At 36.3% G+C, this 72,089-nt stretch overlaps 3 protein-coding genes across 8 annotated transcripts in view; all 3 read left to right on the top strand.

Annotated features, from left to right (window-relative positions):
- The first annotated feature begins 22,828 nt into the window (after positions 1–22,828).
- Positions 22,829–34,704, top strand: LOC129257847 (ribosomal RNA processing protein 1 homolog). 2 transcript variants are annotated; one of them, XM_064096341.1, is made up of 8 exons: positions 22,829–23,376; positions 23,910–24,300; positions 25,890–26,025; positions 26,738–26,848; positions 28,224–28,358; positions 28,786–28,841; positions 30,676–30,754; positions 31,350–34,704. In XM_064096341.1, the coding sequence occupies exons 1-8, from the start codon at positions 23,196–23,198 to the stop codon at positions 31,374–31,376; spliced, it is 1,116 nt and encodes a 371-aa protein (XP_063952411.1). In that variant the 5' UTR covers positions 22,829–23,195; the 3' UTR covers positions 31,377–34,704. The 2 variants fall into 2 exon arrangements, with proteins under 2 accessions (XP_063952411.1, XP_063952412.1); XM_064096342.1 differs by having other exon boundaries at positions 30,676–30,761.
- Positions 34,705–35,650: 946 nt separating this feature from the next.
- LOC129255924 (protein tyrosine phosphatase domain-containing protein 1-like) lies at positions 35,651–57,590 on the top strand. Of its 5 annotated transcripts, none has more exons than XM_064096336.1 (14): positions 35,651–35,996; positions 36,413–36,603; positions 39,950–40,217; positions 42,140–42,220; positions 46,133–46,248; positions 47,148–47,248; positions 47,906–48,021; positions 49,866–49,955; positions 51,714–51,813; positions 52,803–53,411; positions 53,879–53,908; positions 54,178–54,279; positions 55,148–55,231; positions 55,913–57,590. In XM_064096336.1, exons 3-14 carry the CDS (start codon positions 39,994–39,996, stop codon positions 56,354–56,356), a joined length of 2,097 nt encoding a protein of 698 aa, XP_063952406.1. In that variant the 5' UTR covers positions 35,651–35,996; positions 36,413–36,603; positions 39,950–39,993; the 3' UTR covers positions 56,357–57,590. The 5 variants fall into 5 exon arrangements, with proteins under 5 accessions (XP_063952406.1, XP_063952410.1, XP_063952409.1 ...); XM_064096340.1 differs by having other exon boundaries at positions 35,651–36,011; positions 36,507–36,603; XM_064096339.1 differs by having other exon boundaries at positions 35,651–36,011.
- A 9,592-nt stretch (positions 57,591–67,182) lies between these two features.
- Positions 67,183–72,089, top strand: part of LOC135153515 (uncharacterized) — a 14,132-nt gene continuing 9,225 nt past the window's right edge. Inside the window, exon 1 of the mRNA XM_064096335.1 lies at positions 67,183–67,279. The gene's annotated coding sequence lies outside the window, so the exon portion shown is untranslated. The remainder of the gene's footprint in view (positions 67,280–72,089) is intronic.

Raw genomic sequence — 72,089 nt, 5'->3', positions numbered from 1 at the left:
ATTTAGACTAATGCCCATTTGGTCGTGAGGTCCAGTGGCTACAGCACTGGACTCATAATCGCAAGGTTGTGAGTTCGAATCCCCACTCTGCCATTGTCTCCACTTTGATAAAAAAGCCTGAGAGTAATATCTGTCATCTATAAGGTCAGCCACTATTACTGATTAACCTAGACGTACATATAAAATGTTTCCTAGGTAATTGGTTATATACCAGCTTGGCGTTTACCAGCGAAACGCTGTCCTGCCGAGTTCCTACGGGAGTTACCACAAACAGATACAGAAACAGATTGACACTTAATCTACTTATTATTTTTTGCTTTGTCGATTGAAATTTTTATAAATAACATTAGATAAATGTAGCAATATTCAGATAAATATTTCATCTAACCATGGCATGTAGATTATAGATTAAGAGGTGTCAGACAAAGTGGATATTAGACAGATTTAGTATAGTCCATAAACTTCAAATAAGGCAAAATGGTAAATGGGCTAAATGACTTTTAGACCAAATGGTTACTAGACTAGTTGTAGACGAAGTAGGATTAGGCCATGTGGGGATGAGACCAAATGGAAGGTAGACAAAGTGGGAGTGGACCAATCGGCAATTTACCATGTGAACACACAGAGTGAAACCAGTCTTGACAGTCTTCCAAACCACAAGAACACACCTAAATCTTGATAAAAATCTTTGACCTGATATCTATCTATCCCTTCATGGGGGACCAGGAATAGACCTACCACTTCTTTTTACCCTTGGGATCCTTGTAGTCTTGTTGAAATTTGGGTGCAATCGAATGGTGTTGACTGTCGAGTTTCTTCCATTTGTTGAACTCGGTCGGACCAAACGAATGATAAATCATTATTGCCTTATCTGAGTTGGCTCTTGTATTGACAGATTTTATATTAGCTTCTACTAATATATAATGCACCAATAAATAGGTACCTTGATAATAGGCCCAGGTCTCATAAATCCGAGATATTATTATTATCATTAATTGAACAATGTTAAGAAATTTACAAGTTGTTGCCCATTGAAAATTCACATTGACTCTTACTAGTCTGATGTGGATGAAGTGCTGTCCTTACACAGAAATCTATTTATTTTATTGTTTGTGTTGTTGTTCACAATAGGACTGCATTCAATTGCCACTTTTCTACTCGAGAAACACTTTTAAAGGACATTTTGCCATTCAGTGGTAATTCTTTTAATTTGATTGGCTTTTGAGCATTGTTGCCTTGGTAATGAACATTGGATGGTAAATTGACAGAAAATTGTATGCAGCGGGGGCCCAGATGATTTTTGGTCTGGTGTAAAATGAATATGAATTGCATTCCATACAAAATTTCTGTACTGTTATAGTAGTTTATCATATCGATAGAATTGAACAATAAATTAAATCAAATTTGATTAGCATTTCTAGAAATTAAACACTTATAATCAAATTATAGAACATACATGTAGTGTGAAACTTCCCACCCATATAGGACTTCTGCATGCATCTATTAACAATGATCATCATTATCGCTCCAGCAATTGAACAGAAGGCAGTTCAACACTCTCTATTAGTCACTGACATACATGTAGGTTTATACAGGATATGATGATTAAATCTATTTGTTCATACGACCTGTGCACTCACAAATCTTTAATTTTACAGTTTGAAATCATTTGGATGAGCTATTCTGAATTCATCATTGATTTGCTCTACTTTAAGCAAAGCCCCTTACAGATTGCATGGCAGGGAATTCCTTTCTTCCATCACGGCTGTGCTAAATGGAGCATATGAGAAATCCGAAATCCCGTCGTTCACCCCCCGTATCGGCAAACTTAGTTTAAGAGTGAACCAACAAACGCCTCCAAGTTGACAATAGAGGCAATACACGGTGTGTTACCCGAAGGTATAGGACGCATGACCAACATACAGCTTCCTATATGCTCATCGTATCAGCCTCATCATAGTGTCGGTGTGGAAATTGATGTTGGCGTGTGATGCCGGTGACTTAGGCTCGTCTCTTCCTCCTGCACTGCTATCACGTTTGAACTGATGGTGCACCTTGCACCGCCATCAAGGGCCCGTTTCATAAAGAGGAATACAACTGTTGTAGCTTTGCCATAATGGCAACTACCATGGCAACAGGGCTCAGCAGCCAATCAGAAACAAGGTTACCATAATGGCAGAGTTACAACAGTTGTAACACTTTATGAAACGGGCCCCTGATCCAAGAAGACTTGAGGAGAGAGGAAAAAAAGTCATCGAAAGAGGGGTATTAGAGAGTTAATGGATCAAATCAGATCAATGTGGATGAGATAAGCAAGGACCCTGAGAGGGTTCCGAGAAGAAGGGGATACCTTGGGAGGGTTTTCATAAGGCATCTTGGCCGTTGTTTTCACCGACTAACTTGCTCGGAGCCAATCAGATGGGAGGATTTCGGTAGCTTGTAACAGTTGTCTGTGATAAATCCCCGACTGTTTGTTTCGTGAAATGCACCCGGGTTCCTTGTCTCGAGCAGTCTTTCGTTGCCTGAGGGTAGGGGATAAGAAGGCGTGAACGGTTCATGAAAGCCAGGCAAATCATTTCCTCGAGCAGGGGAAGGAACTCTGCAAGACTGCCTGTGCCATTAGCACACATTCACTTCAGAAACTGGCAGAATGTGCACATTTCATACAGGACAGCATTTCCCGGGGGGGGGGGGGGAGGGGGGGGGGAATGGGATGGAGGCACTTGACTTTAATGATGTACACATGTGCGACCTGAAAAAAAAAGTACAATTAAGAAAGTTTATACTGGTTGAGATTAGAATGGACCGGACAATGATGATGATGGTGTTGATGATGTAACAAATGTAAAATATTTTAACAAGTATTAAAAAAAATATATATATATATATTTATATATAAATAAGTCAGGTAAAAAAGGGTATGTTCAGAATTAATCAAATATATCATCTTGAGTATCTTTTTCCCTATTTAGTATTTATTTACCAATACATGTACATCTTTATACAGGATATCATGCTCAGATAGATTGTTTTTCAGCATGGTCTTGTTACATAAAAGATAGAGAAACTTAGGTTCTACAAATATAATGAATTCAATACATTAAAATCAGAAATATCACAGATTTTTATGATCGTCTGGTTTTTAGGATTGTCTGGTTTTTTCACAACCAAGGTTTATAGAGTTACATTTATTTAGGGGGTCAAATTTACAAAAAAGAGGTCACCTGGAAATAAATGAATTAGGTATGATTTTGGCACTTCATATGCCAGTAGTTGGTAAGGTTTATATTAACTTCGTTGACAAGCACTTGGTCTACTTTTCAGATAGTCTAAAACCACATGTGCTAAACCCACTTGGTGAATTTGATCTAATAACCATTTGGTCTACATCACGTTTGGTCTAATACCCACATAAATCAAACATACTACTTTAAGATTTATGTCACACTTGGCTATTCATAGTAACACACTGATTAAAAACTGATTAAAATCAACCCAGCGCACCTTCTTGTATATGGACCCTTCTAAATCTATGTGGTGTTCTGCTTGGAAGCTCATATCTCTGTCAATATCCAACCAAAATTTGATATCGAGGATGGGATATAGGATCCGACCCTTTGGGAGCTGACCCTCACTGTTGATTGGTCAATATCAAGGCCGTTGATCAGCCCCCCGGGAGTTGAAGACACCGCCAGGTGTGAAGTTATCATGTCTTTCCTCTCCTAGGGGGAACTCATTAGAAATGTGTCAAAAAGGGATCCTGTATCCCCCTATCTGGGTCAGAGAGGTATTAAAGGGGGGTTCACCCCGACGATGAGTTGGTTTTAATAAAAGCAGAAAAAGTAGGGGAAAATATTTTTTTGAAGGGTTGATGAAAATTCATCAGACAATTATTACATGGCATGATATTTGAGCAGCTCCCCCATGTATAATGTAATATGAATTCCATCAATTATTTTTTTAATGGAATATGATGAGTACAAAAGTTTTTCTTATACAAGGGGATTATATGAAATCATACTTTTGATAATATATATAATATGATTTTTTTGGGGGGGGAGAAAATAGCATTTTGGCGAATTTCTATCACATGATGTACAGGGGAGCTGCTCGTTTATGACGTCACAAAATCAAAACTTAACCATTCTTAACTCTGTTATCTTTAATAGATTTTCATGAAACCACCAATGTTTTTTATTTTTTCTGCTTTTAAAAAACCCAACTTAACCATCAGGCTGAAACCCCCCCTTTAACACTGTACTGTAGCCAATATTCCCCTTCATTGGAAAGCAGGCTTCTGATGCATCGTGCAGTTGGTGTAGTGACGTCATCCACCTTTTTTATGAGAGAATTGACCTGCTTGTTGCTAGGATAAATTATCCCAATAATGGATGATTGCAGCATCGGTATCCTCTTAATTTTAAACAAATTTCCACAGGATTAAATATATTCTGTAATGGCCTCAAGGGAGATTTTAGATAGTGGGTCAAAGTTACCTCAAATGGGTTAGATTGCCAGCTATATAGTGCTGTATAAAATGATACAAATCTTTAAAATTGGTATGAAGTTGGGATATTTTTCTTCTGCAGGTATTTTATTTATTATCTAGATATAAAAAGGGCTTCAACCAGTGCACAAGGTTCATCTGATTGGTGTGTAGACATGACAAAAAAAAATCATTCTTAATTTCACAATCACCAAGATTTATCTGTCTTAATAATAATAATAATAGCTGGATTTATAAGGCGCTCTTTGCGAGAGGATACGAAGTGCTGCTATTATTACCCCGGCTTTAGCTCGAGCTACCATTACCGGCGCTCAGTACATGCAAGGAATTACTCCTGCCGGGCACCCATTTACCTCACCTGGGTCGAGTGCAGCACAGTGAGGATAAATTTCTTGCTGAAGGAAAACACACCTTGGCTATGATTCGAACCCACGACCCTCTGTTTCAAAGGCGAGAGTCAGAACCACTAGACCACGACGCACACACTTTTAGGGTGAGTTTTCGCCTTCGTCATACCTTCGTCGTTGCTGTTGCTTATGAAGCACGACGAAGCTTGCAGCCGAGTAAGCAAAAGCTTACCAAAAAAAAAGTAAATTGTCGTGAATGTAGGATATAGAACGTTTTCCTCAATAAGGGCTTCAAGTCCACCTAGGGTTGACTGAATCAGTGCTATGAGAATAACACTGATTATATGCAGTAGGCCAAGTGAAATAAGACAAAATGGTATGTAGACAAGCTAGTTGCAGATGGAAGGATTTTAGGCCAAATGGAGTTTGACCAACTTTATTAGACGCAGTGGATATTGTAGTCCAAGCAAGAGTATATATTGCATCATAACTATTCATCTATAGGGCTTCGTAAGAGCAATGTGCTGGTTACTCTGACTTTTAGAGTTTTCAGAGCATTTTCAGAATGAGTTAAATGGAGCAGCCATGAACTTTTATTCAGACAGCATGGTAGATGGGGAAATGTGGATGTCTTGATGAGTGAGATACCGAAAGAGATTTCCCCAAGACATTCATGATACGTGGCACTGTATGTACGCAGACTTCTCTTTTTACATGTACATTACTTTCTGGTCTGACATGGTGTAAAGTAATGCTGAAGAAAACTTTAACAGGAAGCCAGTCTAAAAATGGTCGAGTAATAAGTAGGGCCTATACCCTTAATTTCCAAATTACTATTTTCCCAATATTCAAACTGAAATTTGCCAGATAAGAAAAGTGGAATATGTTCCTCAAAACTTACCAGTCAGAATCGATATTCCTTTATTTTATATAAATCAGATACTACCATTCAAGAGACCTTCTTTCATCAAAAGCGGAATATATTCCTCTGAATTTAACATTCAGAAGTTTTATTCCTTGCATTTTAAAAACAAACAGAGTTAATAGTTGATTTATACTACCTACATAACAGATCATTTCTATATTGTATGACTCAACAGAGGAAGCAAATTAATTATCCCTGCAAAATACTCATCTTTGAAAAGATTGATGGCTGATACGGATGTTTGAAGAAAAAAAACTGTTGAATTTGAGAGGCTCCGAACTGTATATCAGAGAGTATGCATCATGCAAATCCTCCCATTATATGGCAGTTGTAATCATTTTCAGTGTTATATTAGGGATTTCCTATCTCGGGATCAAAAACTGACATGGCAGCAGAGGTTCGACAGGCAAACACCCCTTAATGATGAAGCCCCGAGGTTGCCAAGTTTTATTGGAGAGAAAAGGGGCACCTGAAAGTTGAAATGAAAAAAAAAAAACCTGACCAAAGGGAAGTGTTGATTATGAGGCCTTAGGAAATTAATCATATGTTGGTCTGTCTGATATGTGACGTTCCACGCCTATCAACTTTGTGATACAGTATTTTTTCGTTTCCTGTGAACCTGTGTTTTGGGAGAGGATGCAGGCTGGGTTTCGCACCATGTCCATGCTTGGGATATTGCCCTGAATGTTTTATATTTCAGTGGTGATGACAAGAATGTTTTTCCAAGCATTCCAAATGCATTAAAAAAATATTCCATTGAGTTCAGGTGATAATCATTATTTGTAGCATGATTTTATGTCATTTTGTGTGTGTGTTAATTTCTGATGCACTTCAAAGTCCCCCCCCCCCCACAAAAAAAATTCAAAAGTAAAAAAAATTGCACAATGACTACAAGATGTTGGTAATACTTGTGTACTTTCAGAAGACATCATCATACATTTACGTAATCATGACTATGTATTATATTCAGTGTTTTGATTCTTAACCTTTTAATAAGGAAATAATTTCTTAATTGAAAGTCTTCCCATATTTGGCCTTATTGGTTGTCTCATTCATCAAAGCTCAATCCAATTGTCAACTTTTTTTATAATGGTGACTGTGCAGCTGCTTTGTAATTTCTTATGTCTCAATTCTCTTCCTTTTCTGTTTCCTTTTTCTGTCTATCTGGCTGTCTGTGCCTCTTTGCTGTCTCTTTTCCCCTTTATCTCTCGCTCTCTGTCTTTCTCCCTCCCTTGTCTCCTTATTTGTCTGTGTATACCTGCACCTGTCTTTGTTTATGTCTATTTATCTCTCTCATTGCCTGTATATTTATGTATTTATTTATTCATTTATTTATTTATTCATTTATTTACATGTATGTATGTATTTATTTGATATTCATTCATTCATTTATTTATTCATTTATATATTTATTTATTTATTTGTTAATTTATTTATTCATATATACATATTCCACAAATTTTCAAAGTACATTTCATAATATATCATTTACAGTAGAAATATACATCATTTGCATGACATCTATATGCAGTTTTGAAACGTACCAATAAAATGGGAAAAAAAAGTGGAGGGGCCTACTGAAAATATTTGCATCTGTCTCTTTTTGTTTCTCTCTTTCTGTCTTTGCATCTATCTCTCTGTTTGTTTGTTTTTTGTTTGTTTGTATGTGTGCTTCTCTATCTGTCTCTCTCCTTGCCTGTATATCTGCAGCTGCCGGTCTCTCTTTCTCTGTCTTTGTATCTGCATGTAAGTGTGCATCTCTATGTCTTTGTTTCTCTCTATGTCTTTGTTTTCATATCTCTCTCTATCTCTCTATTTGTCTGTGTATATGTATGGTATTTGGGGTGTGGGTGAGTATGTATGTGTGTGTGTATCTTGCTCTCTCTCTCTCTGTCCATCTCTCTGTTTCTGTCACTCTCTCACAATCTCTATCTCTCTGTCTCTCTCTCCCTCTTCCATCATCCCTACCACTTCCTCCATACATCCTATGCCTCGAGGCACGGTCAGATCCGAGACCTGTTGACGCATCCAATATCGGTTACATCAACTGTGAAATTACAGTTTGTCTCTTTAATTTCCAGGCAGGGCAAATATTAACTCACTTGCCCAATCTCTCTGTAATCAACGGACGATTGCGGAAGTTGATCGTAAATTTGATTTTTGTGAATTGCAACTGATGTATAGCAAATGTCACGGGAAGGGGGCTTTGAAATGAGGTATATAGCTGTGTGAATGCATTGCTGTTATAGTTCAATATTTGGCAAAACATATCTTTATGCAAGAGGGATGGTTTCGTAATTTTAGCAGTAATGGTGAATCTAACCAAGTGGATTCTTGTGGGATCATAGAAATCTGTTTGATTCATACAAAATTTGACCAAAAAGACATAACATGCATCTTCTGGTCTGAAAAATTGCTTCCACTTGAAAGGATCAACTTTCAAGTGGATCAAAGGATCAACTTTCTAGTATGCATAGTTCTGAATTGCATTTTTGCCCATATTATAAAATACACGTGGTTTCAATTATACCTAGTTGCTACAAATTATTATGAATAACTGTTGCGTTTAACTTGTCCAAGTAAGTCTATGAGAAAAATCTGGATTTTTTCCCCCTTTGACTAATCTGACTTTTTTTTTAGCTATATGAAGTTGGCTTTGGCGAGTTTCACTTTATTTGATTATCGTACCACCCCTTTTTCGTCTGCTATTTTTTTTCCTGCAGATTTATGATGAGAGGACAGCACGTCGATCCGGAAGAGGCTGTCCAAATCCACGAAGACGTCAACGCAAGAAAATCTTTAGGCATACATTGGGGTACCTTCGCTCTAGCAAATGAGGTAATTTATTCATTCATTCATCTTATTATTTTTTTATTTTCCTTTTTGCCCATACTGTAGATGGTTCAAGAACCCTGTGCACTGTAGCCCGTCAGAGGCGGTGCAGATACATGAAGACGTCAATTCACGCAAGTCTGTAGGAATACACTGGGGGACGTTTAGACTTGGCAGTGAGGTATATAAATGCTTCTCTTAATACTCTGATCTCACTCTTGTTCGGCCAGTGACTGCTCTGTGCTTTTATTTACGGAAAGGTATCTGTTACAGATAGACATGGAGCTAGGTTAACATCGTCTTCGGCGTTAGGAATAGGGTTCGATTTAGTCATTGGCCCAGGGGTTTGTCTTACAAAGAGTTTGCGATACATTCATATTGATATCAAACTAAGATTGATCTCAAATTTAAGTTAAGAGACTGAGAGGAATAGAGATCAATATAAAATTGATTTAAATCTATTGCGAATCATAGTAATAGGATATTAGTTAAGGAAGAAAATTGATCATGGACTAGATGTTACCTATTAGCACATGGGCGAACTTTTTGTTGTGTATTTGGAGATAAAGGCTTGTTAGATAATACAAATAAATTAGGGTAACAAGGATCAGATATTGGGTTTCCGACATCGGGGTTAACAGAAGTAAATTCAGATCAGGAAGAGGAGGATTAAAACGGGCCTCTTGATTAAGCCAATTTAGGCTTGTGAGCAGTGAGTAATTGTTTCAGGTCAGTAGCTTAAACGGTGTTTTAATTGCTGATGCAATCCTATAGAGGATTCTGCCACAGACAATTGAATAAGCCTGTCTAATACGTGTATTAAGCTGGTAAAAGTGTGATTGATACTCGTTACGACAGCTGTATTGGGGATAGAGAGGAAACGTACATTAATGTCTGTCCGTTTGTTTTTTCTTCGTTCATCCATTTTGATTGACTAGTTCCCTCTTTTGATTGATAGATGTGTATCCCTCAGCTCCATCATATCAGGAATATGTATCACAAAGCTAGCGATTGATCGTAGGACTCATTTTTACGATTGATTACACACTGTAATCAATGTCATCGATCGTAGAAATCAGCTCCACAATCAATTGCTTAGTTCCATGTTACGGGCCCCAGATCTCATCCTCTCATTGCTTAGTGATTGATCATAGAACTCATTTTATGATTGATTGTTTACAAAATTCAGTGGAATCAATCGTAGAAATCATCCCTACGAGCAATTGCTAAGTTCTATGTTACAGGCCCCAGAGCCCGTCCTCTCATTGCCCTCGCTCTCATATGGGTTGGACTGTATTCAGTGGCGTATTTGTAAATGTGTGCCTCAGTTATTCACTAAAATTGCACCCCTCTGAATATTTGATGCAGGGGGGCAGGTGCTGAAATGGCAGCCCTTCCACTTTTCTAGGCTTGTGGTTTCTCTGGTTTGTTCAGATTACACATAAACTTTCTAGGTTTTTACCTGGGATTGGGGTTTTGCTTTTCATGTTTCCATTTTTGCATCCACCGGCATATGCCCTACCCCCTCCCCTCTATAATCTACTGACTTCATTCTATTTTTATCTTGTCTTTTCAATTAAGCCTTCTTTTCCCAAACTTGTCCCCATATTACATGTAAGAGCTTTCCAACACGCATGCTTCTATTACTTCCCTCCCTCACTAAATCCATGTGAAAGGCTGCAATTAATGCCCCAGTAAATAGAATGTATTGCAATGTTTCACAATGTATTTCTTTGTCTTGAATGTGCCAACATTAATGTCCTTACGTCGAAGCATGATACACGATGAGCAGAGTTCCTGTTAAACCATGAAACCCATCTCCAGTGATCTGAGTCATGTCTGTATACATGCCCGCTGCCTTAACCCTTGGCCTGCCGGGGATCGGCGGCCGTAGGGTGAGCCCGATACACACCCATCCACAGGCCTGATCCCCAGGATAACGAGGTTTCATAAGGGATGACAAATCATTATTACGTTTCCGCCAAACATCGAAATCCCCGGGCAAATTCACACGAAGTGTCTAACCAACCTTCCCCTTCTGCTGCAGCATGCAGAGGCATCTCGATCCTCACCTAAATTGATTTTTTTTTTTAATGACCTGGAAATCTGTTTTGTCATTTCTTCCTGCAGCATTACCTGGACCCGCCCAAGGAAGTGAAGAAGGCCCTGGAAAGCAAAGGGCTCCCTCTGGAGGATTTCTTTGTAATGAAACATGGCGAGTCGAGGCTACTCCTCGAGGACTCCACCATGGAAATCGACTGAAGGTAGCCTCGAAAGGACCAACCATCAATTGAAATTGCATCCTTTGTGTTGGAGTGCATCAGAGGAAAAGACATTCATCATCTCAAGAACTTAAATTTTAAATTAAACATGGTTCTATCTGTGAGATATGATGATAGTCGCATCCTAGAATCAGATAGAGTAGGCTCTGCATATGTCGACCTTCCGTGTCAATTGCCTATAAACTAACTTAAAGCATTATTCAGACCAGGGGCCTCTAACACAAAACTTAGCAATGATCGTAGTACATTTTTCTACGATTGATTGCATAGACTACAATTGATTGCATAGACTACAATGTACAATCAATCATGAAAATCAAGCGTACGATTAATTGCTAACCTTTGTGTTATGGGACCCAGGGCCTGTTTCATAAACGACTTACAACAGTTGCAACTTTGCCATTATCGCAATTACCATGGTAACGAGGCTCATCAGCCTATCGCAGTCAATGCTTCCATGGTAGTTGCCATAATGGCAAACTTACCAGATTTGTAACTCTTTCTGAAATGGGCCCTAGAATATTCGGAATTCTGCCCATGAAAGTCGTAACAGATTTCCGCGGTCTCAAAAGATTTGACATAGGCAGAGTCTCCTACTGCACAATGTATTGTTTTATAGTCTTTCATGTCGGCACAACCAGGAGAATTTCGATTACCTTAACCTGGAAATATGTAGTCAATGGCATTATGGTCTTGTGAGTTGTACAAAATTTATATGCAATAAGCTGTGTGTATAAAGTCACTGAGCAGTCTCAATGAGGGAGTGATTTTTAATCTCTGTCCATTGATATTCAGAAATGCTCTGTTTTTTAAACAATTTAAATGTATATTCTGGAAGTACTATGTAATTTTAGATTCGAGAGGAGGGCAAGATTTTTTTTTAAAGATTTTTTTCTATTAATAAGATTACTGCCATTGTCAGAAGTTGGCAATGTTTTTGTTTGACTTTGTGAAAGTAGTGCACTATTCATGAATCTCCAATTAAAGAAATTCTGTTTCCAATTGTGATCAGCATATTAGAACTTTTTGTTTTAAATGTAGTAGAATTTAGATTCTGATCGATAGGTTCTGAATTTACAAAGAAAATAGTTTGCGAGGTAAGAATTGCTGTATATTTTTTAATAAGTTTTGTTGTAAGATGATGTAATGTTTTACATGAAAGCGAAATTTGTACGAATCAACTTGCTTATAACAGGTAAAGGGGGCATTGCATTGTAGTCATGTAAGATGTGATTTTAGTTCAGCTGTTTATGTATATTTTACTGCATTCAATTGTACATCATTGAAGTTGTTCTTTACAGAAGATACTTTGTATTTAAAGATTATTTGCATGTCAGAAATTTGTGTGGAATGGGTTAAATTGATTATTTTAAGTAAACAGTAAAGAGAGTTTATATCTATGCGTGCTATAGTATTGAATCAGCTGTCAACATACGTTTGACTGTAGTTAATTGACCTGCACAGAATGACCCATATTTATTGGAGCATAGTAAAGTTTAAATAACTTACGATATTTAGTCAGTAAAGAGCGTACATAAACTAGCTATAGTCCTGCAAGCTTTGATTTTGGTCATGGAGAAGAGGAAGTCTGCAGGCACAGACTTTTTTGGTTTGTGCAATTCGCATAGTGCATTATGCAGAGTCTGAAGTAGTGAGACTAGATTCATTCATGTACTGTGTATGCCTCTGCCAAATCTTATCCGACACAGAGAGTTTGGGGCCTAATCTTCACTCGAGACATGCTATTATTTGTTAAGGTGTCAGATTTGAGTCTGTGCGTGCAGACTAAGGGAAGAGTGTTCCCCCTAAGAGTGGAGGAAAAGAGGAAGGTAGAGAGATAGCGAGAGGAAGAGGCCTACTGACGCAACCAGCGATAGGGATCAGTGACTCTACCTCTCCCTGTGATCTCATGCCGGGACACCGTGGCATTCTGTATTAAAATCAGGTCTGGTTGAATGACCTTCCCCCCAAATCCTCCTTCTCACCGCCTTTTCCTTCGACGAAGACCTTTCGGTCTCATCTCAGACAATCACTGCACATCTTGTGAAAATACTTGCTCAAGAGATCAGATAAAAAGATAAGATCACCTATCCATGGATCAGTCAAGTTTAACGTTAGGATTTGGTTATGCACAACAGTAGAAAGAGCTAGGTCCACTTTTACTATACCCGTAACTTATGAAAACCCAGTAGTTCCTGAACTAAAATCTGGTTTAGCTTGAATCATGGACTGTATCTGTGATTTAACTATGGGTCGCCAAATGTGACCAACAAGTGAGAATGATACAATGTTCTTGATTATAATTTCCTAAGAATCACCCCTCGAATTTGTCAGGGTGATCTTATAAGTAGGCACGATAGCTCAGTAGAGCAGGGGTTTCAGATTCCAGTGACCCGGGTTCAACTCCCAATTGGTGCGCTAGTGCCCTTTGGTAAGGCATTTATCCTCATTACCATGTCCCTCGGAAAAGACCTTAAGCCGTTGGTCCTTTAGTTGGTTCCCTGCTTACAAGCATTCATGATTTCTTGGCAATCACATTAAAAAAATCACCACCATAAGGCTCTCTGTTTTCAATTTTGCTCTAATATAACCCAAGAAGTATAGAAATTCAGTGACCAGTTTTTCTGTGACTGTTGTAAGACTTATTATTGGTTAATTGGCACCCCAGAGAAACATATGAAGTTCTTTCGTTGGAGGGATTAATACCTGTAGTACAGGCCTCTCACAATAATTGCATCATTCAATCATATTTTTAAGAAGCATTTCCCACTTTTAGTGTAATATTTTTATTGTATGTTTGTATTGATTGTGTTTATGGTGATATTCAGGTCCAGGAAATTCCATTCTCCTTTTTTTTTATCATACAAAGCATCTGGAAAATGAGTGACTTTTACTCATGCATGTTGTTACAGTGTGTCACCTGTAGAAGTGATTGTAGGGTAGTGCTAAGTCATGTCATGAGTTGCTAGATCATTGTGTCAGTTGGCGGCAGTCACACCCAGATGTTCTTACCGGCATATGTCGACGTACTCTTTGTTTGGTCGGCCGTTTTATGCCCTACCGGAAAGAACAGTGTCACACAGTGTGTTCACGTAATGGAAAATATTCACATTGTTAAAATGCTCAAATTCAACAGTGTGAAGATATTTTCACACTGTGGACACCTTGACAGTGTGTGCGCTTGGTCGACTATGTGAAGAAAACATGAAGTTCAAGGTTCACTCAACCATGAGATGTGCACACTGTGCAATCTTGGTTAAACTATCAAGCAGTCCATGAAAAATAAAAAAATAAAAAAATTTGGATCTTGTTTTATATTCAACTTCGCAACATGAAAAATCTTGACGGTATGAATAATTATCCTTTCTGATATGCTGATTTTCTAATTTTTGCTTTATGAAGACCAAATTTATATGTTAGCTATAAATAAAGAGAGAACCTTCCCAGGTGACTTATTGTTGGTTTTGGAGTTGCTGGTCACAAATAAAAAAATATTGATATTTAAAAAATGAACTAAGTAAACAGCTTACCATAGCCTATGTACATTGGCATATGTTGGTTAAAAAATGAACTAAGTAAACAGCTTACCATAGCCTACGTATATCGGCATATGTTGGTTAAGAAAATTAAGTAAGTAAACAGCTTACCATAGCCTACGTATATAGGCATATGTTGGTTAAAAATTAACTAAGAAAACAGCTTACCATAGCCTACGTACATCGGCATATGTTGGTTAAAAATGAACTAAGAAACAGCTTACCATAGCCTACGTACATTGGCATATGTTGGTTAAACGTTTGTGTGTGACTGCCCCTTCGCAACAAAAAAAAATCTTATGGAGTAAAAATAGATGAACATGAACTTGAAGTACCAATAATGTGTAGTAATGTAGATTGGATCGTAGCAATTAAGGATTGCCTTGTGCATGCACGATAGATTGAACTTGAAGTCAGCACAATAAGTTATATAGATCTCTGTTCTGATTAGATTATTTTGCACTGTGATTAAAGAGCAATATTTTGTTGTGCGATAAATAGTGAGATTTATTATCTGCTAGAAAGTTGGAGTTCCATCATTATATTTGTTGTTTTCGTACTTGAGTGTACACAATGCAGCCAGACTGGATATATATTTTTCATGATTGTTAATTCTGATGCAAAAATAAATTTGTCATTTCATGAATATGCAAATAAAATCTGTATGTAATATATTATTTAAGTTAATTATTCTTGTTTATACAATTTCTTTTCCAATTTGTTTTCCCTATGAGATGAAAATGTTGCTGTCTTTTTAGTTAAAGATTCCACAATTGTGAACTATGTAATAATAATAATACTACTATAATTATATTATAATAATATTAATACACTATTATTACTATGGTTATTATAATGGGTGACATGCTAGTAGCATTTTGTGGAAACATTGAAATTTTAGCACAAAGTTGTTAAAATATACAGAGCTAGAATTCTGTGCCTGTGCTGGAAAAAATTTTGATCGAAACAATGTGTTATATCAATTGAAAATAATCTTTCACCCAATCATCATTTTCTTTTTTTTTTTGGGTAAAGAAATTAAATCAACACACATGATATTTATGAAAATGAATATTTCATTATTGTTGTTTTGTGTATTGATATTACTTTGATGGCTAAGTTCAGAGCGCTTGATGGAAAAAATTATATCAGAAGATTCTAATACATTGTAGTTCATGCAGAAAAACTACAATCATGTATGTATTGATTTATGTTTCACAGTGATGGCTTGTGAGATTTAAAGGAGATATGGAAATGTGATATTAATTAGTAAGGTATTATTATCATTAAGATATTTATATATGATAATAATAACCTTTCTTTGCAACCTTTTCTTAAAAAGGTACAAAGCGCATTACATCAAACGGAAAAAGAAGTTTTTATTTCAAAATATGGATGGAAACATGAAATGTCTTAAAACCAATAGAAATCTAATTAATCATTATCTCAGAGTTACTGTAATCAACATCTTCAAAAGGATTATATTGTATTTTTTCATTCAAAATGATGCCTGAGCTGAGTGACATTAAACCAATTGCAGGACTGAAATTTTTTGATTGATCATTCACAATAATCAATGCAATCAATCATAAAAATCAACCTCACTGTCAGCCACTAAGTTTGGTGTCACAGGGCCCAGGGGCCTGTTCCATAAAACTTGTTATAACAACATTAACAGTTAAAAGCTACTGAAATCAATCAATTTGATTGGCTGATAGTAAACTTGTTATTATAGATATTGCACATTTGTTATAATAACAAACCTTAATGAAATGGGACAAGGGCTGTTCAAATACACGAAGCCAGCTGGAAGCAATTGCATATTCTCTACCGCTGTATAAATGAAGATGATGAATGCAAAACCAAGAAATTGGATGAGTGATCCGGTATTAAGGTAGGAGGGGCTATACTAAGAAGACCTGATGCCGCAGTGTAATCAAAGCTGCAAAGAGCGATGAATAATCAGCTACCTGTCCTCACGGGCCTGTTCTAAGTCTCTTGGGGGGTTGGGCAGCACCAATTTGGGTTTCATCTCTCCGCAGGAAATACCTGCTTAATGATTCTCTTAGTTGTCGGTGACAAACGGCTTTGGTGTGGTTGGAACAGGTAGCTAGGGATGATTGAAGACGGGGGGAAATAACGGATTCCAGGATTTGTTTCATAGAAATTCGAATTAATGAAGGTACGATGTTCTCGTCGATAAGTGGAAGTTATCAATGAGGTTTTGCTCAGTGCAAGATTTGTGATTAGTTTGTGCAATGTATGAAAGCTGCTCGTATACAGAAATTTGATTTTTGTGTTGGTTATTTATTATTTTTGTTATATTTGTTGCATATTTTGTGTTATTGGGGTCCGGTCGAATAAAAGTATGTCATTATACAATCGATTTCACCTGCAAGTCTCTGGCGAACCATGCACAATACTTGCAATTAAATGTAAATATTGATTTCATTTCATTGTGTCACAGTGCTTATAGATAATACTTCATGATTTTTGTTTTTCTTGTGAGATGGGGAAAAGCTAACTAGCAGAATCATAAATATCTGAATTCAATTTTTTTATAAGGAGAATAATGTCAAAATGTGTCAAAAATGAAAGATATACTTGCATCGGTTATGGATTTGCTAATGAATATCTCTTCAGTGATTATGATATTAATAATGTTATATTTTAACCAGGGTAGCCACTTCAGGTCCGAAACTTGGGCCAGCGAGCCCTGCTTAAAGCTAAATGAACGTAGTTGCAGTAAAACACTGATTTCGTGAGAAAGTCAGTAAAACCAAGGTAAAGTATTGATATATCATCGTGGATCTAGATCTGGTACAGTTACATAAACTGAACTTTGTGAAATCATAATATCTAGCTAAAAAACGATCACACTGAAGATCGCCTACACAGATATGCACACGTGGGACAGTGTATTATTATTGCAGGAATAAAGACCCGACGGAAGTGACCGAATCCGCGCTTATTTTGCTTATTTCTCAGCAATTACACAATTTCTTCCAGAATCCTTTGGCACATATTTTTTATTCATACAAACAGACACTTTGGTGATCATTATATTAAATTCTGTAAAAAGTCATTTTGAAATCGTTCCCAAAACTGGAATTTACCTTTAACAGGATAATGTTATTGTTACCCCGGCTTTAGCTGGGCTGCCATAATATGCTCAAGCATCCGAGGAAACTTCTTCCTACCCATTTACTACACCTGGGTGGAGAGTGGCAAGTGTAGATGAATGCCTTGCCAAAGGACGCAAGTGCTGCAGTGCGGTTTGAACCCTGAACCTTGTGGTTAATAGTCCAGAGACTTATCCACTCATCCACAACACTTCCACAATTCACTGTAGATATGGACTCATGTTACATATATTTTATAATGAACATGCAAAGAACAAGCTCTATGGTTTAAGTCTTTTCAGTGGATTATGTTTTAAATTAAGTTATTGCTATTTTTCTTCAAATCATTAATGCAAAATATATATAATGTAATATTAATAGCAAACTAAGTCAGATGATATTTTTGCTTATATATTTATAGTTGCTATTATCAAATGGTATTCATTCAAATTGTCTACATGATTGTATAAATTTTAGAAAAAAATATTGTCTTTTAAAGCAAAGTGTTTATATATATTTGTTGTATATAATATTTTGTGAAAAGTTGCATGCCATATCAGCTTTTTAATGCCCTTATTGACTTTCGGGATAATAATAAATTCTAGCCAATTTGTTCCATATTTTATTTAGCTTTCATCTGTTTTATGTTTTTATTTGTTTACTGATGGTACGATTATGCAAACCTCTTAGATTTTATTCATATGTTTGCAGTATTAGGGAGAAGAACGGATAGCAGATTATTTAAAGAATTATGTGTATTCATAGAAAATTGTATATAGACACAGCCACTTGGTACTGTCAGTTTTGAAACAAAATTGTTGTTGCTTCATTGTTATTTTAGCAATATTGATGTGTAAAATGGTTCTGTATTTTACAGAAATGCATGAAAGTTCAAAATAAACTTGATCTGGACGTATCTGAATTAAAGCTGTTTGCTATTTGATTTAATGTTGCTAAAGCCCCCTTTCACAACTGGTGGTGCGACTGCTTGCAACCGTTGTGATCGTGTGCCACATATATTGTGACCAAATGATCGCAAACAATCGCACAAGCAATTGTGAAAGCCCCTTAATGTGTGCAGCCCGGGCGTGCAGTGTGTGTGTGTGTTGTCAATAAGACCTAAGAGTGAATAAATGTGAAAAATGGGGAAAAGGTACCGGAAATGAGTCGGAAAATAAAAGAGATAGAAAAATAAAATCATGCAAAATAAACCATCCAGATTTTCCCATTTCGAAGCAAATTATCAAAAGTTAATTAGTGCCAACTTTTTCAAATTCTTGAGTAAAACCAATGTTACCAGGCTTTAAAATTCAATTTTATATTCTTTAAAGTAAGACTATGCATAAAGATAAGTTAGCCCAAAATATTAGTATATGTTTCGTTTGTCTTTTATAACTGTCCGTAAAAAAATTCGCAATAGATGCTAACAAAAATATATTGACAGGCTGTGAAATATTAAAAAATCCCAAAATATACTTTCAATTTTGTATAATTCATATTGAAAAGTTATCTTTTATGATAGTGGAAAAAATGTTTATTGGAATGAACTTTGGATAGCGGGTGATTTACAGTTACAGGACACAGATCACACATGTTGTTCTCTTTATTTCTTCCAATTTCTCTCCCCCTTTCTTTCTTCGCTAATTTGACACAGGTCCATGCATTTGTATTTGTAGGAAAATCATCAAGAGGACATGGATCTCACTAAATAGACGTATGACGTATGATTTAGACCTAAATACGGGATATTGTAACTTTTGATAATAAGCACTTTTGTAACAATAAGCAAATGTGTACACATTCAAAGAAAAAAAATATCACTGTTGTCACATGTACAACGCTATATGAACCTTGCAGTAGTTTAGTTCAAATGACTGTGCATAATTTATTAAGAATCAAACATCAAAGACTGAACATGTAGGTCCTATTTTTTTATTCTTAAACACTACTTGATTAAACTGTTAAATAACTACTGTAATTAACTGAGGCTCAGTAAATAGCTCTGTATAAAATTCTAAACGGCTGTAACTAAATAATAAATGCAAAAAAAGGCGCAAAAGTACTTGAGGACCATTTATGGTAAATTCATGAAGACGATAAATACTCACTAATCAAACTAATGCGAGCACTTAACGAGTGCTTATTTTTCATATAAATCATGTTTTTTAATCTTAAAGAGAATAGTGTCTCGCTAAAAGAAAATAATGAAAGCTCAAATGGCAAGTGGATATTGAATTGAAATAGGTTTGTGACAAAAAAAGCTGATCCGTCAAGCATATTGTTTTCATTTCTTACTCGGACTCTGAGAGGCAATTTATTATTTATATTCTTATTAGCATTATTGGTATTCTTATTAATACTATTATTGTTATTATTATTATTGATATCATCATCATTATTATCATTATTATCATTATTATTATCATTATCATCATTATTATTATTATTATTATCATCATTATTATGATCATTATTATTATCATCATTATTATTATTTATTATTATTACTAGTCCTGCAGAGTCATATGAAACCTAAGTGTGACTCTCTCCTATTTTGTCCAATAGAGGGAGCCCATCTCTTCCTATATTGTCGAAAAAACTCTCGAGGGAGGTTGACTCATTCGAGGGCACATTTAAGAAGTGAGAATATAACAATGAAAGTTTCATCAATATCGGATGTAAAATAAGTAAGTTATGACATTTTAAGTTTGGCTTAGTTTATGCACAAAGAAGGTGCACAACCCATTGTTATTCAAATGAGAGAGTCGATGTCCCCGGGCGATGTCCCTCACTCAATGTTTCTTTATTAGTTATAGGCCTATTTATTGTTTACATTTTGCAATATTTCTTCTTTTTTTTTACAGAGCTGAAAAACTAGCTTGACTGAACCACAAAATGTCAACAAAGGTAAATCCACATGTCAAGCAGGGAGGAATAAAACTTTGTTCAACACCGGGGTTCAACAGGACAATGAGGAGAAAATGAGAATATTTCATTAATAAATTAATTAAAATTCAAAAGAAATAGTGAATGTGTGATGACATCAGTCCCTTAATTAATTTGCATACCGACCAGGATCGTGAATTTTGCTTTCTTTCTTTCTATCTTTTTCTCTCTTTCTTTCTCTCTTTCTTTCTTTCTTTCTTTCTTCCTTCCTTTCTTTCTTTCAGCTTTCTTTCTTTAATTTCTTTCTTTCCTTTGTTTTCTCTTTCTTTCTTTCTCTCTAGGTTTTTTAAACTATAAATTTTCATTTATTTTCTTTATGCGAATCTTCTGCATAACAATTAAAACAAGCCTTTGTGATTTTTTTTTTGTCTCGCCTGCATAGCAGAGCGAGAATATATATAGTGGCCGCTTTTCCGACGGCGGCGGCGTCAACATCAAATCTTAACATATTAAGGTTGAGTTTTTGAAATGTCATAACTGAGAAAGTATATGAATCTAGTTCATGAAACTTGGACATAAGGGTTATACTTAAAGGGGAATCCAGCCTTGCAATGGCCATTAATTGTTGTGTTGGGAAGGAGAAAAATGAATTAAACAGAATGGTGAAAGTTTGAAAGAAATCGGACAAGCAATAAGAAAGTTATAGCTGCTTTAACATAGAGATCACTAATACTATAGATTTCAAATTGGCAACTGAGTAAGTAAATTATGACAAGGGGCTAGGACAACTTTCCCATAGACCATGTACTTTATTATCAGGGATTTGTGGTTTTCTCCTAAGTACCCATTCCCCTGGGGCAGTAATCTAAATATAGCCCAGGTAGTATATTGTTTTATGTCCTCATGAAAGAAAAATACAATTTGAAATTAAAACTTTTGGGGAAAATGAAATTTTAGCCACAATATGTATTGGAGTACATGGAAGAGTAGTCCTTGCCTTACATCACTATGACACCCATATGCGGCCAATTTGAAGTCTCCATGGATACAGTGATTACCAATATTTACAACTTTTAAAAATTCATAACTTTCTTGTTGTTTGTCCAATATATTGTTCAAACTTTCACCTATCAACTTGTCTGATTTTTCTTTTCCTTATAAAAACAAGTTTTTATTTGGGTTGGATTCCCCTTTAAGATCCTGCCTCAGTTTCATGTCACACGACCAAGGTCAATTTAGGGTCAATGAACTTGGACCATGTTGAGGGATCAACAGCAATATCTTAAGGGTCAAGTTTTTGAAATATATTATAACTTAAAAAGTATATGGACCTATAGTTATACATAAGCATGATAAGGGTAATGAAGTATTACTAAACAACCTGCTCGAGTTTCAGGTCACATTATGATCAAGGTCAAATGTCATTAGCTATTGGGTCAATGAAATTCGGCCGCATGTTGGGGATTGTTCAATTACCATCGTAACTTAAAGGTTAAGGATCTACATAAAACTTGGACATAAGAGTAATCAAGTATCGCTGAACATCCATGCGAGTCACTTCACTGAGAACTCATTACCAAGATCAAAGGTCATTTCATTTAAGGTCACTTTGGCCACGCCAGGGGCCCAGGGGTAATCGTTGAATTGCCATCATAACTTTGAAAGCCTATGGATATAAATCATGAAATGTGGACAAACGGGTAATCAATATCACTGATCATCTTGCACTCTAGGTCACATGATCATGGTCAAATGTCAGTATTTGGTTCAATGAAAGTATAGTATATTATTATATGAATGGGGGGGTGTGCAATGATGGAATGAATAATATAGCGGTATACCTTTTTTGAACAATTTTCTGTATTATGAACCCGGATTATGAATAATTATTTGTCTTTATATGAACAGTGTTTTGTTTGATTTATATTGTAACATTTTGCAATTTGCCATTAGTTTACTTAAAGGGAGTTTTACTCGTGAAAGAAGGAAGTGTCATCGCCTAACTTGCCTCTACAAAATCCTGAATGGCCAACTGCACATAGATCATGAAAACTTCATCAAGCCCAAGCCATCAAGAGGCAGAAGAGGACGCACTCGACAATTCCAACAGCAGTACACAAACCCGGACACAAACTCAGACTCATTTGCCAATTCCTTCTTCATCCGAACTATCGGTTACCAGTGGAATATGGCCTTTTACCAGAAACTTTAGACCAGCCATCAATAACGACAACTTTAAAAAATGCCCTTACTAAAGACCCAATTATTTACAAAAACTAGACCACACTCTCCGGCACACCTCCAGTTAAAACTCTTCTTGGAGTACTTGTTGATGACCCGCTAATTGATTTGATCTGAATGAATTTGATCAATGCAATGCCTGCAGATGGCGCTATTTAAACATTGAACCACAGAGATACGATCTTACGTAGTAAGCTCCCGAAGGGAGCTTGCATTGAACGATACACATGGACTAATTTCAAAGGCAAAGCCTCTTTATTTTACGAGGATCTCATTTTTGTGATCATTATCTGATCAATTAACTGTTTTGTTGAATTGTAGTATTTGTACTGAGCAGTGCCAATTTAAAGGCAGGCAAGAAATCTGAGGATTACCTTGTAAATACAACGCGAATTCCATAAGCTCTGCTGAGCTGGGACAGCCCGAAGGCCGAACACGAAGTGGGGACGTCCCCGGCGGGTCTGGCCCGATTAACCTGTACTGTACCGTACCGGTACTTGGGAGACTCGTGGCAGTTATGTCTTCAGAATGTTTATTGTGCGGGCAGCAGCCCCAGTCAGGAAGAAGACTGCACACCTACTTTAAAGGTTCCAACATTCAGATCGGCGAGCTACTAAAACGAATGGGGTGGAGAGTAGGAAGAAGAAATACATGGACTTCAAAGCTATGCTGCATCCCCTGTTTCCAAATTCTAGGCAGTAAGTATGGCATTGCCATTGCAGCGTTGTGCCATTGTTTGGCAAGTTCCCCCAGGCCACTCATCGCAATTTTCGCCCTCATGATTTCTACTTTCCCTGTGAAAGATCTAGCCCTTAATCGTGTAAATGGGCTAGAACTTCATTTCCAACATTTATAGAAATTAGAATAACGATTTTGTTTTGAAACAAATATTCATTAAAAAATTACCGAGAAATATATTTTGAGAAGACGGGGATCGGGAAATCGATGATTATATAGTAATCTTGCTTTCTTTGCTTTGTTAGTAGCTAAGCTACGAGATGCATATCGACTCTATATTCTGAGTTGGATTTTTAAAATGAATATCTGTAGATGTATTTCAAGTGTAATTAAGTTTGCAATTGTTGCATATCTTCTGTGTTTTATTAGAATCGCACAGATACACGTGTGCGCAGACTTGGGGCACCTATTAAGTATTATACAACTATGTTGCTTCCATTTGGTATTGAAGTATTTGCACATTTGTAATCTTCATTTCTATTCTATTTTTCAGAATGGTCAACTGCTGAAATGAAAATGACCTCGGCCGGTGCCGATTTTTTCGAAAGAACAGGACACCCACTCCCAAAAGTGATCATTGAAAAACATAAAAGCTTCACGAAAAAGTCACGCGTCATCGACCTCTTTCAACGATCACGGTACCTTCAAGCTATCAGACAAATGAAAGAGACAAAGAGTGCAAAAAAGGCGTGGCTAGACGATCTCCGGAAGACGGTTCGAGATGAAATGAGAAAAATAGAAAAAAACAGGAACATCTTCCCTAGCAATTCTCCAGCTCTTGAGCAGTTTGACTGGGACAACATTATCAAAGAGCTCAAGAGGGATACGCCAGTGATCTACCGTATTTTGCTGGCCCTGTTTACAAGGTCCAAGGATGCAGAGAGGTACATATACCAATCGTTCTCGACGTTCTATTGTGTATGTTACCAGCCACCCTCAAAGAACCAAAAATAAGTCTGAAAATTTTTTTTTTGAGAATTTTATTGATTTTGAAAAGCACATCTTTAGCTTGAAATTGATACATAATTTGTCAAAATTGATCGATTCAATAACAACCTACACAAGAACTTAATTGAATGCAGAAGAAACTAAGATAGAGCTCCACAAACTAGCAGAAAAGATTGGGGTTCGCTCAAGCATAAGATATGCATACTATGCACTCTTGTATCTTTTTTTCTGTTCAACTTTACAAACCGGAAATTTTGAAAGTATCTGGAAGAAAATTTACTCTTTTTTAAAGGTCAAGTCCACCCCAGGAATTTGCTGACTTGAATAAACAGAGAAAAATCAAACTAGCATAGTACTGAAAATTTCATCAAAATCGGATGTAAAATAAGAAAGTTATGAAATTTTAAAGTTTCGCTTATTTTTCACAAAACAGTGATATGCACAATTGGGTGAGTCAGTCGATGATGTCCATCACTCACTATTTCTTTTGTTTTTTATTGTTTGAATTATACAAAATTTCATTTTTTATAGATTTGACAATAAGGACCAACTTGACTGAACCATATAGTATTAAACAATGCTAATTCCACAAGGTCAAGGAGGAATTAATCGATGTATCACTTGACAATGAGGAGAAAATTAGAATATTTCATATTTCATATAATAAAATACAAAAGAAATAGTGAGTGGATGACATCATAGTCTCCTCATTTGCATACCAGCCAGGATGTGCATATATCTGTTTTGTGAAATTAAGTGAAACTATAAAATGTCATAACTTTCTTATTTTACATCCGATTTTGATGAAATTTTCAGTGTTATGCTTGTTGGATTTTTCTCTTTTTATTCTAATCAACTTTTTGTTGGGGTGGACTTGTCCTTTAAATAAGCTATTTAATTTTTTTTTTTTAGTTTGGAGATCAAAGTACTATTTTGGCTATTTACAGTGAACCGTCCCTGTCAACTTATTGTTGGTTTTGCCTGGTTTCTGGTCCAGGACTTTATGGATCTTCCATTCTGTTGTATTTTTTATAGAAAATCAGATGAATATAGTGAAAATTGACCTTGGTTTTCAATATCTACTTGCATATGAAATCAGTGTTGATTGCAACTACTATCAATTATCTTTAAAAGGGGCATACATGTACATGTAATATTTTTTTTTACTACAAATGGTCCTCTGCGGTTGCGAGGTTGAGTTTATGCAATATCTCATGTGTGACCAAACTCATTCTATCTACTTCATAGATCATAGATTGTCATTTTCAAATAAAATATGTGAGTTTAGTTGAGTGAAATTTTAAATGCAACAACTTGGTATTATATTTTTGTTATGTTTTTTTCTTGGCTGGAACAAAATGCTTATCTTTGTTAAGAATTAGATTTTTACAAATGCTTCTAAATACTCTTTTCAAGTGTAAATTATATGCAAGGAAGATTATTTATGTTTACATTTTCTATTTGGTAAACACCTGCAATTGGCAGAAATCAATTTCAATATTGATTTATCTTTTGACTAATACAGGGACTGTAAGAAAAGTGCGACTGCCAGTTTAGGGATGATGTATATGATTCCTCTTCATCATCGAAAACAGCTAATCCACCAATGCCTGCCCCTATTAATCGCTTCAATGCCCTGGAGATGTGGTAGCAAAAGAAAGGTATATGTTTCCATTAAAATCAGTGATACAATAATCGTTAGCAGCGATGGGTGCATTTCCCAAAATTGTGTTTTTCTGATGACAGATGGATTTTGAAACTCATTTGAAGTATTTTCCCCTACAATAGCATTTGCATATTTATAGAAAACGAGATTACAATGAAAGTAGACCTTTTAGTACTGAAAATGAGAAGACATACTGATGGTTTCATGCAAATTTTTCATTTTTATAACATTATCCAAGGTATTTCTCTGAAAATGCTGATTTCCTCATCAAAATACTGATTTTCAGCTTTAAAAATACTGAAATATTCCACTTCCATTCAATATTTTGTTTCATCTATATATTGTTATAATTATGTGCCAACTATTATTTTACTATTCCAGTTATGTTCTGTTGATACCTTTGTTTTTTTTTTATTATTTATATTTTCTTTGTGTATATATGTAATTTTGTTCTCATTGTGTTCTTTTTAATGAATTTGGAAATAAATAATTGAATTGAAATTGAATTCTTGTTCAAGTTGGCAGCTCTGCAATCGATGAAGTTTTTAGGTCACCATTTCCATTTAAGTCCATGACTTTATTATTAGCAAAGGGATCTTCCTAAAATTATGAAGAGAGACAAAAAGGAAATTTCTATCTATAATCATTCATTAGTTAACATATTAAATGACAATCTGGACTTTATTTCCTTCACCCCCCTCTATTAGACACTATCAGCCCTAAAGCGTTTGGGAGTATCAAAGTCCAGGATTGCTTTTCACCACTTTGTACAAACCCAAAGGAATGACGAGTCGCAGTTGAAGAATTCTGTTGTTGAGGTTTGTGAAGCAGTGACATTGTTATAACCATTTTTACATACTGAAAAACAATTGCATTTGCATTTGAAAATGAATGTGAAATACACATTAGAAAGAAGTTGATACTGTGTATTAAAATTATGTAATAGATTCATACTTTAAAACATCAAAGCCTGTATAAAGTTTTTGTAAATCCACCTGTATGTGCGCATGTCACTATTCCATTTATACTAGATCTATCAATGCAGTAGCCCCAAAACGGTTGTGTGGAGGATGTAAACTAAAATGTGTTTTGTTAAATTTACAAATTCCATCCTGTTTTTGGGTTGTCCATCCATCCACTCAGTTTTTGTTCAAAGTGTTAAAATCACAGAGGTCATTACATACCTTAAAACATACTGGATGGGTTTTTTTTTTTGGTGGTAGCTCAAGGATCGTATGACATATGGACTCCAAACTTGGATAATTTTGTGTGATGGTGATCTGATCAATTCTTGCAGGTCACAAGGTCAAAGGTTCAAGGTCACAGAGATCAAAATATATCTTAAAATAGCTTGTAATTGTGATTGCTCATTGGCAATTTAGGTATCAACTTCAGACTTCGAAGATGTACATGTACGCTTACTGGAGTGACAATGACTTCATTAGTTTGGAGGATCAAAGGTCACACAGTTCATACATCTTGACATATAAAATAGAGTACCAAAGTGTGACGTTATCAATTTTCAACTTTTGCATTTCAGCATTTTTCATACCATATTTTGGAAGAGCACGATGAAATGAATACCTAATGAATACATAATTAGCCCCATTGAAGTCAATGTATTATTGGCCTGGTTCTAAATGATAGGAACCAGGCCAATAATACATTGATTTCAATGGGGCTAATTATGTATTCATCAGGTCATATCTAAGCCCCCATGGACCGATTTGCTCCAAATTTTGGCAGCGGAGGTATTTCGTCATGCTCTACCAAAATATAGTATCAAAGGTGCTGAAATGCAGAAAAAAAAAAAATTGTGACTTCAGTACTCTTGTAATGATTCATGAAATGTTTGAAGGACTGACTTCAAACTTGTTTTATACAAGCATGTGGGAATGACAGTGATCTAGTTTGGGGAAAATGGCTTGTTCATAGTAATAATAATAATATGTCCATTTATATAGCGCAGTTACTATGTGCATATACTCAACTGCGCTTTGATACTTGGTATCATATTATTACCCCGGCTGTAGCTGAGCGGCCATATTAATAGGCGCTAAAGCGTTCAAGGATCCTACCGGGTACCCATTCACCTCACCTGGGTCGAGTGCAGCACAATGTGGATGAATTTCTTGCTGAAGGAAATTACGCCATGGCTGGGATTTTTCTGTCAAATTTTGTTTTTGTTTCAAGGTGTCAAACTCAGCTCATGATGATGAAGATGACGATGATGACCATGATGAGGAGGAAGAAGATGAAGAGGATGATGATGATGAAGAAGAGGATGATGATGAGGAGGATGACGATGAAGATGCATTAGATTCGAAGGTTTGTCTTTCATAGAATAGAGACCAACTTCTCCTACTCCTCTCACACCTACACCTTTGTTCTAACTTCTGATCCTTTGATGTGTTATTTGATTTTCTTCTGTCAGTTCATGTGATGGCAAGAAGATAATAAAATGAAATATTCAACAGTTGGTGCCTCCCTCAAAACCACTTAGAAATAATAATGTTAAGCTTGTATAGTGTTTATAGTTAAAATGATTAATTAAATCAATCTTTAAGTGCTACACAGGAAAAAAAAAGGTAGGTACAAATAGTTATAAAGATATATAACAATATACATGTAAGTATACAATATGAATAAATTCACAAATAGCATTATGAAACCCTCTGAGCGTTCTTTTGGTACGTATTTACTGTACAAGAACATGTAATGTACATCTTTTTTTGTGTTTTTTTTTCTTTCACAGATGTCCCTAGGGGAAGATGACGATGAAACTGATGAATATGATGATGAAGATGATGAGTAAGTAATGCTTCAATAACTTCTCAAATAATTCTTGGGTGTCACCAGGGGGCATACATATATCGATGAGGGCAAGGGGGGGGGAGCTGACCCCTGGTGACCTTTTTCAGGGAGTGCTGAAGGGGCAATACAATTTTTAAAACCCTCTAATGAGTAGTAGTATTTTCCAACCAGGTGATTTTTTTATGATGATGATGGTGATGATGATTTTGCTGTTGATAATGATAATTAGGCCTGGGAGTAAACATGGATTGACCGAATGGCTTGCTGCCGATCGCTAATCGATTACCAAAATTTACACTGTTCGAATGTTCGGCAGACCCCGATTAGACACTTGGGATAACTCAAATACTCCCGCAAATACTCAAGTAATAGTAACAAAATGACAAGATAAAAATGACAACAATTGCTTTCAATTACTTGATACAGGTTTAAAAATTATGTTACTGATGAAATTTGTCAAAAATGAACAATGATTGTATCACATTCATCACTGTTAAACACCAACCTGAAAGAGGTCCGAAAATTTTAATCCCAACCGTCCTTGCATGCACTCAATACACAATGTATGTTGGATGCATAGGTGAATATAACTATGGTTGCATGTCTGTGTGCTTAAAACATAAAGTACACACATACACACAACTACATGTAGCTGACTTGAGCCGATATGTGATTGGACATTCGATGGCCAATGAAACTTTTGGGAGACAAAGAAGAAGCCATGTAAGGTCGTGACTTCAGAAACAAATTGACCCCTCCCCCATCTCTGTGTGTGGGTGTGGGTGAGAGAGAACGATAGCGGTGGAAGCAAGAAATATCTTTTTAGCCACGGCCCCTCCCCCACTCACACAATCAAAACAACATTCCAACATGCGCCATCACCTAATTATATAGATGTCGCTAGTCTCCCAAAATAGACCCAGTTATAGGCTCAAATGATAAAAATAGTAATTTTGAGAGGTACTTCAAATGAAAAATATTTTGCAAAATATTTTTAACATCGTGGGCAGTGCCACAGGTGGGGGTTGGTGCATGTGGGCAATGGATGAAATATTTCAATAAGTAAAAGGTACTACATGCATGTCTGTCTCAAAGAATAATTCATGAATGAGTTGTTTACAGAGACGTAACTTGGACCTAAGACTGTAGGCTGATTCATTCGTATGCAGGGGTGTTGCACTTGGAGGGATGCATAATACAAGCATTGATTTAGGAAAGATTTTTCATTGGAACAATAGAGTTTCTTTTGAAATAGAAATCAAAGAGAAGGGGCTTACTTTCATTTATAAGGAACATATAATACTCCACCCTAGATGTTATTGAAACCCTGTTTGAGAGGTCTTTATAACTAGGTCAACTATTGGCTTAGAAGACGATCTTCCCGACGAACAATCGAATGATTCGATTGTTATTTTCAGGAAATAATCGAATGGTAACATTGACATTCGTCCCAGGCCTAATGATCATGAAGATGATTTTGATGGTGATGATGAATAATAATGGTGATGACGATAATAATAGTGATTTTGATAATGATAGTGATTTTGATGATGATGGTGTGATAAGTGATAATGATGGTGATTTCAATGCTGGTGATGATGATTTCAATTGTGATGATTTTGATGATGATGATGATTTCGATGGTGGTATTTTCTTCTGTGAATAATTATTCATTAGCTGTTTTCAAAGGCAGCACTGCTGCTATATTGAATTGCGTAATGCAGGCGAGACTGCCAGAGGCGTTCCACTTGTAATAATGTTGCAGATGATGAAGATGATCATGATCATGATGATAGATGGTAAGATATTGATGGTTTCCTTCTCATTTCAGTGAGGAAGATGAAGATGAGGAGGATGAGGATGAGGAAGAGGAAGAGTCATCACCTGAAAAGCCAACCAAGAAAAGAAAGGTAAAATGTATGTTGAACTTAACTTAACAAAACTTAATCAATACTAAATGCCATAAATAGAATGTGTCTGTAAAGAGTGATGATCAAATTAGTTTCTGGTGTCAAGGTTAAAGATCATTCTCACCGATCATGTTGAGTCCATGTAGGCCCAAAATGCTTCCATATTATTATTAACTATTTACATAGTTTAAAGACAAATGCCGGTTGTGGTAAAGATTTCAAAATTACAGAATCTGATAAAATATGTGCCAAAGGCTTCTGGAAGAAAAAGTGCAATTGCTGATAGATTTGCAAAACAAGCATGAAATTGTTGGGTCTTTTTCCAAGCAATAACAATACGCGTTGCCACATGTGCTTATTTGTGTTGGTGATCTTAGGTGTGATCGGTTTTCAGCTTAGATTTCATGATTTCACAAAGTTCAGTTAATGTAACTTCACCAGATCCTTGATCTACAATGATGTCATTTATTCTGGGTTTTACACACTTTCACTTGAAAATCAGTTTACTAATTTTGTTTATCTTTGAGGCCTAATGTTTTACTTTTACATCTGTTACAGTAATTAAAAATAAAAATCTTAATTGATTTTTAAACAGAAACCCGATCGAGGCACATGTGGATGATGACATAATCATTCAACTGAATGTTCTCAATGAAAGAGCAACCTCCATATGTCAGGCACAATGGAACAGATGAATTCAGAGAAGGAAGAGGATGATATTGGAGAAGAGAACGAGGGCGGTATTGATGGAGGAGTTCAAGATGAAGCTGGAGCGAAGTATAAGAAATCTCTTCAAAGAGATCAGAGCTGAATTGGACTACGAAGAGGACTTTGGAGATTGTTGAATATAGGTTTTACTTGGATTGCTTCTGAAACCATTATCATGCAAGTCAAAGAATGGATGCTGAAGTCGAGGGTTGAGAATCAACATGTTCTAGGAACAGGAAACGTGAATAGAGGCAAAATGTCATCGTGAAAGAATTGACGAGACACTGGGCAGGAGTGGAGTCAACTCTGTGAAGACATAAGCCTGTATTGAAGTCCAGTTTAACTTTGGGCATGGTCTAATTGTCTGCTAAAATGATTATGGGAAGCCAAATTTTTTTTTTTAATGCCAAAGGCGAAACAGTGCGTTGGGACTTTATTCTCAAAATACTCCATTCTGATCAGTTTCCACAAGGTTTGAATTAATTATTTAACCTTCAAACAGCCATTTGAAAGAAGCTTCCATCGGAATCGGTTTATTACCATTTGGTCTACAGCCATTTGGTCTAATAGACACCTAGAAAACAGAGTTATAAGTAATTTGACATGTCAAGAAGGTGATAAATTGAATCTGTACACAATAGGCTATCCATATGTCTGTGACATTCCTTCCAATGAATATTAATGAGGTTTTTTTGGGTTTTTTTGCAACAGAAATGCTTTATAATTGTCAAACTTATGCTTTTATGCCAACATGCTCGGTGTTAAATGACACAACGCTTCCATTATTCATGCGGGCAAAATAAATTCATATTGTGTATGAGTTTCTACTGGTAATCTATCTTAAGTGGATGATGTAATTGTCAAGAAAGATAAGGATGATTTTGAAAATATTTCAGCCATTACGGGATCAAATTTGCTTTCCTTGAAGGGGGATATATCCTAATTTAGTCATTGAAGATTGTAATGCATTATGACCTAATTTTCATTCCAGCTCATTAGTAGTTAAATACCCAAAGTGCCTTTTCTCTCAGTTCTAGCCTTCCTGTTTAAGATCAACACTTATAAACTGTAATTTATTTGATATTAATACATTTCAATGCAAGTCGATATAGTAAAAGAAGAGAAAAAAATCTGATCAGATTATGATATTATCACTGTCTGATTCACAAAGTCATGCATAATCTTCAAATATTCAGTAACATTGTTATTTTTTGTCTTTTTACTGTTGATTGTTCTCATTCAATATTATTTACAAGGATAAGTCCACCCCAGCAAAAAGTTGATTTAAATAAAAAGAGAAAAATCAGACTAGAATAACGCTGAAAATTTCATCAAAATTGGATGTAAAATAAGAAAGTTATGACATTTTAAAGTTTCGTTTATTTTTCACAAAACAGTGATATGCACAACTCAGTGACATGCAAATGAGACAGTCGGTGATGTCCCTTACTCACTATTTCTTTTGTTTTTTATTGTTTTGAATATTTCATTTTTTTTCAGATTTGACAATAAGGATCAACTTGACTGAACCATATAAGATCAAACGATGCTAATTCCACATGTTCAGGGAGGAATTAATCTTTGTTTCACTTGACAATGAGGAGAAAATTAGAATATTTCACATAATAAAATACAAAAGAAATAGTGAGTGGATGACGTCATCAGTCTCCTCATTTGCATTACCGACCAGGATGTGCATATAACTATTATGTGAAATTAAGCGAAACTTTGAAATGTCATAAATTTCTTATTTTACATCCGATTTTGATGAAATTTTCAGTGTTATGTTTGTTGGATTTTTGTCTCACCTGCATAGCAGAGTGAGACTATAGGCGCCGCTTTTCCGACGGCGACGGCGGCGGCGACGGCGGCGGCGGCGGCGTCAACACCAAATCTTAACCTGAGGTTAAGTTTTTGAAATGACAGCATAACTTAGAAAGTATATGGACCTAGTTCATGAAACTTGGCCATAAGGTTAATCAAGTATTACTGAACATCCTGCCTGAGTTTCATGTCACATGACCAAGGTCAAAGGTCATTTAGGGTCAATGAACTTAGACCATGTTGGGGGAATCGACATCAAAATCTTAACCTAAGGTTAAGTTTTTGAAATGTCATCATAACTTAGAAAATATATAGACCTAGTTCATGAAACTTATACATAAGGTTAATCAAGTATCACTGAACATCCTGCATGAGTTTCACATCACATGACCAAGGTCAAAGGTCATTTAGGGTCAATGAACTTTGGCCAAATTGGGGTATTTGTTGAATTACAGCCATAAATTTGAAAGTGTGTTGGTCTAGTTCATAAAACTTGGACATAATAGTAATCAAGTATCACTGAACATCCTGTGCGAGTTTCAGGTCACATGATCAAGGTCAAAGGTCATGTAAGGTCAAAGAACTTTGGCCACGTTGGGGGTATTTGTTGAATTGCCATCATATCTCTATAAGTGTATTGGTCTAGTTCATAAAACGTGGAAATAAGAGTAACCAAGTATCACTGAACATCTTGTGCGAGTTAAAGTAGTTTTCAAAATCAGCACTGCTGCTATATTGAATCGCGTGATGCAGGTGAGACGGCCAGAGGCATTCCACTTGTTCTCTTTTTAAGTCAACTTTTTGCTGGGGTGGACTTGTCCTTTAAAGATTTAATTGACCATAATGCATTAAATAAGTTTAACTCAACCATATCTGTGATTGTGTATGAGATAAGTCCATTATATTCTATCATGGTATTCTTACACTAATTGTAGAGGGATGTGTTGGAAGTTTCGAAAGAACAAACAATTTTGAAATATAATGTCATTTGAAATGATAGGAACAAGTGGGAAGATAAGCTCTTCCTGACGAAAATCTGTTAAAAATCTGTGTTGAACTAGGAATCAAGTTTTTTTTATAGGAGAACAGGGCCTGTCTGTGAGACTTAGAGTTCTTCCTCTGATTGTAGAGAGATGTGTTGTTGGAAGTGTATAAAGAACCAACAAGCTTGGAAAGCAATGTCATATTTGAAATGAAAAGAACAAGCTGTAAGAAGAGCTGTTCCCGGCAGAACTCTTTTGAATGTCTTTGTTGAATCTGAGTTACAAAGTTTTTTAATAACAAATGGGGTCTGAGAAGTCATTCCTTGTCAGGGAGTCTTATCTCTGGCTGGTAGCAATTTTGTCAGTAAACATCTGTAAAGGTGGGTCTTGAAATGTACAGCATGAATTTACATAAAATAAAGTTAGAGAGTCTAATTTTGTCTGAAAATGGTCTCTGTTGTCTGAAGATAGAAGGATCGCAACGGGCCAGTTTGAATGGAATAAAGAAGGGATGAGTTACAGGGCAGTGGCGTATCCAGGGAGGGGCACTTCCTGCCCATGCCCCCCCCCCCCCTTTGAGAGCCATTATCAAAATTTTTAATGTAAATGTGCTGTTTTTACCCAAGTGTGCCCCCCTCTTGTGAAAGTGAGTACCCTTTTTTTTTAGCTTGTCTAATTTTTTGTGGACGACCTTCAATTTCTGGTGAACTGAAAACTTTTTTTTTTTTTTGCTTGTCCAATTTTCATCAGGGAAATGTGCCCCCCCCCCCCCTTGAAAAAATCTTGGATCCGCCCCTGGTACAGCGAAAGGTTGAGGGGGGCAGAGAAAGGGAGAGGGGGACAGAGAAAGGGAGTGAGGGGCAGAAAAAGGAAGTGAGTGACAGTGACAGAAAAGAGGGAGTTAGTGACATAGAAAGGGAGCTAGGAAGAGAGAAAAGGAGTTGGGGACATAGAAAGGGGGTGAGGGGCAGAAAAATGGAGTGAGGTGCAGAGAAAGGGAATGAGTTCAGAAAAGTTGAGAGAGGGACAGAAAAAGAAAGGAGGATGGGGAGCCCGAGCCCGGTTTAGTGTGCCCCCATCTGGAAGAGAGAAAGTCCCCAGAAAGTCCCTTTTTCAGAGTTAACCTTAATCGGTGAAGGCCATTTTGAAATTATAATCCCCATTCGGACTTTTGGGGGTTGTTTTCTTGACACCACCCCATATTATTCTTCTTTTTTTATATCTATTAATTAATCTATATTAACACAAAATTACAAGTATAGAGAATTACGACGATACGTAGTAGTGAACATATTTACACAACATAAATAGTAAGATTGAGTGTTCAAAAATCAACCTCCAAAATTTACGAAAATTAGACAGTGCGCCCTCTACGATCTTTAATACTGAATATTTACGAGAATTGCTTCACGAATTTCTCACGACAGCTGGGTGTTGATAATAATAAATTCCACTTTTATTTATTAATTCGACTTTAAATTGCGTGACAATCGACATCGAATCTGCCATCCTTTGTCACTTGGAAATATTTACAATAGCAGCAAACTGGGTAGAGTAATGATGAAATGATGGAATTTACCTGTAACTAACGGTAACACAGGACGCGATGCCGTGCCCGTGACCAGTGCAGCGCACCAGCCAATACCGGTACCCGCACCGCTCAGGCCAGGCCCGTGGTAGAGTCGAGCGAGGTTCCGTCGTCTAGCCAACGCACCGCTTCAGCTCCGGTATGATTGTGTGAAGTATGAAAAGAGAGAGGGAGGGGGGGGGGGGGCTGAGGGTAATCAGGAGGCTTTGAGAGATTAAAAATCATTTGCTACAAAAGCAACATTAAATCTGGAAACCATTTCTTGATTAAAAAATAATAATAATATCAATTTTTATCATTTGAATCTTACAATAACTTATATTAACATTTATTATATTTTGGATCAAAAATTTATCCTCCGGTCATTGGCTAAAAGAGCTTCACGTGATTATGTGTATTTTCAACTATTTTGGAATGTTGGCAGCTAGGCATACTATTTGAGAAAATTACGTCATTTTTATGACGTCATTTCCCCAAATAGTAAAACTATTTGGGGAAATGACGTCACGGCGCCATACGCCTGATGCGCGTGATATCAAAATCACCAACATTCAGCGGGGTATACGAGAGCTCGAGTGCTTACCATGGGCGATACTCGCGACGTCGCGGCTACGTTTTTAGACTACAGTTTCTGCTTTGACTTTTTCAGACATTTTCATTGACTATTAAAACTTGGATTTCATTAAAATTGGATATGATTTTTAAAAAGAGCATAAGACCATGAGAGTGACAAGAGAGGATAAAAGGTAAGCCATTATTCTGTTTTTTCCTTTTGTTAAATTTTTTTATCCAAAATATAAAACAAATATACTCTGCCATAATTTCGAGTTTCTGGTTAAAACTATGGGCCTCGGTGCCTCCAATAGTACCATTCACTTCGGGGCTGCGCCCCTCAGTGAATAGTACTATTCTGGAGTCACCTCTTGCCCATAGTTTTAACCAGAAACTCTCAAGGCAAAGTATATTTGTATACTAGTCTAGGCCTAGGGCCAGGGCATATTTTGACAAAATTGTTGTGTCACCAAAATCCAAATCTGACTTTCATTTTATAAAATGCTAATTGCTATTCTTTTATTTGTTTATTATTAATATTAGGTCCTGTTACAGGAAAAATTTGTTGATGGTTATGCCACCATTTTGGCTTTATCATGGAAAGCTTAAAGCAGTTGCACAATCAAGCGGCGTAACGGGGGTCGGTAGCCAGGGGGGGGGGGCAAAAGCCAAAAATTTCCGGTCATATCATGGTATGAACAGGCGTATTGGTGTAATGAGGCGACAATTTTGAGAGGGTCAGACATTGCGTATCTGGCATAATATATCTTTAAAAAGTTGCGAGCGAGCAAAAATTTTGACATTTTTAATACAAAAATCCAATTTTGTGATAGATTTTGGTCTGTACGCCACTGTGAACAGGATTCTTTGCGGTAGTAGCGTGAAGAGTAAAAAAAACGAGGGGCCCAGTATGGCAAATGTGCTAAAAAGCTGCTTAATATAAGTCCCGAGCGAGCGAGAAAAAAAGAATCACCTTTTCATGAGAATCTAACTTTGAGATATTTTTTTACATTATATTCAGTAAATAAAATCATATCCTACACTTTTCCTTTGCTTTTCTCTCCTCCTTTTTTTTCTTGGTTGTATAATTGTTGGGGACCATGCCGGCCCAATCCTTCCACACTCATATATGGCAGTGCTATGCGGTTCTTGATATCAAAGCCATTTAAACCTCACAGATTGCTGCTTTTTTAAAGGAGAATGAAACCCTTGAAACCAGCTGAATCCATATCAAAGAGAAAAATCAAAGAAACATATTGTTGAAAGTTTGAGGAAGATTGAATGAATAATAAGAAAGTTATGAGCATTAGAATATTGAGATCACTAATGCCATGTAGATCCTCACATTGGCAATGCGACCAAGATCTGTGATGTCACACACGTACAACTCCCTCATTACTTTAGTACTTATTTCACTTATATACTCACTTTTATAGAGTCTATCACAAGGTGAGGTGTTCTCTTTATATATGGGAGGACAATTACAGAGGTTTCACAACATTATATCATTGATGAATCGTTTGTCATATGATTAGAATGAGCAAAAGGAGATGTTTTGGGGTATATTTTCAGTGTCCAAAAGGGGAGAGTTGTTCATCTGTGACATCATAGATCTTGGTCGCATTGCCAATGGGAGGATATCCATAGCATAAGTGATCTCGACATTCAAATGCTCATAACTCTTCTATTGCTAGTCCTATTTTACTCAAACTTTTGTTGATCTTATTCTTTGATTTTTCTGCTTTCACAAAAGCTAACTTGCTCCAGGAGTTTCATTCTCCTTTAATCAAATCGCGGGTATATACAGAATATAGCTTTTACACAACACATTTATTCAACCCAGTTGAACCAAATATTTTGAGGGGACAAAACATAGCAATGTGGGAAAATTTGTAAAAAGTCGCCAGCGAGCTGGAAAAAATTGCCTATTGAAATTGACATTTCATTGTTTCCATTCATTTCATTATACGTTGTCTCCTATTTCCCATCATGCTATTGCATTACATAGGCCTATTTCGGAATGATTTGTTCTTTCTCAAATATTCTTTCATTCCTTTTCCCGCTTTCCCTCCTTTTCCATTAGAATAAATCTTCGTTTTCTTTTCACTTTTCTCTTTCCCTTCCCTTTTCTTTCTCCCTCCCTTTTCTTTTTTTCACGCTTTTTTTTATTTTCCGGTGAAAGCTGCCCCCCCCCCCCCCCCCCGCTTGTTACGCCACTGTGCACAATGTCAGTTGGCCGATCGCTCCACTCAAGCTCAACTGGACTATCGAAACACACACAGCGTGGTTTCTAGTGATCGGCCCAAAAATGTTTCCAAGACGATAGCCAATATGAGAACCAATATCATGAACCATACGCCATAGGCAGATTTTACTCTCTGTATATAAAAAAAATTTGGACTTGAATTTCACAATGAAAAGTCAGATACTGATAATCATAATTTTGTAAAAACATGCAGAATGATAAATGTAAATTTTTTTTAATTTTTATAAGTTTAAGTATACCTAATGCAGGATGGAAATGGGTTTACCAGACCTCGTGTACATAGATCTACAGATATTTTTTGCAACATGCATTTGATTCAAACTAATGTTGGGCGTGTCGATCGAATAGGAACCTTCGGTTAGCAAATAATTTCAAAAGAGAATGAACCTTCGGAACTTAGCTTGCATGTAAACATAAAAATATAAACAAAAACTAATCTAAATTTGAGAAAACTTGAACAAATAAACTTAAAAGTTATAAGCATTTGAATGAACAATTGAACATGGTCACCAATGATCTGGAAATCCTCCTATTGACAATGCGACCAGCATGCGTTATATCACACTTGTTCTCCCTAATTTATTTTTTATATATGGCCTTCATGTAGGCCTGTATTTTACCTAAATTGTCACTTTAATCAGTCAATTCACAAGGGGCTTTTTTCCATGGGAGGATAGAGGTTTCAAAAAATATATCATGGACAAAGAGTTTGTACTATCATTAGAAAGAGCAAACAGATGTTTACGGGTGTATTTTCAGTGTAGTACAAAATGGAGAATTGTACCTATATGACATCACAAATATTGGTCGTATTGCCAATAGGACGATATCCATAAAATTACTGATTTTGACATTTGAAATGCTCATATCTTATTGTTTTACCAATGGTTCTCAAACTTTCATTGATCTTATTCTTTGATTTTTCTGCTTTCATACAATTTTGTTCCAAGGGTTTCATTCTATTTTAATTTTCCAAATGGCCATATCAAATTGTGCTGAAGTGGAGATTAAACAAAAACAAATTGTGTTAACATTCCACTAAAGCTTAATTCGATTTGTGTAGTTACACTTATCCAAATATGACCAAGACATAACATTTTATGGAAAAGTCACATTTCAGTTCACAACATGACAACCAGTGTCATTGTGAAATTGAAAAAAAAAAAAAAAATGGTGCCATGCCCCATGTCTGCACACCCATCCATTTATTTGCGGGTTTTAATGAGAAAGGTGCACATATTTTATGTTTTATTGTTTCTTCCTTAAAAATATAGAACTATTCTAGATGAGACCTTTCAGAGATCCGTCCACTTAAAAGATGTCTCTTGAGGAAAACGGTAAGATGGACAGTAGCACGGGGGCGCACATCGGATCCACCCAGCGTCCGACGGCCAAGTACAGTAAGCTGACCAACAGTCTCCGTGTGCTGACCACCGGCTCAATGCAATGCTCTATGTTCTGTGGAGGAAAAGGCTGTAAATATGACAATCCTTCCAAGTGGAGCGAGGATCAGATGGCTATCAAAGGACTTTTTTCTCATTGGTACGTGGTACATCACCCCCCCTCTATCCTCCTTAATCATTCCACAATTCTCTCTTTCATTACATGATGAATAGATACCGTAAGTAACGGTCTATTAACCGCACCTTTTTCTCGACGGGATAGAAGCAAAAGTCGGGGGTGCGGTTTATACACGGTGACGGGTCTGAGCCAGCCCGCCATAACCCCTCCCGAACATGTAAGACTTCTGCCAGTTCACAACACATCGAGTGGCCGGGCGTAGCCGCCCAGGGCAATGTCATTTAGAGGGGTATGAGCCGCGGGTAATGGGAAGCGGTTATTACGATCTTAATCAAATATTGTCCATAACAAACGCACCCACCTTCATGACACTAATTTCGACTTTATTCTCGATTCAAAGCAGTGAAGTACCCTGGCTAAGTTCAAAGAGAAACCAAGCATACTCGGTAATATTTTGTCACAGCTGAACGAGAGTTGAGCGAGCTGAGAGCTAGCTTGCGTTGTATTGTGGCTATATAGTGCGACTTAAGCTGGCGCTATTCATTTTAACCCCTCCAAAGTCCCGTTTCGCGCCAGCTTATTTTTTCTTTCTCGTTTGCTTTTCATAAGATACCATGTACACCACGCAACGAGAGAGACGGCACAAAGCCATAAAAACAATTGGAAAAAATGCCAATTTCTTTATTTTTTTAACCTTCCTGTAATCCTGTATCCAAAATTCATGCTAAGACATCGAATGCTACACCAATTCTGAAAGTGATTGTGAGGTTGTGATGCAAGAAATGTGAATGTTTCTTCCTCCTACGCCGGGAAAGACACATCATAATTTGATAAGATGTACTGCTGGTAGCGTATCGTATTTTGCAATGTAAGAACAGCAGTGCTGTGTGTGTGTACACTGTGACTGTGAGGTGAGTGAGTGTGTAAGTGGCCAATATTGTCGGGAATTTTCTTTCTTGCTAACATTTAGATGAATTGATCAACAGCAGATTTCCGCATACCGGTAATCTCTTTGGATACCTTGAAATCTTTAACTGAGTTTTTGTTTCTTCGTACCTCAAATATGCATGTAAATGTGAGAAGGATTTTTTTTTTTTTTTTTTTTTGGTCCAAAGTTGGGGGTGCGGTTAATACACGGGTGGGGTTTACAGTCCGTTACTTACGGTAGTTAAAATTGACTGATGAAATATTATTTTTGTTTGTTTGGCGTCCCCTGTGCCTGGGAGGCAGAAAGCGAATTGAATCATTGACCCGCAGGTCTCTCCTTCCGATATAACTGATTGGGGAGTGCAGGTGGACCACTACACCGGGTTTCCCTCTATTCTTATACGAATAGTGCAGTGGGTTCTTAACGTGGAAAGGTGGTGACTCTCCTCCACATGGGGCCACCATTTAATGTCCTATCCGAGGGACAGAGATTTCCACTGAAACACAGCCTGCATCAAAATATGAGACTCCTAAAACTAAAAGAATTTATGATTTGCAGTGATTTCGGTAATATATGCTGGACAGAAGGTATGGATTTCAACTTAATATTGCCATCCTGTGTTTAATCTTTGAGTAAGAAGTCCCAGATTGAAAAAAATACTTTCCACTGTCTGCTTGGACTGATGATTAAGGAAATTATTGTCAGCATGGTGCTTGGTCAAATTAATTCTAGCTTGCATTGTAAAGTCCAGTTCTATAGTCTAGCGGCCCAAATGCATGTGTCGTAGTTATATTTTCTGAGGTTAATCCTGCTTCTTCTAAAAAGTTTAATAAATATTGTGGCTTGTTAATGTAAACTTTGAGATGATTAGTGTGTCCACATGACTTGCTGTCAAAGTTGTGCAAATCCTCCCAAATTATAATTTCTATTTTCCAAAAGTTGGCATCTCTGTATCTTAAAAGATTACATGTAGATCAGTGCTGTTTTTAAGCTAAATTTCTTTTGATATATATAGGGTGACCAAGAGGATTCTTGCCATGTCCAGACCATCAACGGACGCTGTCAAAAAGTATGATATCATTGGACAATTCAAGGAGTAAGTAATAATTGTAGCTATATGCACATGTATCAGCACTGTTAGGATATCAAACAATCATTAAATAACGTTTGTAATATGAAATTCATTTTTTATTGTTGTTTTATTCAGTTTTTAGTGTCGTAGTCATATGGGGTAAATGGTTTTTTGTTCTGAAATGGTATGTACCTTAATTAGATATGAAAAATTAACATGCATTGTAATTGATATAATTAATGTATGCAATATTTTATATGCTTCATTATAAGCTTGTAACCGATTTTGCAATCGGCAACCGATTCCATTCGATTTCACCACAATCGGCAATCACTTGCCGATCTTCGATCATGCCCCTTGAAGGAAAAAATCGAAAATAAAAAATCGGCGTAGATCTGGTTACAGTGCGTGATCGCTCAGAACATATTTCAAGATTGTTTTTGAGGTGCTAGCTATTTAGAGGTCGCATTATTCAGGGAGAAAGACGCGGTATTATCTATGGCGATGTTTAAGAGGATCTTCTCTTCCAACTCATGGTGATAGCGGATGCCGCCGTGAACTTTGAAAGGTCGTATTACCGACGGAGCTCACTGCGTTACTCTCTTACATCGTTTATGATTACTGTATATACATTTTATTTTCAACCTCGTGGTGATAGCGGATGCCGCCGTGAACTTTGAAAGGTCGTATTACCGACGGAGCTCACTGCGCTACTCTCTTACCCCCTTTATAATGATATAAATCTTCTCTTCAACCTCGTGGTGATAGCGGACCCCGCCATAAACTTTTAAAGACTGTACTATTGACGGAGCTTATTGCGTTACTCTCTTACATCGTTTATGATGATATACATTTTATTTTCAACCTCGTGGTGATAGCGGACCCCGCCGTGAACTTTTAAAGATCGTGCTACCGACGCAGCTCATTGCGTTACTCTCTTACATCGTTTATAATGATATAAATCTTCTCTTCAACCTCGTGGTGATAGCGGACCCCGCCATAAACTTTTAAAGACTGTACTATTGACGGAGCTTATTGCGTTGCTCTCTTACATCGTTTATGATGATATTCATTTTATTTTCAACCTCGTGGTGATAGCGGAAGCCGCCGTGAACTTTGAAAGGTGGTATTACCGACGGAGCTCACTGCGCTACTCTCTTACCCCGTTTATAATGATATAAATCTTCTCTTCAACCTCGTGGTGATAGCGGACCCCGCCATAAACTTTTAAAGACTGTACTATTGACGGAGCTTATTGAGTTACTCTCTTACATCGTTTATGATGATATACATTTTATTTTCAACCTCGTGGTGATAGCGGATGCCGCCGTGAACTTTGAAAGGTCGTATTACCGACGGAGCTCACTGCGTTACTCTCTTACATCGTTTATGATGATATACATTTTATTTTCAACCTCGTGGTGATAGCGGATGCCGCCGTGAACTTTGAAAGGTCGTATTACCGACGGAGCTCACTGCGCTACTCTCTTACCCCCTTTATAATGATATAAATCTTCTCTTCAACCTCGTGGTGATAGCGGACCCCGCCATAAACTTTTAAAGACTGTACTATTGACGGAGCTTATTGCGTTACTCTCTTACATCGTTTATGATGATATACATTTTATTTTCAACCTCGTGGTGATAGCGGACCCCGCCGTGAACTTTTAGAGATCGTGCTACTGACGGAGCTCATTGCGCTACTCTCTAACCCCGTTTATAATGATATAAATCTTCTCTTCAACCTCGTGGTGATAGCGGACCCCGCCATAAACTTTTAAAGACTGTACTATTGACGGAGCTTATTGCGTTACTCTCTTACATCGTTTATGATGATATACATTTTATTTTCAACCTCGTGGTGATAGCGGATGCCGCCGTGAACTTTGAAAGGTCGTATTACCGACGGAGCTCACTGCGCTACTCTCTTACCCCCTTTATTATGATATAAATCTTCTCTTCAACCTCGTGGTGATAGCGGACCCCGCTGTGAACTTTTAAAGATCGTGCTACTGACGGAGCTTATTGCGTTACTCTCTTACATCGTTTATGATGATATAAATCTTCTCTTCAACCTCGTGGTGATAGCGGACCCCGCCATAAACTTTTAAAGACTGTACTATTGACGGAGCTTATTGCGTTTCTCTCTTACATCGTTTATGATGATATACATTTTATTTTCAACCTCGTGGTGATAGCGGATGCCGCCGTGAACTTTGAAAGGTCGTACTATTGACGGAGCTCATTGCGTTACTCTCTTACATCGTTTATGATGATTTACATTTTATTTTCAACCTCGTGGTTATAGCGGACCCCGTTGTGAACTTTTAAAGATCGTGCTACTGACGGAGCTTATTGCGTTACTCTCTTACATCGTTTATGATGATATAAATCTTCTCTTCAACCTCGTGGTGATAGCGGACCCCGCCATAAACTTTTAAAGACTGTACTATTGACAGAGCTTATTGAGTTACTCTCTTACATGGTTTATGATGATATACATTTTATTTTCAACCTCGTGGTGATAGCGGATGCCGCCGTGAACTTTGAAAGGTCGTATTACCGACGGAGCTCACTGCGCTACTCTCTTACCTCCCTTATAATGATATAAATCTTCTCTTCAACCTCGTGGTGATAGCGGACCCCGCCATAAACTTTTAAAGACTGTACTATTGACGGAGCTTATTGCGTTACTCTCTTACATCGTTTATGATGATATACATTTTATTTTCAATCTCGTGGTGATAGCGGATGCCGCCGTGAACTTTGAAAGGTCGTATTACCGACGGAGCTCACTGCGTTACTCTCTTACCCCCTTTATGATGATAGACATCTTCTCTTCAACCTCGTGGTGATAGCGGACCCCGCCGTGAACTTCAAATTGATTTGAAAACGCTAGCTACCCAAAACATTTTAATAACATATTTCAAATCATCGTGCGTGCTTGCGTCTTCTACTTCATTTTAATTGCACTTGCGGCTTTAAGATGATGCGTCGTAAGAGATCATTCCAATAATTCTAAATCGCTAGCACCTAAAAATACTTCTAAAAGATGTCCCGCCGATCGTTCATTAACCTGTGATCTATGAGAAATATTTTCATTTTATTTTCCTTTGCACCTTTGCTCGGAAGATGCGTCTTTCGTTTATCTTTCTAATAAAAATCACTTGGTTTATTTTAAAGCAATAACACCTCAAAACCCCTGGCTTTAAAACATGTTCCAAACGATCGCGCATGTTGGCGACTTCCATTCCAATGCATTCGTCTTTGTGACTTTGTCAGGAAGATGCGTGCGACCGCGAACAACATTTTGATGTATTCCTTTGTTTTTAAACATCGCCGATTCGATTTTCGATTCGATTTTGATTTTAGAAGCTTAACTGCCGATCCGATTTTCGATCTGATTTTTGATCCGATTTACAACATTACTTCATTAGTATGTCTGATACATGTAATAATATCAATTTTCTTTGGAAGCGCATACATGTATGGCCATTGTATTGTGATATGCACTATAAAGAACTGTGTTGTTGTTGTTATCATCATCATCACCACCACCACCATCATCATCATCACCACCATTATCATCATCACCATCATCACCACCATTATTATCATCATCACCAATACCACCACCATCATCATCACCATCACCGCCATCATCATCAGATTCATCACCATCATCACCATCATCACCATCATTATCACCATCATCATCATCATCATCACTATCATCATCACCATCATCACCACCACCATCATCATCATCATCATCATCATCTTCTCATGCTTCCACAATTTTCCCAACGCTCATATGTCTACAATATATTTGCTCGTCCGTATGGCATGAGCAAATGACTGTATGCAAATGGGGAAAGTGATCATACTGTAAGAAATTGATTTGATGATCTGCTTTTATGTCCCCCTATTAAACAGGCATGGAATAAAAGCGGTAATAAATCTTCAGACACCTGGAGAGCATGCTCATTGTGGACTAGGGTTGGAGCCAGGAGGGTTCTCCTACGATCAAGAACAATTCATGGATAATGACAGTAAGTTCTTTTTTCCCCACCTCTCATCATACATGTAATATTGGCATGCATTTGCTGTTGCTGGATCCACAAAACCTTTACTTGTAGAAAAAAGAAAGAGAGTTTAATGGCAGTAAGTTACTTCATCCAAGATTCAATATCAGAATGACTGATTCATTTCATTTGAATTGAGCCCATATTCCTATTTTGAGGGTAGGAAAATTGCCATTTATCCCATATGTTCCCATTACCATTACCCGTCCCTCGGATAGGACGTTAAATGGAGGCCCCGTGTAGAGGAGAGTCACCACCTTTGCACGTTAAGAACCAACTGCACTATTCGTATAAGAGTAGGGGGAAACCCCGGTGTAGTGGTCCACCTGCATTCCCCCCAATCAGTTATATCGGGAGGAGAGACCTGCGGGTCATAGTGATTCAGTTCGCTTTTCGCCTCCCAGGCACAGGTGACGCCAAACAAATAATAATAAAGAAATTTCTTAGTATTTTTGTACCTATTTCTTGGTTGGCTGGCAGGTATAGGTAGAATTGAATTGAATTTATTCCTATATCTCACTGCACGACAATAATATCATATTTTAACACAATACTAGTCTGCAGGCATAGACCATTCACATTTTATTAAGTTTGTTATATTTTGTAAACTAATAAATTGCCTTTTTTGAACATCTTATTCATCTAGTTTTATGTACAATTATAAATAAATATTTGACTTTTTGTAAGAAATTTAGTTTAGTATTTCTGCATTTTCACTGATATTCTTTATACATGTATGCTGTATAATGTAATTTTACCAAGTGTGACCAAGTCGAATTCTCATGCACTGTGGACAAATAATGAAATTGGATTGAATTGAATTAAATGTATATATTATTTGATTGATATGTATTTTGAATTTGCAGTTTTCTTCTACAACTTTGGATGGGATGACTACGGGGTCAAATCATTGACCTTCATTCTGGACATGGTCAAAGTAATGACCTTCGCAATAAAGGAAGGAAAGGTATGTCATCATGTTAATTTCATAATGTTGTAAGTAGATGTGGTTTATCTTCCATTATGTTTGAAAAAAGCTTGTATGGTATTGGATTGACAATAACACTGAACATATTGTGACATTCAATGAATTTTGGTTTTCAATACGTTGCCTCTCATGATTACAGTTAGGCCCAAATTTACAAAAGAGGGTTAAATTAGGAGGGGGTACCAAACCATGGACTATACAGATTTCATATATAATTGCGCTTAATTCAGCACATATTTAGCACCCTAAACAAATTCATTATTATATTATTGGACTTTTCTCTTTTCACACACGAAATCAGAATCCTATGTGAAATCTGCACAGTTCATGGTTTTGTACCTCCTGGTTAAACCTCATATAGTGAATACAGACATTTAGGTCTCAATATGTTTCAGACTAGAAATCGGCCTTAAAATGTGATAAAATGCTATCTTTACCATATCTCTTACTGTTCAGATATCGTAAGAGATATGGTAAAGATAACATTTTATCACCATTCAAGGCAGGCTGAAAAATGCGGCTGAGCTTTAACTTTAACCATATTTCATTCTTAACAAAAGACTTTACCTGTAAGAACGTAGAAGCAGTCCACTTTTATGTAATTATATCAGTTATCATTTTGTTTTATTGTCATAGGTTGCTGTTCATTGCCATGCCGGCCTTGGTAGGACGGGAGTATTGATTGCATGTTATCTGATATATGCCAAGAGATTCGATGGAGACCATGCTATTCATTTTGTGAGAGAAAAAAGGTGAGAATTTAAGTCTTTGTTAATTCTTGCTACATGTAGATTTATTTCATATTTGAAATTAACCCTTATTAGTTAACAGGGGGTCCTTCTTGGCAAAATTTTTCAACTTCGCAGCCACGCAAGTGTTTTAGACTGCGTTTGCATAATTAATGGCTTCAAAATGGCTTTCAAAATATTTTTTGAAAATCTACTACACAGTCTTGTAGTTTACATCCAACACTATATATGTACACATGCAAATTTTACCGCCAGGGTTACGTGTTCGGCAGCCCTTTGCACTCATCAAAATTACTCCGCTTCAAGTTCAAGGATATATCAGGCTAACTGCTGCCAGTGAAAGCCACTGATAAGAACCTTTATCAGACACTCCCCATGTAGAATATTTTATTATGGCATGAATAATATCTTTGTCTACTTTTTGTCCATGATACTTTGCTCATAATCACCTAAAGCATGCTGTTGCTAAGCAACCGTGTATGGTAAATGGATTGTGTAAAACAGGTACATGCAGTTCTACTGTACATACATTGTGACTGCCCTCTCTTAAGATAGTGTATTATACTTGGGAAACCAGTCCAAAGGTAGAAGATAATCAAATGCCATCGATTCTGAAGAAATACTCTTAAAGATTTTGGTGCAGACTAAAAAAAATATATTGTAAGACAACTTCCATTGGAGGGCAACTTGCCAAAATATGATTCCCACATGAACATTCTTTGAGAACATATCTCTCCCGGAGGAGAGCATATCAGAGGACAAGTCGGTCTGTCTAGAGAACACCTTACCCAAATAATAATCATAAAACATATTACTTAAAAAGTATGACTCATTAGCATTCCAAAGCTACCCAAATTTATCTTTCTATTTGCAATCAATTGCAAATTTTATTATACAAGTTTACATATTGTGGCTTGGCTGATGAAACCTCTTAAAATATTTTGATGACAGCTCAGAGTAAGCTAGACTTTAGAGCTATAACATGGGTAGCAACCTTATTTTGCCTTGAAAGAGTTCTTCACAGGTATCAGGAGACTGTTTTCAGACAATATGAGACTACCACCATTGCGATATATTTATAAAGTACAGCCTTTTCTAAGCTGCCCTCAATTTTTTTTTTTTTTTTTGAGATACGAGGTTTTATCAGCCCAGCCTTGATATGATAAATCAATTTATTCTTGTTGATGCAAGAAGTAGACTAGTGAATTGATCAATTGTAAATTTGCAATTAATTTGCAATACTTATAATTGATTTGGGGGATTTAAAATTAACTTGCAATTGATCGCAAGTTTCTTGCAACACATGTATGACCAGGCTTCACTGAACATCATTGTTCATATAAAAAAGTGCTCTTGGTCGTGACATATGCATCAAACTTTTACATGCATGAAGAATTGCTGGATGTTCAAAGAAAACAATGACCTTGGATGACAATTTGTAAGTTTCATTATACAGGCGTGGAAATTGCACCCTTATGGTGACCTTACTTCTTCATTTCAATCCAGAGGGATTGGTCCTCAACAGTGGCTCAATACAATGTAGAAATCACAACGTTTCTCTCTATTTAGTGATTACAAACCTCATTTGAACACTTCAGTGTTCTTCTAATAAATCCTAATTCTTCCCTGTGCATGGTATTTTGTCATTCAGTTAATATTTCTTGAATTGATCATTTCTTGCTCTTGGTGTGAGCTATCTACATTTGTATACAAAAAAGAAGGAAAATTAGTCCTTTCATGATGGTAAACATTGATGATGCATTTATTTCAAATGGAGAAACCTGGGTTAGAACCAGAAACAATAAGACATAATTTACAAAATAGAATGTTTTTCTTCATCTTACCAGGCCAGGTTCGATTCAGACGAAGGGTCAAGTGGAATGCTGTCAACAATTTGCTCAGTTTCTCATTCCTCTTCGAGTTGTATTTTCATCATGGTAAGTACTAATGGTACTAATGTCAAAGTTAATGCTTACAGTCACACCCACAAAACTGATTCTAAATCAACCATCGGTATGTCATTAGATTAATAATAATGATAATGATAATATAGGATATTTGTATAGCGCACATATCCACCTTGTTACGTGCTGGGACGCTCCTATGTTACCTCGGCTAAGCTTGGCATCCGATTCTGGTACTCACAGCTTTTTTTCAGGAATTACTTCCTGCTGGTACCCATTTAGTTCACCTTGGTTGAGTGCAGCACATTGTGGAATCGATTTCTTGCTGAAGGAAATTATGCCATGGCTGGGATTAGAACCCATGACCCTCAGTTTCGAAGTCCGGAGACTAATCCACTGGGCCCCAATGCTGTGACCGACATATTGTATGTGAAGAATCTTTCCAAATTCTCTGCTCCAATAAGAAGGATCTGTAACTCAGAGCTTAGCATTTGTTCACAATTCATTAGTGAATTGATTGCACTTTGCAATCAATCGCAAAAAAAATCAGCCCTAAGCTATGCGTTTTTTATTATTCCATTTCAGAATGTGGCAAAATCATGCCATACCATTAGTCACCATTTTCCTCTTTACCGTTTAGGATAAGAACATATAATGTATAATGTTACAATTTTCTTGATGCCTTTGATTAGGCAACTTGATATTGGTGCCTTATAAATTTAAGGATGACTTACCGGTACTGTGCTTTTTTTTACAAGTATTTCGGATCAAATGTGTACTAGATTGTAATATATTTTAAACCCACGTTTTAATGCAATTTCAAGTGGGTCAGTCAATTCAATGGTACTTTCCAATGAAGTAAATACAATGTTATTTATTTGCTTCATGATATATATGAAGATTAACATTGATGCCATAGTCCATGCACATTTCCAAACTACATAGTCACATCTGCTTTCAGATAAATAGCCCCTGCATATAGTAATACCACCTGTATATAAAGATCACAAATTGGGCTTCCCTTGGCTATATTTTCCCCTTTGAAACATGTATTACATGAACCTGTTCATAAAGACCTCCTGGGGGGTGTTTCACAAAGATTTAAGTATGACATAAATACCGAGTTGCATAAGGTATGAGAGGCTTGACCGCATAGGTCAGATCGCGTTGCATATCATGTACGCATCGGCATTTAAGTGCGACTTAAGTCAAACTTAAATCTTTGAGAAACACCTCCCTGCTCTTAAAGACCACTTTTCTTGTTTTCCCACAGTGGTTTTAATATACAAGTTTCACTGTACTGTCTAATAAAATGTTCATGAAAGTGGTGTTTTGTCTAATTCAAACTTAGCAAGATCGGCAAATCACCATGATTGTCATGGGCTCCATGAAATTGATTTTAATATTAAATTCATCTTCTTAACTTATACATTTATTATTATAATGATAATAATATGCAACATTTATATAGCGCTTAATACAAATGTTTCTCAGCGCTGCATACTATTACCCCGGCTTTAGCACGGCTACCCTGATTGGGTGCATCGAGCATTCAAAGAATTCCTTCCTACCGGGTACCCATTTACTACACCTGGGTCGAGAGTGGCAAATGTATATAAAAGCCTTGCCAAAAGACGCTAGTGCTGCTAGTGCTAGCTAAATAGCTAGTGCTATTTATTACTCCATTTGATTGTATTTCTCTTTGATTTTTCAGTAAGTTTCCCTGAAAAAATATAGATATTACATTTTACAACTCTGCTTATTCATGCTTTCCTTTTTATCCTCCCACAGTGATCCATGCTCTTTCCCTTTCACGTTACAACAATTCTTAAATAGACAAAAACATCTCCTCCACGGATCAGAGAGCAGAGAACTAAAGCATATACCAAAGGTAATGTCGCAGTTACAATGTCTTGAGATTATCAATCATTATTATTTTTATTGTTATTGATGATTATGATGATTATTAATCTTCTTCTTCTCCTTCTTCTCCTTCTTCTTCTATCTTTACATGTGTTGTTGTTACTATTAATTATTTTGCTATTGTTACTAAAAGATTTTTTTAAATCAAGAAACTGCTAAAGTGGTAAAAGATGCTATGTCAGGGTTCATTTGTCAGTGGAAGCGTCGTGGTGTAGCGGTTCTGACTCTCGCCTTGTAATCAGAGGGTCGTGTGTTCGAATCCCACCATGGCCTAGCGTCCTTTGGCAAGGCGTTAATCCACACTTTGCCACTCTCCACCCAGGTGTTAAATGGGTACCCGGTAGGATGTGAAAGCCTATATGTATTATGCCTAGCAATTGAGTCTTGGAACTCTTGTTGGAATGCTCCCCAGGGAGTGGAGAAGGTGCATACATTGTATGCGGGCATGCAAGGATCCGATGACCGGGGTAATAATATGTCTGTAAAGCACTTAGAGACGTCGTTCCGATGTATTAAGCGCTATATAAATGCGGAATATTATTATTATTATTATTCATTTGCCATACATGCTATTGTTGGATATATTTTGTGATTTCATCACTCCTAAAATTTAGTTTTACTTCTTTTTATAAAAAAGGATATCTGTAAAACTTGCTTTCCTTCAAGTGCAGATCTGTCATTTTTGCATCATTACCATATTTGTCAATCACTTTAATGAGACGTACTGCTTGTAAAGATGTCTAATCAGTTACCATTTTACTTTTAAAGATAATTGTTTTATTGTTGATGATTTATATTCTGCTCTTTTTTTTAGCAAGGATAAAAATGAGACAGTAATTTCTTGGTTCATGTATTGATTATCCATCTCACTGTTGATCTGTGGGTACATTATAAAGTGACTTTGTTCAAACATACAGTAATCTGGAGTGTTTATGATTGTATCCCCTCCTCATGCAGATTGTCAAGATTGTATGCGTGCGTCTTCATCAGCTGGCCAAGATCAAAGATGTCCATTCGTCCAGCATCATAGGCAGGACCGACAGCGTGGACACGCTGAAGAAACTCACCCCAGGAGCGTTCCAGGACAAAAGACATTCCACAGAGGACAGTGCCCTTGAAGAGGACAAAACCAGGAGATACAGTCTTGACCCATTGAGCGAAAGCAACGGGCTCAGCCCATCCGCTGCCGAGGCTCACAGCCTGGTCTCTCCAGGACGGAAGAGTACGAACTTAGACTTTAGGAAGCTGCACTTGAATGACAGTGCCACGGTGTCGAGTTCCGAAGATGATGCCATGTCCATCGGGAAGATTCACCATAAGAGACTTACGACAAGCCATTCTGCAGATTCCTTGGGCACGTCTGGTCTGTCGAGACCGAGGATCAGTGATTCTCTGCTGTGTAATCATTCGGTGATGAACATGCAAGAAGATGGCGATGTTGAGTTGGTAGCAGACGCCATGGGTCTGGATACCAGGTTAAGACAAGGGGATGGGGATGGAGATGATGAGGAGGAGGATGAACAAAATGATGCGGTGGAAGAGGGCGGAATTGCCGCTGCTTTACTGGTAAGATAAAAGATATTGATTGGTTTTACAAGAAAAGCACAATTCAAAGCATGTTACACATCAGAAAATGAAACAATGCAAGAACAGTTGAGTTTGCCTAAGTTACCAGCTTAAGTGGACCTACCCCAAGTCAAATAATTGCCAAAATTCAAAGCAAGTTGTCTGAACAGATTATGAGTCCATGGTTCAATGAGATTAGGCTTATGCAGACATGTTTATTTATCTCGAAATAGGATTTTCTTCATTAAAGAATAAATGGTTGTTGACTGTGAAACCTTAGGCATATATGAGTCTCACTCTTACTGTAAACCTGTGCTTGGTGATTTTTCTGTGATTGTTGTTTCCACTTCTCCTTTATATCTTTTCAATCATACATATTTTCTTTTGCAATGTCAGCAAAATTGTTTATACTTCTTATAATTACTTACTATAAAAGTATTTATTCTGTTTGACCTTTTTCATCACAGAATCTCAAGCATAGAGTGGAGTCCTTACAGGTGAGTAAATGAAATTGACTTTAATTAATGATAATTATAATGATGAAATTAATTAGTACTTGTATAGTGCATATCAGACACATGTACCATCTAATGTCTCTATGTGCTTCCAAGGGACTTTGGATATTATTATTCTGACGCTAGCCTGGCCAGTCTTTAAAACCCACAAGCATTACAAGGAAAAATTTCATGCCAGGTACCCATTTACCTCTTCTAGGTTGAGTGCAGCATTTATTTCAAAGTATCATTATTTTTTGTTTACTTTCTAGCACAATTTGAATCAGAGTCATTCAGCGTGGAAGATATTAGCAACAGAGGAAGATCCATTTGTGCTTGCTGCCCTCATGTGGTCGTGGCTTGAACATCTGAAGGTAATGAACATTGAAATACACAAGAACATTTATATAGGTGTAAAGTCCTGCCTAGATTTATCAAGTACAGTTGTGCTCAAAAGTTAGTGAACAAATGCATTACTTCATGCTGAGTGTTGAATGTAGACAACAACACTACAATGTTTGGTGAGCCCAGAGAAACAAAATTTATTGAATGCAATGTTTTAACATCCGACTTTTAAATCAAATATCTAAAACATGGCAGAACTTGAACACTTTGAATATGCTCATTTTCTGGCGGGGTTCACTAACTTTTGAGCACCACTGTATGTGCACACTGAATCTATTGTCCCCTCTCATCTCTGATTGTTAGATATCAATGGTGCTAAAGATGATGTATACATGTATAAAACTTTCCTACAAGCAGACATGGATGACAAATAATAAATACTTGTGCATCAAACTGATAAATCATCATTATGTCTTTCACTGTGACATCATCTGAAACTACTCTATATGCTTGTAAGAGCAGAATATGTCTGTTGCATGCTAAGTGTAAAATGAAATTTTTAAAAATAATGATTGCAACTTTTAAATAGTTATTTAAATATCCTATCTTTCTTATTGTCTGATTCTCCTTTAATGATAATAAATTAACGTAACTTGAAATTGAGTGGAAGAAACGCAGCCCCTCTTGCATTACCAGATGCAGAAGGGTAGAATTTTTTTACCCTGTCTGTGGGGACATATTTTGTGAAACAGTGCCCTCTAAAAAATAATTTTAAAGGTTTGCTCTGAAAAGAGTGGAATGCTGTAATATTTTATTATAGTACAGAAGATGTTTATCATCGTGGTAGTAGAGAATCGCTATAGGAGTTGACCTGATGATGTAATGTTTTTATTGTAGGAACCTGTCCTACAGGGAAATGACATGGAGAAACTTGTTGAATATTCTGGAGACTTGCTGAAATCTTTAACTGTACTTGAAAAAGTAAGTGATTTGATAATATCCTTATCATTGATGGTTGGGTAGGAGGAGGGAGTGAGGGGGATGAAGCCAGTTGAATTCATACAAAATAGAACAAATCAAAAAAACATATTTATGAAAGTTTGAGAAAAAAAAGGTCAATATTAGGATAGTTATTAGCATTAATTTGAATATTTAGATCACTAATGCTATTTAGATCTCCTTATTGGCAATGCGACCAAGATCTGTAATTGACATACAACTTCCCCATTACTACTCCAGTCCATATTTCACTTAAATTTTTGGGGATGATCTTTTAATATTAATTTTATTTCATATGACCTGTGTTTTCATTTGTTGAAGGTCATGCATTTTGAATCACTTTAGTTTGTGTTTTCTTTGTTTCATTTATTAAGTCATTAAAACCTTAAATAATGGATGAAATAGAACAATGAAATTATCTTGTATATTTTGTTTTACACGAGGTTTCAGTTTTATTCTTTGAAATTTAACACAGATTTTTTCACCCATCGTAGATCTGTAAACAACATGACTTTGTTACATTAACTACAATGATTTATTTCAAAAATGTTGACTGAATCATTGGTAAATACAATTTTCATCAAAATGTTATTAACCTTTCAAAACAAAGAACCCCCATTGTAATGCTGTGTTATTTGTTGTTATTTTTCCTTGCAAATGCAGATGCAGAAGTTAACCGTTGATTGCATTCTACAGACGATTGCGGGCCTAAGACCGATATCCGACTATGTGGAAGCAAGGCTTATACACCGTTTTATTTCAGCAATCACCCATAGACATCATGATGATAACAAGGATTTTCTGAAATTTGTAAACGGATACGTCAGTGCATTGCGATCAAGCATGCCCCCCGTGAAGACAAGAGGGGCGCATCCCAGCTCTTCAAAGCCACCAGAGGTGAAAGACTTAGTGCCAGAAAAGAAGAAAGTGGTGGAGGAGAAAAAGAAAGCGAAAGGAAAGAAGAAGAAAGAGAAGTCACCAAGAAAGGAGGAAGTGATTTTCAAGAAACAGGAGAGGGAAAATGACCAGAGATCGTCAGACGATGAAGAACCGTTGACATTTGCTGTTCCAAAGAAAAGGGGCAATGCTTTGCCTCCCATCTTCTAAAAAGGGATACTTCTTTAACCCCTTATCATCTGATGAGGGGTAATGCTTTGCCTTCTATCCTCTGTAAGAGGTAATGCTAGACCTCCCATCTTCTAAAAGGGGTATTGATCTGCTCCCTTCTGAAAAGGGGCAATGTTTTACCGCTCATCTTCTGAATGAGGGGTAATGCTTTACCCCTCATCTTCTGAAAGAAGTAATGCCTTACTCATCAGCTTCTGAAGAGATGTATTGCTTTTCCCCTCATCTTCTGAAAGAGGTAATGCTTTACCCCTCATCTCCTAAAGAGGAATAATGCTCTACTTGTCATCTTCTGAAAGGATTAGTGCTCTTCCCCTCATCTTCTGAAAAACGGTAATGTTTGCCTTCCATGTTTGGAGTAGGGGTATGTTTTACCGCGTATCTTTTAAAAAGGGGTAATTCTTTGCCTCCCATTTCTTAATCAAGTCAAGGAGATCTGTTTTGACTGACTCTTAAACGCGTCTTCACCCGTCTACATTCCAGTAGAAGTGTAACAAATCTTAAATGAATTTAGGATATTTTTGATCTGTGAGAATCTCTTCCTTCATCCTTCCAAAATAGTAGTGTGCTCTTATAATCTTTTTATGTTACTTTTAGATTCATGCTGGATTAGGACTGCTGTCAACTCTGCCTTAGTTTATTTTGCCAAACAATCGCTGAATGTAGAAAGTTTACTTGAAGAGTTATATTATCTTATACACTTATATCTTATACACTTATACACTGGTCATTTTGCCTCCGACGAAGATTCTGCTAGGATCGAAAGCTTAGGCCCCTTTTGACTTTCTATCTTATACACTTGTATAAATGCAAGTTTGTAAAACTTTTCAGAAACATATAACTATAGTCTGTATTCAAATGTTGCTGGCAGAGATTACTGTATTTCTGTATCTCCTCGTTGAGCATAATACGTAATGAATATATGTATTTTTACATTTAACTGATAATCATTGATTAATTGTGTAATTATTGTTTGTTGATGTGGTATTCTTGATTTTACAACCTTTGTCAGGACTGAACTTTTTCATCGATAAGAGAATATATCGGGTGTTCCAGAAAAGGTGGAATGGCATGCTTTAAGTTCTTTCCTTTCAAAAAGTTGAAATTTGTTAATATCATTGTAAAAAGGAATGAAACAAGATCATAGAATTCGGTTTTAAATTACAATTTCATTACTTTATCCATTTCACTATTTAATGCATAAATAGCCTGACCCGAAACGACATAAACCTGTTTGGAGGGTCATTCCACTTAATTCTTCTTTGAAAATGGCTGAATTTTCAGAATGTGCACAGAATCAAAGCTGATATTGATATCATTCTATTTGTCAGAATATGCTTCTACCAACAATTTAAACAAATATCAAACACTAAGTAATAAATTTGCTTAAAGTGTAATGTTACGCTATTTCTATGAGGCGCCGAATGTACCAATATTATATAGAACAATTATTTGTTATATAATCATTATTTATCAAATAATAACTATTATTTATATATAATTTACATTTTATTTGTAAATAACTACTATTATATAAAATATCATTTCTAATTATTTATATATAATTCCAAGTAATACTTCATTATTTGTAAATAATAATAGTTCGACATTCCATTATTTATAAATAATGATTATTTGTTTTTCATTATTTATAAATAATGATTATTTGTTTTTCATTATTTACAAATAATGATTATTTGTTTTTCATTATTTATAAATAATGATTATTTGTTTGTCATTATTTATAAATAATGATTATTTGTTTTTCATTATTTACAAATAATGATTATTTGTTTTTCATTATTTATAAATAATGATTATTTGTTTTTCATTATTTATAAATAATGATTATTTGTTTTTCATTATTTATAAATAATGATTATTTGTTTTCCATTATTTATAAATAATGATTATTTGTTAAATAATGAAAACGTCTACTTCATTATTTATAAATAATTTTTTTCGAGTGCACCATTATTCTCATTATTTATAAATAATCATTATTTAATGTTCGAGTTTTCCATTATTTATAAATAAAGATTATTTGTTAAATAATGAAATATCTACTTCATTATTTATAAATAATAATTTTGTTTCGATATCCCATTAATCATTATTTATAAACAATTTTTACAGTTTGCCATTATATACAAATAATCATTATTTATATACAAATAACCATTATTTATTAAATAATGCCATTATTTATTAAATAATGGAAAACTCGCTATAACATGCAAATGTGGGACCGCCCATGATATGAATATTCATGATGCGATTTCCTTTTTCGTGATTTTTCTTCACAAATTTTTGTCCATTTCCTCTTCATAATGACATTTCTTGAAGCAATTTTCTAGGGATATGGTCTGATTGTAATATTCTTCATTTTCTATATAACTTCGTCTTCGTAGAAATATCAAAAAGTGTAATTTTATACGATTTTTCCTACAGTTCACAATCCCCATAGGCGCGCGTGTACGGTAGGGACAACCGGTGAATCGACGGAGTGCTCTTCATCGAAATACTACGTTGGTTGGTCCCCGGAAGTGGCGGGCGGAATTTAGCCCGAATCCTCGATGGAAGTCGATCAAGTGCATATGAGCTGAGAGAGTGAAATATCAGTGTACTTGTACAGGCCCTTCTACTTTTTATAAATATTTCTTGTTGCTTTTTTTGTTAAGTTAATTTTTCCTGGTGTAGAGATAAGTTTCAGTTCTAATAATGCACTTCAAATACATTTTGGAGTGTCTGTTTGAGGCGTTTGGGGCGATTTCACCCTGGCCCCAAAATGCTCGCAACGACAATACGGGGGCATGATGACCCCTAAATTTTTAAAAACTTATTTTTCTATTGAAAATTATCACAAAATTCACCAAAAGTGTGCACGAAAGCCTTCGTATTTCACTTTTAAAACTCCAAAAAGTGCCCAAATGACAAGCTTGGTCGCTTCGCTGTGTCGCTTTCAACTTGAGAACGTTTACGCGTCTGCTTCCCCCCCCCCCCTCCTCCGAAAGAAATTACGTATACGGCCATGCTCTAAAGAGCCTGGCACATTGATTTATGTATACTTCATTTTCATTATTTTTATCTCATTATCATCATGGCCTTACGCAGAATTTTTTATAAATTTTTTTATAAATAATGGAAAACTCAACAAATTATTTATAAATAATGAAAAACAAATAATCATTATTTGTAAATAATGAAAAACAAATAATCATTATTTATAAATAATGAAAAACAAATAATCATTATTTATAAATAATGAAAAACAAATAATCATTATTTATAAATAATGAAAAACAAATAATCATTATTTGTAAATAATGAAAAACAAATAATCATTATTTGTAAATAATGAAAAACAAATAATCATTATTTATAAATAATGAAAAACAAATAATCATTATTTATAAATAATGGAATGTCGAACTATTATTATTTACAAATAATGAAGTATTACTTGGAATTATATATAAATAATTAGAAATGATATTTTATATAATAGTAGTTATTTACAAATAAAATGTAAATTATATATAAATAATAGTTATTATTTAATAAATAATGATTATATAACAAATAATTGTTCTATATAATATTGGTACATTCGGCGCCTCATATATTTCAGGACACCTTGTATAAAAAACAAGTTTGATTACATATAAATTCAATTATTCTTATGAAAAGAACTAAACATTCTGAGTTTGATCTAATCATATACTATAAATCTTGATAGGATTCTTTATAAATTGTGTACTTCAGAAAATCACCGATATATAAAGATCACCAAAGGATTTGAATAAATATCAACCAAAAGAATGTTAAAATATGTCTTCATTCCGTCCAGGATTCTGATGAAAGGTTTATCCAAGATTTTAGAAGCATATGTACGTGTGCATGGTATGATATTGCTTTAGGCAAAAAGAAATGGGTTAACACATGTGCAATACTTACAATGTATCAATAGGCAATCCTTATAACTAAATTGGTGTGAAAGTAACATGATGGATAGATGCATAAGAAATAAGTTGGATCAATGCTACAGGATTATAATAAAAACTTATGTTCTTTTCATCAAACTTTGCAAGATTGTAGTAGAAACTATAATCTTAGAGGTGAAGCATTGAAAGAATAGGGTCCATGATTTTATGATGTATTGTTGCTGCTATAGAATTGGAATACTTAATAACCTTCTTGAAACTGCTGGGAATCTAACACAAGATGAAGATGGATGTTTTGCTACACTCCATATTTCTATCAGATTGAACAGATGCGGTGCAATGCAGTTCCCTGGTGTACCACAATGAAAAGCGCCATCTTACGTTCACCCAAAGTACAGAGTAGCACTTAAAGGGATGGTCCGGGCTGAAAACATTTATATCTAAATAAATAGTTATTGAATTTTAAAGTTTATCAATATTTTGTGAAAACAGTTATATGCACATCGTCATGAATATTCATTAAGTTGGCTGATGATGTCACATCCCCACATCCCTTCTTCTTTTGTTATTACATGAAATTATAATTTTTTTCATTTAAATGATGTGTCTCCATTATGATGAAATAAGAACAAGTGGGGATATGACATCATCAGTCCACCTAATGAATATTCATAAAGACATCTCTAGAACTGTTTCAACGGAATAATGCAGATCTTTAAAATTCAATAACTTTGCTATTGGTTGTCCGATTTTGATCAAATTTTCAGCATTTATCTCTGTGAATTTTACTCTATTCATTTAGATATAAATATCTCCAGCCTGGACCATCCCTTTAACAATCATGGACACCCCTGTTACTAGTAATGTATGTCAACGGGAAGTCCGAGCGAGTATACATATTCCAGGGCACACATAGTTGCCCCACGCAGTTATCAATAAATAGAGCACACACTGAATAATTTCACACTTATGGGGAAACCCAAAATGTGGAATTTTCATTTGGTGCCCAGGATGTCTAATAGTGCAGGAAATTTGTGAAGAAAAATGGGGTTGAAGTATTTGTTTCCTCTGATCAGTCCCATAACATTGCATTATGAAAGATGTGTCACGCAATGATGAATGCATGGCTGATTCCCAGCTGATTAATAGAGCAGTTGCGCAGTGATAGTGATGCAAAATGTTCTTAGATAGTGGAATGTCCTTAAATTTGTGGGTAAACAGTACTCCATGAATAACCTTGTCTCTCATTGAATTGTTACCATGTAATAAAAAATTGTATTGCCTAGTAGTTCTTTTCTAGTATTAGAGAATGATAAATACATTCTACAGGACATTGTCCAACCTTAAATAATACAGTATAGTAAGTTACATATGTTGAGGTTTCTAGATCTCTGTATTTTGATACTTAGACTGTAATCATAAAAAAATGTTTCTACATTCTTTATAAATTATATATTATGTATATATTGTAAATTGAATTTTGATCTTGTCACGAAGCTTATGTGCATTTCACTTTGTATATTTTGGATTAGTCTATATGAAGTGTCGTAAGAACTGAGTACCAAGTATTCTTGTACACGCTAAGTTGAGAGAACTTTGCTGCCTTTTTATAACGTGTATCAAATATTTATTGAGGATGTACAGTGCAATGAAAAAAAGGGAATGATATATAAAACAAAATATTCTATATTCTATAAATAGATGTAACATCCTGGCATACAATATGTTAATTTAATACAATCTGGGGCCTGTAACACAAAGCTTAGCCACCATTGTAGAAGAATATCGATTGATTGCATTGACTACATTGTACAATCAATCATGGAAATCAAGTGTGCGATCGATCGGTAACCTTTGTGTTGCGTGACCCTTGTAAGAGTTTCATGAAGCACCTTGTCAGTGAATTTCACTGACTAATTTGTTCTTAGCCAATCAGATGCAAGGATTACAGTAGCTTATGACAGATTTCTGTGACGTTGGCTGACTAGTTATTTCATGAAAAGCTCCCTATGTCTCTTTTTTTTTCTTCAATCCAACATCAATAGTTATTGCATACGAGTTAATCAATGCTTCATAGTTTGGGCTTGCCATATATTTTTTATTTTTATTCAATTTTACCTTTGGAAACTGAAGTATAGAAACCAAAGATGAAGACTGATAATGAAAAAAGGCTTGATTTATTTTTGTTAGATTATTTTACCCCTTTTCCAGTTAGACAAATCTTGAGATTATCATGAGGAGAGAAGACATGTGAACTCCATTTACTTTAATCCTATGCACAAGTACATGGGACCAAATTCTTTTTTGTATTCCATTCATACAGTAAACTGGATTTGGACATTCATAATTTAAAAATTTTGTTTTATGTCTTAATTAATGTTACCAAGATAATCTCAATTATTTGGAATTTGTTACTGTACTGCACTGCAACAAACATTACTATTTTTGTGTGGGGTATTCTTTTTGTATCCTCATATCTCATTCAGGAATTGTATTCAAATCGAGCTGCATGATCAAATTAATTGAAAAGCAAGTCATTTCAGCTTTCCTCCCAACCTTGGTCTTGTCTGAGTCTTCACTCTTGTTACTTTATGAAAAGGGGATCCTTGTATACAGGGATAATATTATGAGATTACTGAATATTACAGATTTAATGTACCAGAATATTAAAGAGCACCTCTTCAGCTATTTAGTGATACCTTTATTACCTTAACCTCATGAGTCTACTAATTGATAATGAGAGCAACATGTTCTAATTCCATTATTTACCCAGTTTAGCAAGGAAGGTTAACTTTCACTCATGCTACGGTGGGGGGGGGGGGTCTTTTGTGAGTCACTTTGAGGTATCATTGAAATATTTAGCATTAAGCCAGTGCATATTCTGTCAACGTATACATGTGGCCACTCCAGCTGTTTTCTCACATCATGCATTCCATTCTTGATACCAAGAATTGAAATTTGTTAACAAGAACAAACATTGAAAATTTAGATTTGTTGCATGAGTCATTCATGATGTTGGCAAAAGTAATATTGTAAAATGAAAAAATAAAGGGATTAAGAAAATAGCTTGACACATATATCAATATGCTGAAATTTTCTGGTGTTACAATTGTATATTGTAGTTTTCAGTTATCCCTCTAAAGTTAAATTATCCTAGATGCTCTGTATATGCAAGGATGTTACATTATCATGTTTACTGAAAAAAAGGCCTTAATTCAGATGATAACAATTTGTTTCTACAAATTTATATTACTAATAGATGATGTGTTTGTGTAAATTCTGTATGGTTTCTGTTGGCAGATTTAGACAAAGGGAGGGGTGGTGGGTCTATGGAGGGGGGGTAGAAAGCAGCACTTTACAGCTATTAAAGTAAAAGAGAAGAACCAAAATTACTCATAGGGGGTGATGACTTTTTTTTTTTATTGCTTGTCAAAGTCTTGGTCAATCCCCCACTTACAAAAAGCTAGATCTGCTACTGTCTGAAATACCATCTTATACACATCAGAAATACCATCTTATACACATCATCTCTCAGTGATTTGTATCCTCTGAAAAAAAGCACCATATAACTCAAATTATTATCATTATCATAATTATTAACTTTTATCTATATTTTTGTGTTTATTATTATTATCTTGATAGACACTGTGCCTTCATGTAGAATATTGTGTACTATCTGGAAGTCCTGAATACGTATGTAGATTGTAAAGTTGACATTCTTTATTCCTTGGTCACATTTGCTCTACGGCGGCCGTACGGCGAGTCGAAAACAGCCGTTTTATTAATTTTAATTCAAACCACCTCTATGTAGTTGGTACAAAAAACGTTATAACGGCTGTTTTCGACTTGCCGTACGGCCGCCGTAGAGCAAATTTGACCAAGGTGTTATGGATTTGTTTTCCTTCCTTAACACAGTCTGTGGATATTGGTTTGTTGGTTTAATTTAGTTTTAATATTGTATAAACATCTTAGGCTGAATATTGTGCTGTGTTTGTAATATGAAAAAGTAATTTTAATGATAATTAGAAAATATGAGAAGTTCATGGTACTTTTCTTGTGATGATTGTTCTCTTTTGTGTGTGTCCGTATGAAGAATCACAATTTTTTTTTAATTTGATATCTGAGCATTACTTATTAAAGGCCTTTGATTTCATTGAGAAAAAAAAGGATACAGCAGGAATGGTCATCCTCCAGTAGTTTTATCCTTATCAAAATATATCCCCTTCCCTCGCTATTATCAAGATCAAAACTTTTTTTCCTTTGTCATCCTAGGGACTAATGGCAACCCCTGTGCAGGCGCGGATTCTTTGGGGCTAAAAGGGCTTTGCCCCCAACCCTAAAAAAAAAGTAAAGGGAGACTGAGGTGAAAAGAAAAAAGGAGAGAAAGAGAAGGAAAGGAAGAGGGAAGGAAAAGGAAGGTTGAAATGAGAAAGAAGGGGAAATTAGAGAAAGGGATTGACAGAAAATGAAGGGAAGAAGGAGAGGGAATGAGAAGGCAAAAAATGAAAAGGGAAGGGGAAAGAGAGAGAAACGAAAAAGGGAGGAATAAAAGAGGGAAGGGGAAGAAAGAAAAGTGAAACGGGAGAGAAAGAGAAGGAAAAGATAATAAAGAAAGGGAGGGGAAGAGAGAGAAGCATAAGTAGTGAAAAGGATTGGGAATAAGAGGAAGGGGGAAAGAGAGCGTGGGTTATACTAAAAGAATTCTCAATTTGTCCGACAAGAAATGGAAGTTTAAAAAGCAAAAATAATTAAAAAAGAGAGAAAGTTCGGGTTCCAAAGGAAGAGAGAAGGAATAGAAAGAATACGATGTCCGTGTATAGAAAAGAAATAACACTTCATTTTTATCACACATAATTGTGAATAGAATTAATGTACTATAGCCTCTTTTTGCACCCCAAAATAGTAGGAATTATGTAAGCAACCGCTGCCTAGCTTTGGTGGCAGGACAAATGAGAAAGGGGGAGAAAACTCAAACTTTTTCCTGTTTCATAATTGCTCGCAACGGATTCGGACATTCAATTTCAGAATCAAAATAGCTTGATTAAGATCACACCAGATTAAAACTGGTCTGTCGTCAGCCCTTCCCCAATTGTTTCTTCCTTCTTAAATACTTTGTTTATCGTATTCTTCTTATCTTGTCTTGTATAGCTATCTGATCATAGTAGACCTTCCTTCTGGGCGGTATTCCTCTTCTTTCTCTACTGTCTAATGTGTAACATATCCTTCATGGCACAGAACCCTTGAACCCTAGCTATATCTGCCTTAGATTTCCCCTTTTTACGGGGGGTCCCATTTTCAAGTAGTTGGGGTACGGGGGGGGGGGATCCCACACTTTACAAGCATTGCTTTTACACTGGGCTCCCTCATATCCGTTTCTGCTCTAGTTTATATTAAAGGGATGGTCCGGGCTGAAAATATTTATCTCTTAATACATAGAGTAGAATTCACTGAGCAAAATGCTGAAAATTTCATCAATACTGGATAACAAATAAAGTTCATAAGTTCATTATATTTGTCTTCCAACTTTGAGTTTGAATACATGACAAACATACAAGTGTGTATGAAACAATAAGCAGAGTACATAATAAAACATACAGATATACATAAAACAGAGTATGCAGAAAATATTGTTTTTGAATACATTATACAGCTTAAGACAGAAAAGAAATAATTTTAAAGGAAGACGAGGAGACCTAAGTGAAGCAATGCTTGTAAATTAAGGTTCCTCATTACGAATTCAAAGAACATTGGATAAAAAACACAGAAATAGCAATATAATATAATATGATAACTAAAGACAGAGGCGGGTAAAGAAGAGGGACACATTTATGTACAAAAGGGACAAAAAAGGGGACATGAGGACAGAGACCAGCCAGGCCCGGGAAAGGGGGGGGGGGTGAAACGTATTGATAATTTAGCATTAACTTAAAGTTATTGAAGTTTAAAGTTTAGCAATATTTTGTGAAAACAGTCATCAAGAATATTCATTAGATGGGCTGATGATGTCACATCATCTCCACTTTCCGTTTTCTTAAATGTTATTACATAAAATCATATTTTTTTTTCATTATTTCATACTTGTGTGAATAACATGTCTCCCTTATAATGAAATAAGTTGCAGCAATAAATATCTAATGCACTAAATCAGTTGTCAATCCCATTTTTCTAGTTCTTGGAGGAAAAATTTTGAATAGACCCGTTCGTATAATAAAATACAAAATAACAAGTGGGGATGTGACATCAGCCCACCTAATGAATATTTATGACGACTTTTCTCATAGAATATTGCTAAACTTTAAAATTCAATAACTTTGTTATTTGTTATCCGATTTTGATGAAATTTTCGGCATTTTGCTCAGTGAATTCTACTCTTTTTATTAAGCTGTTAATACTTTCAGCCTGGACCATCCCTTTAAGCCTGTTCTGCTTCTTTTTTTACTATCTGAAGTCCGTCTCTCAATAACCGATTTGTTGAATTAAATAATATTCGCACCGTATGTATCTGATTTATATTACTTTATAATTTTCGAATTGAAATGAAATAAAAGACTTGAAATTTGTAGTGGCTACGTACGTGAATGTATATAGGCTCAGCTCTCTCACTCTCCGGAGGCTCTCCCCTCATTAAAAAAATGTACATTTTACTTCAGATATAACATATTACCGCAGATATGTCCAAGAATATTCACTTTATCGTTTGATAGATTTTTTTCTCCAATTGCCACATCGCTAACATGGTGTCGAATATGCCTATAATTCCTTTCTATCAAAATGAGCTCATTGCCTATGACAAGTAAGGGCATCAATTTACTCAAAATAAGACCGATTGCAGATACCATACCGGCGCCATATTCAAAGAAATGTGACTTTCTGTGACGTGATAGTATACGTGACCGTGCACTGCGCTGCATGCACTGCAAAGCCAAACTTGTTTTTTCTTGTCATACGAGGATAATTTAAGGTTAGTGTACCCGATTTAATAAAATAAATGAATTTTGTACGCCAAAAGTGCATAAGAGTGGACAATATATGTTTTGGAACAACTGCAGAATACCCCGCACGACGAGAGCATGGATGTTTGAATCGACCAACGACCTACGATGTGATGAAAGGATGTTGGAACATAGCCGAGTTGTGACTAAAATTCGAACTTGTTTACGTCAAGCCAACGATTGATTACGCGATTTTTGCATAGGGCATGCCGCCAACGAGCCAACGATGCCAACGTTGTGAGATTGGCATGCTACCAACGATGCCAACGTTTTGACTTGCGTTGGCTTGCTACCAACGAGCCAACGATGCCAACGATGTGAGTTTGGCATGCTGTCAACGAGCCAACGTTGTGAGTTTGGCATGCTGCCAACGAGCCAACGATGCCAACGTTGTGAGTTGCATTGGCTTGCTGCCAACGATCCAACGGTGCCAACGTTGTGAGATTGGCATGCTTCCAACGAGCCAACGATGCCAACGTTGTGAGTTTGACATGCTACCAACGAGCCAACGATGCCAACGTTTTGACTTGCGTTGGCTTGCTACCAACGAGCCAACGATGCCAACGTTTTGACTTGCGTTGGCTTGCTGCCAACGATGCCAACGATGTGAGTTTGGCATGCTGCCAACGAGCCAACGATGCCAACGTTGTGAGTTTGGCATGCTGCCAACGAGCCGACGATGCCAACGTTGTGAGTTGCATTGGCTTGCTGCCAACGAACCAACGATGCCAACGTTGTGAGATTGGCATGCTTCCAACGAGCCAACGATGCCAACGTTGTGAGTTTGGCATGCTGCCAACGAGCCGACGATGCCAACGTTGTGACTTGTATTGGCTTGCTGCCAACGAGCCAACGATGCCAACGTTGTGAGTTTGGCATGCTACCAACGAGCCAACGATGCCAATGTTGTAAGATTGGCATGCTACCAACGATGCCAACGTTGTGAGTTTGGCATGCTGCCAACGAGCCAACGATGCCAATGTTGTAAGATTGGCATGCTACCAACGAGCCAACGATGCCAACGTTGTGAGTTTGGCATGCTACCAACGAGCCAACGATGCCAACGTTGTGAGTTTGACATGCTACCAACGAGCCGACGATGCCAACGATGTGAGTTTGGCCTGCTGCCAACGAGCCAACGATGCCAACGTTGTAAGTTTGGCATGCTGCCATCGAGCCAACGATGCCAACGATGTGAGTTTGGCATGCTACCAACGAGCCAACGATGTGAGTTTGGCCTGCTGCCAACGAGCCAACGATGCCACGTTGTGACTTTGGCATGCTACCAACGAGCCAACGATGCCAACGTTGTGACTTTGGCATGCTACCAACGAGCCAACGATGCCAACGTTGTGACTTGTATTGGCTTGCTGACAACGAACCAACGATGCCAACGTTGTTAGATTGGCATGCTACCAACGAGCCAACGATGCCAACGTTGTGAATTTGGCATGCTACTAACCCTAACCCTAACCCTAACCCTAACCCTATGCACATAGTAGGAACATCGTAGGTCGTTGGCTCGCCAACGGTATGCGCGCGAGAGTACAAGCATGCGCGCGTGTATTCGTATGGCTCGGAAGTACAGTACCGGTACGGGTCGTATCGTAAAAACTGACAAGACAACGAATCTTCAGGATCGATCACGTCGAGATTGATTCTGATTCTTCACATCGTAGGTCGTTGGCTCGCCAACGTTGAGGTAATGAAATGTGCGGGGTATTCTGCAGTTAAGCCTATGTTTTAGAATGAAGAGGATTCTCATAATAGTCACCTGATTCTTGAAGTTGAAGTTACTTGAAGAATGAATTGTGTGCATGCGCATGCAAAATGCAATGCAATGATGCATTCATGCCCCGCCACTGGCCAACCAAGACCAAGTTGTTCATTTCAACTCAAGTCCGGTGTGTTACTGTCCCAGGCCCTCTGGCCCGCTTTGCGGGCCGGAGCCCAGGACTCGTCCGTGTAATCCTAGTCAAACATATACTCTCTAAAATGGATAGAATGTGGTTGCAAATAATAACTTAAATAAGCACTCCAAATAAAACTTAAAATAAATTAAGGGGAAAAATAAATTATGCACTTACCTCGATCATGTCGATTAAATATATGGATGGGGAAAAACAATAGGAAACAAACTTCTTTTCTTTGCTTATTAGACCTTCCTTCAACTCTGCACTTCTTTCATCCATTAATTTGCAGTGTGTATTCAACGCCTCTGATAATTTTTCAATTTTCTTCTCAAAGGCTTTAATTTTTAATCAAATTTTTTGTTCTAATTTTTTCAGTTTAGTGTCGAGCATTTTTTCAATTGCTATTTAAGTAGTAGTATCTGATCAAGTGGTTCGGGGCTAGCAGGTGGGCCTGCCGCCGAAGGTTGCCTTCTTCCGGTATGTTTCAACATAGCATCACGTAGTAGTTAACATGTACATGTCACACAGACGAGCGAAGAAAATCCTCGTTCAAAAACCGCAGTGAAGGGTGGGAGAACAGAGATGCGTGTCACCTGTTACGAATGCATCTGAGTGATAGATGGCCGTGGTCTTAGGCGCCTGACTATACATGGAAAGTCCGGGGTTCGATCCCGGCCGCGGCACCTATGCCTGTGAGCAAGGCATTTAATCGGCAATGCTCTTTTATCCTACATTCAAATAAATGAAAATGCTATACCCATTCTTGGTAACTAGGTGTGCACTTGTTTAAAAAGAATAATGAAAAATATATAAAAAATTCTATTAAAAATCGACAAATCCACATATTCAAACAGCATATGTTAGCTGATACTATCTCATGAAGATGTGAACCTACTATTAGAAACATGACAATCATTTGACAGAGGGCCTACTCCAGATCTCTCCTACAAGATTACAGTAACACAAACAAGAAAAACTTTTTTTATTGAAAAATATGTTTATTTATCTTTTTGTCTCGCCTGAACAAAGTTTGCAGATACCTAGTGATCACTTTTCTTGATGGTCTGTTGATATGTTGGTCTGTTACAAAAATTTTAAAGTTTTTGTTCAACTTGCTTTCATTTTTTTTATTTGGGCATAAATCATGTTCATACGTGGTACATATGATCCTTGGGTAATACCACATGTAAGAGTACATGTATGAGCATGATGGGGTCAAAGGTCATTGAGGATTCTAGGGGTCAAAAGGTCAAATGATACGAGTTCATATGTACATGTATGTTCTTTTTTCAAGTTGTTGTTCAACTTGCTCTAATTTCTTTATTTCTGTATCAATTTTTATCATACTTGGTTCAAATGATCGTTTGGTAATACCACATGTGTGTTTTTGAGGATGATGGGGTCATCGATCATGTAAGGGTCAAAGCTCAAAAGGTCATTTGTCTGTCTTTGCAGCCATTTCTTTATTTCTGCATCAATCATATTCACACTTGGTACAAATTATCCTTGGGTATTACATGTACCACATTTTTTGTTGAGGATGATTAGGTCAATGGTCATCTAGGGACCAAAAGGTCAAGTTTTTGTTCAAACTGCTCTCATTTCTTTATTTCTGCATCAATTATGTTTACACTTGGTACAAAACTACAAGTGATCCTTTGGTAATACCACATGTTTGTTGGATGATGGGGTCAAATGATATGAGGTCATTTCCATAGTTTTTGTTCAACCTGCTCTCATTTCTTTATATCTCGATCAATTGTGTTTATAAATACTTGGTACAAATAATCATGGGGTAATACCTCATGTACATGTATGTTCTTGAGGATGATAAGGTTAAAGGTCATCTAGGGGTCAAAAGATCATATATATATTTTTTTTGGCATATATTATATATGTGCAATATATTATATAATATATTGCATATTTTATTGATTGCAAAATCAGGCGAGACTCTTCGTTCGTGAACCTCCTTGTTTACGATTCTGATGCTGTTAAAAATGCCCCCCGTCCCAAAAAACACTCCACAGCTTGGTAGACTAACTGTTCTGGGTAGGGATGGCCGTTACTCCCCCCTCCTACATTTTATGCAATAAATCTGTAATATGAAAAGCTTGCACCTCAATATTTCAGGACTTCTTTTCTTGAAGTTGTAAGACATTGTGACATTTCTGCAACATTTTGTGAATGCATGTCAGAACAAATCTAATTCGAATTATGCTTAAAGCTGAAATTTATAACTGTAATGTTATTTTTACTCTTACTGATTATTATCAGTGAATTTCACGTTATTTATGATGGAAAAGTATGGCTAACATTTCTGTTGAGAAAAAATTAAAATAAAAAATAAAAAAGTTTTTTAAAAAGAAATGCATAAGAATGTCAAAATCAAGAAAATACATAAAGCATATTGATACTATTCATTTTGTACATTTGATCATCATCTCATAAAGAGTCTTTATACAAAAAAAGCCAAAATAGGGTTTTATTTTAATACATTCACGGTCAAATTTCATGTATAAATTGGCATGATTGAATAGAATATGAAATCAAATAAATAGATTCAGTGAACATGAAGAGATATCCTCAGTAATCAGTTTTATTGTAAATCTACAAACCGGTACAATGTATATGTGAAAAGAATACAAGTGAGTCTGGCTATTAAGTGAAAACTCCTTGGGACCATAGAAATTTGTTTCGCTGAAACAAAATCTGACTGAAAAGATGTAAAGTTCATTTTTTTGAAGCCTAATCAAAATATTGCTTTCACTTAAGAAAATATTTAACTTCAAAATACTTCAGATATTATTCCCAGACAATTATGAACAATGTTGGTGTCATATGAGTTCAAAAATTGGATGTGTAC

The sequence above is a fragment of the Lytechinus pictus genome, chromosome 3 (genome assembly GCF_037042905.1).
Source record: "Lytechinus pictus isolate F3 Inbred chromosome 3, Lp3.0, whole genome shotgun sequence".
Taxonomy (NCBI): Eukaryota; Metazoa; Echinodermata; class Echinoidea; order Temnopleuroida; family Toxopneustidae; genus Lytechinus; species Lytechinus pictus.
The sequence above is the reverse complement of the archived record's forward strand: the minus strand, read 5'-3'. Positions and strand labels throughout refer to the sequence as shown.

Coding starts and splice junctions, on each gene's coding strand:
- LOC129257847 (XM_064096341.1), top strand. CDS start 23,196: ATGTCTTCAGAATGTTTATTGTGCGGGCAGCAGCCCCAGTCAGGAAGA. Junction 26,849..28,223: donor TGAAGAATTCTGTTGTTGAG/GTTTGTGAAGCA, acceptor TTTTGTTTCAAG/GTGTCAAACTCAGCTCATGA. Junction 28,359..28,785: donor AAGATGCATTAGATTCGAAG/GTTTGTCTTTCA, acceptor TTTCTTTCACAG/ATGTCCCTAGGGGAAGATGA.
- LOC129255924 (XM_064096337.1), top strand. CDS start 39,994: ATGTCTCTTGAGGAAAACGGTAAGATGGACAGTAGCACGGGGGCGCAC. Junction 40,218..42,139: donor AAAGGACTTTTTTCTCATTG/GTACGTGGTACA, acceptor TGATATATATAG/GGTGACCAAGAGGATTCTTG. Junction 51,814..52,802: donor AACTAAAGCATATACCAAAG/GTAATGTCGCAG, acceptor CTCCTCATGCAG/ATTGTCAAGATTGTATGCGT.